Source organism: Eubalaena glacialis, chromosome 11 (assembly GCF_028564815.1).
Source record: "Eubalaena glacialis isolate mEubGla1 chromosome 11, mEubGla1.1.hap2.+ XY, whole genome shotgun sequence".
NCBI lineage: Eukaryota > Metazoa > Chordata > Mammalia > Artiodactyla > Balaenidae > Eubalaena > Eubalaena glacialis.
The window spans coordinates 65,123,525-65,194,396 of record NC_083726.1 but is presented as its reverse complement, the minus strand read 5'-3'; the positions used below and the strand labels follow the sequence as shown (position 1 = coordinate 65,194,396).

The 70,872-nt window shown below is 49.1% G+C and overlaps 2 protein-coding genes across 4 annotated transcripts in view; both read right to left on the bottom strand.

Annotated features, from left to right (window-relative positions):
- Nucleotides 1-9,051, bottom strand: part of BCDIN3D (BCDIN3 domain containing RNA methyltransferase) — an 11,097-nt gene extending 2,046 nt beyond the window's left edge. The window contains exons 1-2 of one of the 3 annotated variants that reach the window (XM_061205290.1): nt 8,635-9,051; nt 3,873-5,309 (exon numbers count right to left, since the gene is read on the bottom strand). In XM_061205290.1, the coding sequence (XP_061061273.1) occupies nt 4,665-5,309; nt 8,635-9,051 (1,062 nt within the window). In that variant the 3' untranslated portion in view covers nt 3,873-4,664. The remainder of the gene's footprint in view (nt 1-3,872; nt 5,310-8,634) is intronic. The other 2 variants (XR_009702539.1, XR_009702540.1) reach the window with 2 other exon arrangements.
- A 21,741-nt stretch (nt 9,052-30,792) lies between these two features.
- On the bottom strand, nt 30,793-60,496 carry FAIM2 (Fas apoptotic inhibitory molecule 2). Its single transcript, XM_061206511.1, has 12 exons — nt 60,380-60,496; nt 56,902-57,097; nt 54,091-54,194; nt 53,609-53,673; nt 53,098-53,151; nt 47,269-47,319; nt 46,895-46,934; nt 46,362-46,399; nt 45,736-45,823; nt 45,356-45,451; nt 43,618-43,671; nt 30,793-31,121 (listed from the first exon to the last, which is right to left on the bottom strand). The coding sequence occupies exons 1-12, from the start codon at nt 60,392-60,394 to the stop codon at nt 30,972-30,974; spliced, it is 951 nt and encodes a 316-aa protein (XP_061062494.1). The 5' UTR covers nt 60,395-60,496; the 3' UTR covers nt 30,793-30,971.
- Between the last annotated feature and the right edge of the window lie 10,376 nt (nt 60,497-70,872).

Below are 70,872 nucleotides of genomic sequence, written 5' to 3'. Positions count from 1 at the left end.
GAATTAGGCCTGATTTCTGTGAGGGGAATTCTAAGAACATCAGGGATAGCTAAGAGTGGCCTGGCTGGGTCTCTTATTCCCAGGTCTGAACACGTAATTTGAGGAAGCACAGTAACTCCAAGGTCCATGCTCTTTTACACTGGCTCTCTGGAGTCTCTTCTCAGTCTTGATTTCTATGACATTTCAAGGCATAGTAGCCAAGGCCCAGTCTCTGCAGCTACACTGCTTAGGTAAGCCCAGCTCTGCCACTTACAAGGTATGTGACCTTGGGAGAGTCACTTAACCTGTGTGTGCTTCAGTTCCAACATCTGCAAAATGAGGATGATAATAGTATCTACCCCATAGGGTTAAGGATTTTAAAAGTTATGTTGTCTGGCACACTGTGCTATATTATTATCTTTTTCTGTTTTCTTTTTTTCCTGTTTCTAACCAGACCTCTTTTTTTTCCTTTTTAACAAATTTATTTATTTATTTATTTATTTTTGGCTGCATTGGGTCTTCGTTGTTGCGCACGGGCTTTCTCTAGTTGTGGCAAGCGGGGGCTACTCTTTGTTGCGGTGCGCGGGCTTCTTAATGCAGTGGCTTCTCTTGTGGAGCACTGGCTCTAGGCACATGGGCTTCAGTAGTTGTGGCTCGCGGGCTCTAGAGCGCAGGCTCAGTAGTTGTGGCACACAGGCTTAGCTGCTCCGCAGCATGTGGGATCTTCCCAGCCCAGGACTTGAACCCGTGTCCCCTGCATTGGCAGGCAGATTCCTAACCACTGTGCCACCAGGGAAGCCCTAACCAGACCTCTTTTGGTTCTTCCTTTCTTCCTCACTCAAGAAGTATTAGCAGCCCCCAAGCCTAGGATCTTGTCCCCTCCTATTATATCCACTTACTTTTTTAATTTACTACTCATTAAATCTCAATCATTCTATGATTGAGATTTACATCTAGTCTTTATCCACTGTCCTCTCCCAAACTATCAATAATGAAGGCCTTGAAATGGACGTCTTATCTCAAAGATGTTTGGGAAACATAACTCAAAAATCCATGCCAAAGGCTAACCTTATCCTCCTCTCGACTTTCTAATTTCTCCCCATTTTTACAGTATCCTGGGCAGTCTTTTGCCCAATCATAGATCTCCCTTTTCTTCTCAGTACTTGAATTCGGGTGCATTTCTTTTTTGTTCACTCATATATTCATTCAACAAGTAATTCTCAGCTGCCTGCCATGTGTCAGACATTGAGCTAGGCTTAGGTATACAAAAATAAGTTGGGCTTGAGGCGCTCAGTCTCCTGGTGGTGGGGAAGAGGCACAGAAACAATTATAACATGATGAGGTAAACACTGTGATAGAGGCCTCTATGCAAAGTCCTCACTAGAATATAGTAACAAATGCAAACTGCTATAGGAGTTGGGGAAGATTTTTGAGAAAATGTAACATCTGAGCCATTTTTAGGACAAACAGTTGAACCACATTGCAAAGTGGGAGAGTCGGGGGAGAGAGAAGGGAAGCAGGAGTTTGTGCTAAGAAGTTCAGTGTGGCTGATGTGTAGAGGAAAGGCATGAAGACTAGCACTGTCCTATACAACTTTCTGCAACAATGGAAATTTTCTATATCTGTGCTGTCCAATAAGGTAGTCACTAGTCACATAGGGCTACTGAACACCTGAAATGTGGCTAGTAGGACGGAGGAGCTGAATTTTAAATTTTATTTCATTTTCCTTAATTTAAATTTAAATAGCAAGTGGCTACCTTATTGAACAATATTGGTTTAGGCACTGGATAAAGGACAGGACTCTAGGCACTAGGAAACCACTGAAGGTTTTTAAGCATAATACTAGCATAGCTAGATATTTGAGAATGGGAACACTAGCAGCAAGACAGAATGGATTGGAGGGTAGAGGACTTAACATAGAAACCTTTGGTAGGCATCAGCCACATGGATGAAATAAGTGGAACTTACATGTTATTGGTAGAATTCACTGGACTTTGTGACTATTTCAGTGTGGGAGGTATAAATGAGGAGAATTAACTGAAGTTTGAAGGTTGAGCAATGGGTGGATGCCAACAATTGAGATAGGATTAGGTTTGGAATGAGGGTAATGAGTTTGCTTTTGGGATATGTTGAATTTGAGGTGACAAAGAACTATCTAGGGGAGTATGACTACAAAACAGGAAAAATATTAATCTGGAATTGTGAAGGTGGGGCTTATAACTATTGGGGGTTATTAGCATATAGGTAGTTGTTAAAGGTATGGGAGTGGAGGAACTCACCCCAGGAAAAAAATGTAGAAGAGGACTGGATGGACCCTAAGGAACCCTAAGCATCAAAGTGTGGTCTGTTTCAACTTGCATCATAATCATATGGCATGTCTGTTAAAAAGATTCCTCATTGTGAATGTATTTAATGCCACAGAATATACACTTAAAAACAGTTAAAACTGTACATTCTATGTTACATATATTTTTCCACAATAAAAATTGCAAAAAAACCCAAATCAAACCAAACCAGAATCCTAAGCCCCATTTCTGACCTGAATCACAGTTTCTAGAGATGAATCCAGGACTCCCCAGGTAATGCTTATGCAAATTAAAATGTGAACCAATTGCTTAAGGTGTAGAGAGAAACTAAGAGATTGGAAGAGAATAATAGCACAGAATGGCAGAGAATCAAAGGGAGCGTGGTTCAATAAGGAAGGAGTCAATAGTGTTGAATGGTTCCATGGCCCAGGAGGAAGACTGGAAAGAGGCCTCAAAATATGGCATTCAGATGGCTACTGATGAATGGGAGATGAGGAGGGAGCAGAGGCGGTGGCATGTATTCTTTCAAGGGCTTTGCTCATGTATGGTGGTGAAGAGATGGAGATTGCATAAGGCTGAGAGGGAGATAGGACACAGGAAAAGTTGGTGGTTTTGAAGGTGAGAGAGAACTGAGCATGTTGGTAGGTGGACAGCAAGGTTCAATGAGGCCAAGGAGACACCAAGCGGATCCTTAATAAAATACAATTTGGGACAGGTAGTAGAGGTTGGGATCTGGAACTTAGGCAGAGGTTATTTGGGTAAAAGCTCACTGGGTAAGTTTAGAAGTGAAAACAAGGGAAGATGAAGGGGTTCAAGACTGAGGGCAAGAAAAGACTTCCTGACACAGTAAACAAAAATGGCACTAGTTGGTGGTTAGGTCACCTGCTTAGATTAATGGAGCAGGAATAGAGTCAAGAGCCTGCCTGCAGAAGGGTAAAAGTCTGGAAGAGTCTCTAGGATAAAAGTGATCAGGAGCAGCAACATAAAAAGACTGAGAAGTAGTATTAGAGTCTGAGACTGGAAATGGCACCAACCATACAATTATCCTGCACAAACTAGGAAAATTGGTGTTCCTAAATGAAGGTTTTGGTTCCATCCTCCTATTATTTAGGAACTGCTCTGGCTTCTGCTCTCTCTGCATAAAGTTCAAATTCCTTAGTAGGAACTTTTCCTAACTTCTTCAAGAAGTCCAACCTCTAATTGGTGGTTCAGACTCTCTTGTTCCCTGTTCCTCCTTCTATAACATCAACTCAGAAAATAATAGGATCTTAGAGATTGTGAAGCTCATCAATCCAATCTCCCTTCTTAGCTAGGTATGTTTTGTTTTTCCATCTTCTCTCCACCAAATCTTCTCTATCTTCCACTTTCCCTTGAAGTGGACTCATGGGTGTTTTAAAAATCAACACCTGCCAGACATCAGTGACACCTATCCCACAGCACTGACGCTGTAGCCATCCAATTGTAGGCTGCATTTTGTGTAGGCTTCTCTGCACGTATTCCCACCCCCATACTGGTGTATGCCCCCTACCTCCATACTGGTGTGCTTTGACAGAGGACACTGACAAAAAAAGTCCTGAATTAACTTACTCGCTGGCATGTTTTCTGTTTTGAGCTTGGGTGAGGTTCTTTTTCTTGAGTTGAAACCTCCATGGGTAGAGTGGTTAAAGGCAGAAATTTCTTTTCTACTCCAGATTCACAGGGCATTCTCAAACATACTCAAGTCACTTTTATTATATATAAAATATAATTGTATATACTGTATACAATCCCACTTCATTCACTTCATTTGTACCGGTTGGATTTTGAGTTCATAATTTAATCTTTTAAATATCTTTTAAATGCTAGTCGATGCACCTTGGTTAGTACTGTATCTGTAACTGCTGTGCTCAGCCTGGGCATGTTGGAAACTTGACCTGCTCTGGAAAGATGTTCCTCCTACCAAAGCTTCTCCTTTAGCCAGGCCAGTGACTTTTCATTCCAGATTGTATTGTAAGGTTTTGTCTTATAGACAGGATGAGTAAGTTTAGAAGAAGCCTGAAGAAGGCAGATCAGATTTAAGGAGCCCAGGGAAGGGACATTCTAAGGCTAACCTGGTCTAAGTCTTCCTAAATAACCACCAAAAGCAGCCCCTTGCATATCCCAGAACCAGGATCACTTTCTCTAGGTCATTCCAGATAGGACAGATGATTGCCCCACAGGTATATTCTCCTCAGGGATCATCCCCCCAAATGAGGAAGATACTGATTCTTTTCATTGCATGTCCTGGACATTTAAAAAGCTTCTGCCAAGTTTTGAAGCTGCCTAACTATCAGGAGTTAAGGAGAATGAACTTAATTCTTCGCATAAAACCCTTTCAATATCTCTATCCTCCCTCCCATCTCATTGTCTCCAGAATCTTATTCTGTTCCTTTCTTTCCCTTCCTCTATCAGTGATTCAGGGATCGGATGAGTCTCTGTGGCTTGTTTTGCCCTGAAGAGCAGAAGGCTTCGGTCCCAACTGGTGTTGCCGAAGCAGCATACTAATTCCATGCCATGGTCCTGGGTCAAGATCTGCACAATCTGATTGGCCATATCACCTCGGATAGCTAGGGAGCGGAAGTGGTCAAAATCATGGAGGCCCAGCTTCCGGAGACGCCTTGCAGCTGCCCGATAACACTTCCAGGGTTGTGGTTCCACAAGGAGGTAGCAGCACAGGGAAGAAAGGTGGGCCAGGAACTCCCAAAGGCCTTGGTCCCCATGGTTCAGATGAATCCACATGGTTATTGACATGCAGAAGCCAATATCAAAAACTGACCGTCCAAACTGGCTTAAGAAAGAGCTCAAGAGAACTTTCCGGGTCCTGTGATTCATGAAGTCCAGGGTGATAAAGGTCAAGCCATCCGGAAAAGGGCATTCTTTTTCAGCTCGTTCCACCAGGACTGGATCTATGTCGCAGCAGAGGAGATGGAGTTCTCTTGAGGCATCTGAGCAGGTCTCCCCATCATGTAGGGAAAGGAAATGTTTGTATAGAGCCACACTCAGATCCTAGAGGAATCCAAAAGAGCTTTGTCATTGCAGCTCTCAACCAGTGAATGGAAGAGAAACCTATATCTCTTATCCTCCCATTGAGACTGCCACTTACTCCTGTCTTTATAGGATGTAAGGTTGTTAAACTATAGCCTAAGGAGGTTGCCCCCCAAAAGTTTTCCACAAAGCAGGCTCTCAGCGCCCTCCAGGAGTCTCAAGCTGTAATGCATCATCTCCATACTTTCCTGACACTGATGGGTTGTGTGGTTGAAAGTTACAGCCCAATGGATGCAGCAAAGGAGTCCAGAGCAGTATTTTCCAGCTTAAGTAATATGCTGGTAAACTCACTATCTTTTTCTTTTTTTGAGTATCTCAGACCACAGGGAGGAGGAAAAGATTTCAGGGGCATAACCAGTGCTCCTTGCCAGGAAGGTGAAGAACAGAGCAAGCACCATCTTATAAAAATCTACTTCTCAGACCTGTGGTTGGGAAAGTCTGCATTCCGAAGTCTTCAGTCAGCCTTCACTCTACAGCTTCAATTTTGCTACATGTGTTATGTTTCACCACCCCCTTCTGAGACTTATTCTGCTTTTGCATCCATTACCTGCTGACCTCCTTCTAGCCAAATCCAATGATTTGTGATTTTCACCATCTTAGCACCTTTTTGACTCTTAAACAAGTCACTATTTCCTTTCTCTAACTTTGACTTCTATAACCATTATAACTAACTCAAATTCATGTTCTAATCTGTTTTTTTAAGGCATTTTTCTATTCACTACCTCATTTGCTCTGTGCAACAATTCTGTGAGGAAAATATTTATGCCCTTTGTGCAGGTGAAGAAAGTGTGGCTGGAAACAATCCAGATGTCCAATAATAGTAGCATGGATTAAGATGGAATACCAGATAGCAATTAAAAATGAAGGAATTCAGCTCAGTGCAGCAACATGGATGACTCACACAAATACATAATGCTGAGCAAAAAAGCAAGACACAAAAGAAAATACATGGCAAGCTTCCATTTATATGAAGTTCGAAAATGGACAAAATTAAACTACACTGTTTATGGATACAAAAATAGCAAGCTATATAAAAAAAGCAAGGAAACAATAATAATAAGAGTTGGGCTCTCTGGGTGGAGAGGGGCGTTTATGAGCAGGGAAAGGCATATGGGAGACTTCTTGAGGTGCTGACAATGTTTTATTCTTGATATAGACAGTAGTCATAAAGGTGTCTGCTTTATAATAATTCATAAAGTGTGAATTTATGTTTTGTGCACTTTTCTCTATGTGTGGCATAGTTCACAAAAAACCTGTATTTTAAAAATTATGGTTCAGAGGCTAGTGACTTGTCCAATGTCACATGGTTACTACATGGCAGGATTTAGGCAAGATTTAGGCAACATTAAGCTCTTTCCTCCATACCAGGCTTCTCATACTTCAATAGGCATACACATCACCTAGGGATCTTATTAAAATAAAGATGTTGATTTAGTAGATCTGGGTTGGGGGCGGAGATTCTGTATTTCTAATAAACTTCCAAGTCATGCTGATGCTGTAGTTCAAGGACCACATTTTGAGTAGGAAGATTATGCTGCTTAAAAATTTCTCCCCATCTTTCTATTTATTTCTCTGCTGTCTTCCTCCTCCTATCTGATCTTGGGTGTGCCCCATGTTTGACCAGTCATTTCATCACATCAGTCCCTCCTCTACCACATCTCTTAATCCTCTCCATCCTCAATTCCCCAATCTTAGAGACCCCTGGAAGCTTAAAAAAGAAAACACAGACTCAAGGGCTCAATCCCCAAGATCCTGATTCAGTAGGTCTAGAGTAGGGCCTAGGAATTTCTAAAATCTAAAATTCTAAAAACAAAGCACCCCCCAAATTATCACACATCTATATTATGAAGCTGCTAAAAAAGACTGTAGTGACGTGAGTGATCTCCAAATTATTAAATGAAAAGCAAGGTGCAAAAGGGTGTGCTATTATTTGTAAAACTAGAAGAGGTGAGATATTTATACATACATAAATGTTTGTGTACACATAAGGTGTATACTCAAGAAATTATAAACAGCAGTTGCCATTGTGTAGGAGAAGAGGATTTAGGGTCAGGAGTAGAGATTTGCTTTTTACTATATGCCCCTTTGTATTTTGAAATTTTTTTTTTTTTTTTTTTTGGTCTTATCAAGTGCAAGCATCTTTTCTTAAGGGCAAAATTAAAAACTCCCTAAATGTACAGCCAGGTTTGGGAACCACTGCCCTAGTTAACGGCAACTATGTCCTGGCCCCTAAGGTACACGTATACTAATTTCAACTTTAAAATCTCCTGTAGTTTCCTAATGCCTTTCATGAAATCCCAAGTCTTAAACCCAGTCTCTTTTCCCCTTTGATTTGCTGTATCATCACAGTAGAGAAATGTCTGCAAGGGACAGCCAGACACCCACCCATCTGCTCATTCCAGTTTTTTAGCCTGTGTCCAAATGTCTCCCTCCCATTTACCAGCCCTGTGCCTACAGCCCTCAACCCTCTACCAAATTCTCTTCTGCCTAAGGCCAGAAACACGATAAAATTCTCCTCATCCCCTCCCACTCCTGGTCTGGAATGGAGTGAGGGTACTAACTTTTTGAAGCATTTCTAATCATAGGGTCAGAATGCCTGCTCCTCTAGGATATCCTAGTGGCTACAAATAGGTGTCAGAGAGACATTTCGCTATTTTGCTTGTGGTTTGACTATAATCATTCTTACGCCTAAAAATACTTTGTGGTAAGAAAATGTGGCAATGCCTTCCTCCCGCAGGGTGCTTTATTTTCTTTCTCGATCTTCTTCACTGTACTCAGCCAACTGATTGCTTTTAAAATAAATATCCACTTGGCTCCAGGGTCCATTCTGCACTGTTTCACACTAATCTTAATTCCAGGCATAATTCTGTCACCCTTGGCTCCCAGTAAACCAATCCCAACCCCACGCTCCCAAACTTGGGTCTCGGGAAGTCCCCTCTCCCCCAGCCAGGTCGCCAGCCACGCTGGACAGGAGGCAAGCGCTGGAAGCCCAGGCACAGTGGCCCTTCCCACCCGGCGTTCTGCCAGGAGGCCGCAAGCGCGGAGGCGGGGACGCAGGAATTCGGAACGTAGTTGAAAACGATTCCTCCCCAAGATTCCTAAAAGAGATGGTGCTGGGACCCTAGAGGTGAGGTAGCAGCAGCACGGGGTCGAACACTACGCCTTTAAACTCATTTTGGTAAAGTTGTGAGGGGTCTGGTGCCACGCCCAGGCCGGAACCCCAGTGGATGTGAAGGCTGCCAACCTCTCGGCTCGACCGACGTCCGATCCCTCCCCCGTCACTCACCCCGGAGTTACACCCCACGTCGAGCCCCAGGATCGGCCTTGTCTCGGGACTCTGAGGGAAGAGCCGGCGAAGCAGCTCTGGAGGCAGGAGGCGGAGCCGTTGCTCTGGAGGGTGGAAACGGGAATAATGAGGGAAATTTCCGAATGGGGCGGCCCCGGGTTCCAGAACTCGCGGTTCCTCTTCCGCCGCGGTCTCTTCAACGCCCCCGGTGGCTTGCTTCATGGACGCCGCCATTAGTCTCCGTCTGGCCTCTGGGTCCCCTCGGAACCGGAAGTCGGGAACCTGCAGGCTCGGCGAGCGCGGTCCGGGCTCCAGCGCGCCTGCGCTGCACGGCAAAGGCGAGTGACTATAAAGGCGGCCTCCCCTGAGCCAGCGCAGAAGCTTGGGGTTTGCGTTGGCTTGTGGAACCCTCGCCATAACCTGGGAGGTGGTTAGTAATATTATCCCATTTTTCTGGTGAAACAAGCGCAGAGAGGTTGAGTGACTTGCTCAAGCTGTCATAGTTTCAACTTGGGCTACCCAGAACAAGGGGTTTGTTGGGATTTGGAAGTCACTTTTGGTCCAGCTTCCTTCCTTTACAAATGCATGTGAGATCCAGAGACTAGGAATTTACTTGTCCAGGGTCACACGCGAATCTGTGACGCTGGAACTTCACCCGGTTCATCCTGTGATGCCAGGAACTATGGGTCACTCGAGGTGCCAGAAGACCCAGATGGCCCTGCCTGCCACGTGGGTCAGGGGGACAGGGGCAACTGTAGACTGTGGGCTCTTGAGAGGCAAGGACTGTGCCTTAAGAGCCGGTACTTAAGAGTGCTTACCAGGCGCTAGACACCTTTCTAAGCCCTTTACGTGTATTTATTTAATTCTCACACCAACCCTGTGAGGAAAGAACGGTAACTAATATCCCTTTTATATAGATGAGGACATTGGGGCACAGCGAAGTTAGTAACTTGCCCAAGGTGTTGCAGTTAGAAATGATAGTACCAGGATTTGACCCAGGCACTTTGGCTCCAGAGGATGTACTTGCAACCATTATGTTATTCTCAGCCTGAATCCCTTATACCTGCCATAATGCCTGACCCAAGGAGGCTTAATAAGTATATGCTGAATGAAAACTCAATATCTACAAATGGTATTGGGAAAACTGGATATTCATATGCAAAAGAATGAAAGTAGACCCTTACACAAAAATCAACTCAAAATGGATTAAATGTAAGACCTGAAACTGTATATCTCCTAGAAAAAAAACCGTAGGGGAAAGGCTTCAAGACTGATCTTGGCAATGATTTCATGGATGTGATGCCAAAAGCACAGACAACAAAAGCAAAAATAGGCAAGTGGGACTATATCAAACTAAAAAGCTTCTACACAGCAACAGAAACCACTGACAGTAAAAAGGCAACCTATGGAATGGGAGAGAATATTTGCAAGCCATTTATCTGATAAGGGATTAATTTCCAAAATATATAAGGAACTCCTACAACTCAAAAGCACAAAAACCAATAACCTGATTTTTTTTAATGGGCAAAGGACTTGAATAGACAGTTTTCCAAAGGAAGACATACAAATGACCAACAGGTATATGAAAAGATGTTCAGTGTCACTAATCATCAGGGAAATCAAAACCACAATGAGATATCATCTCACACCTGTTAGGGTGGCTATTATGAAAACAAAAACAAAAGACAAGAGGTATTGGCAAGGATGTGGAGAAAGTGGAACGCTTGTGCGTTGTTGGTGGAAATGTAAAATGGTGCAGCCTCTATGACAAACAGTATGGATGTTCCTCAGAAAATTAAAAATAGAACTACTACATGATCCAGCAATCCGATTTCTGGATATTTATCCAAAAGAATTGAAATCAGGATCTCGGGGAGATATGAGTGCTCACATGTTCATTGTGACACTGTTCACAATAGTCAACATGTGGAAATGACTTAAATGTCCATCTGCAGATGAATAGATAAAAGAAATGTGGTACATACATACAGTAGAATATTATTCATCTTAAAAAAGAAGGAAACCCTACCATATGTGACAAAATGAATGAACCTTGAGGACATTATGCTAAGTGAAATAAGCCAGTTACAGAAGGACAATTACTGCATGATTCCACTTATATAAGGTATCTAAAATAGTCAAACTCACAGAAGCAAAGACTAGAATGGTAGTTACCAGTGGCTGGGGTGAGGGGAAGGGGGACTTGCTAGTCAACTGGTATAAAGTTTCAGTTATGCAAGATGAATATGTTCTAGAGATCTGCTGTACAACATTGTGTCTATAGATAACAATACTGTACTGTACACTTAAAAACTGGTTAAGAGGGTAGATCTCATGTTAAGTATTCCTGTTGCAATGAAATAAAATTTAAAAAACCCCCAAACTCCATACAGGATGCAAGTAGGCAACTAAAGCCAGGTCTGATTTGGGAAAACTGAAAAGGAAGAAAGAAGGGAACTGAACTGAAAGAGACCTGGTGGAATGGAACTAGGCAAAATGTGGGCTGAGCCAGAGATAAGAAAAAAAACTGAGCTGGTGAGAAGCTGCGCCGAGGGGGCAGGATGGGGCACGGCATCGGCCTAGGTAGCAGGTTCAAGTCAGCAGCCAGGATGGGCCAGAGTATCCAGCAGGTTCAGCCAGGGGTCTGCAGAGTTGTGCTGACCTCTCCCCACCTGGCCAGCCATCTTCAAGGGGCCTGCAGCTTCATGAGGCCAGCGATTTGCTGAACTTCTTCCAAGGACTGAAGCATGACTTCTGCAGACAGTACCATCAGAGGTTAAAATAGGCCCTGTCCCTTTTCCTCTCAATTTTTACTTCATACTTTCATCTCTGTCTGATCTATCAGACAGAGAGGACATAAGTTAATGACCAAAAGTCACAGTGGGATTGAATTAACCACAGTATTCTGCACAACTTCTAGAAAAAGGGGGGCAGGGGAGGGTGGGGGAACAGCAGCACCACCATTTCTCTCCCCAGTGTTTGACAGATTTTGGTGAGCTGAACTTACCCCTTTTTGTCACTAGATGATGCTAGCACAAACACTCGGCAACCCTTAATTTCCAAAGAGCAGGAATCACCTTGCTTTTGTAGGCAGTTTTTTCTTTGCCTGTTTAAACACAGTATATATATATATTTGCCAGTAAAGAGTTTAATTTCATCAAGGACACGGACATGGTTTTTGAGTTCTCAAAACACTGTCTACCCAAAAAGGAATAGGCAACAGTCCTAGGTGGTGGATGGCAGGCTCCTCCTGATCCTGGGAGCCTCAAGAAGTAAAGATAGGAGTGGGCCTGGTAATGCTCCTGGGGACCTGAAATGCCTTAGAGGTGAGCCCATAAAGAGGCATTAGAGTTTGACTCACTCCGGGGACTTTTTGAACCTGTGCCCATTTTTCAGAGCCTAATCAGCCCAAGTGACCTGACGATGCTCAGCTGGAGCCTGGGGCCTGAGTAACCAGCCCCAATACCTCAAATAGCTGTAATAGCACCTAAGAGCATGCTCTGCACTGCAGCTGGCTAGATTTTGTGGAGCCTGATGCTTATACAGTTGTGCGGGTGGGCAGTGCTTTAAAGGAAAAAATTACAAAGATAGGCATGAAAGTGAATATTTACAATGAGAAAACAAATCAAAACAAATTACAATTTTTAAAAAGCTGACAAATACCACAAACATCACAAAAATTCCCATAATAGTTTGATGAATCAAATGCCAGTCACACTTGAACATTACTATTTTCTTACATTGTTTGGCTGCATAGGCTTTGATTGCTTCTTCACATGGTAATGATTTGAAAATATCATTTCACTAAGAGGACTAGAAAGATGATTCAGTCTTATCAAATTTGCCTTTTTATTATTTGATCATTTAGAAAAGTTTCTTTCAGGTTCACGATTTGCTATTGGCAATGTCGTGTAAATGTTTAGGTTTGTTATCAAATTGGGGAAAAACCTTGATCAAGTTTCTTTCATCTAGGAGCTATACAGTCTCAGAGCATTTCAAATTTTCTTGTGCAGGGACTATGCTCTTCAAATTGACTACGTTTACTAGCCAATTTGTCTTTGAAAACCTCATTATAAATGGTGAATTATGAGTTTTTTATTATTTGCATTGATATCAGTAATTTGTGTCAAGTCATCAAAAAGTGTAAAGATAGGAGTTTTGATAATTTGTATTTTGAACAGTTCTTATCAAAAGAGAAAAGAATGCATATATAATGATATTTGCTGTGTTATTGAGTATATTGCTGACACCACAAAACTTGTTTTGACTGGATGTCAATAAGGACAGGATCTTCTGCTTATATTTTTGTACAGCTGACAAGTGGAAGAGTTTTCTTCAGACTAGCTTCTGGCCTCATACATTTCTTTTCTTTTCTTTTCTTTTTTTTAAAGAAAATGTGTTTATTTTTTCAATATATATTCATTTTTTAAAATTAATTTTTATTGGAGAATAGTTGATTTACAACGTTAGTTTCAGGTGTACAGCAAAGCGAATCAGTTATACAAATACATATATCCACTCTTTTTTAGAGTCTATTCCCATATAGGTCATCACAGAGTACTGAGTAGAGTTCCCTGTGCTATACAGTAGGTTCTTATTAGTTATCTATTATATATATAGTAGTGTGTATATGTCAATCCCAATCTCCCAATTTATCCCTTCCCCCCCCTTTCCCCCTTGGTAACCATAAGTTTGTTTGTTTTCTACATCTGTGACTCTATTTCTGTTTTGTTTAGGTTCATTTGTACCATTTTTTTAGATTCCACGTATAAGCGATATATGATATTTGCCTTTCTCTGTCTGACTTCGGCTTCATATATTTTCAAAACTTGATTTTCTTCTACTCCCACACACTTCTGGTGCCAGGTGCAGTAGGACACCTTTAGACCTTGATTTGAACTCTGGCCTTGCACCTTCAGGTCACAACTTCAGTTGAGTCAGCACGGTGGGCAGATAAGAGATTCCTGGAGCTATTCCTTCATCTGGGCGTCAGGTAATAGCTGTAATAGGTCAACTATGCATGGAAGTGACTGTAAACCATGTGAACAGATCCCAAACAGAGCGTATCCCCAACTAAACTTCCCCTTAGCTGGATTCCAAGAATGCCTGTGGCCATTCCAGTGCCATCTAACACAAGAGGAAATGTGAAGGAGGGTAAGTCAAAGTGGAAACAGCAGTCTTAATCAGCTGCAATTAAAATATCTTAACTTTTTCAAATTTTGTAAAATCAAATGACCTTGTAAACACTTAGAAAAATTTCTAAGGCCTTGGAAGGGTCCTGGGTATGAGTGAGGATGCTGAAGGTTGAGTTTCATTAGCTCCATGGTAAATCTATCTCTGTCCTGCACAGAACATGTATCCAAGCACAGTTAAAATGAAGAAGTATATGTAGAATTTGAAATAACCAAGTTAGGAACTATTCACATGCATAATGGCGTCTATGGCCTCCCAAGGAACCTTGCGCAGCTGACATCCTGGCCCGTGGTCCAGCCCATCCTACCCTCCCATCCTGTCCCTCTCTAATCACAACCCAGAGCCTCTGCTCAGTGTCTGCTCTCCCACCTCACTCACTACCTCCAGCTGGGGTTTGGGGGGCCTCAGAACTGATGGTTAAGCAGGAATCTATGCATATTTTAAAATATTAAATCTCTTTTCTCCCAGAAACAATGTTCCGATAAGGGACCCATACCTGGACTTTTGGAACACAAACCATCTATAAATGGAGAATTTACTTTTTATTATGGTTGAGAAATTCTGCAATAAATCCTTGTAGATTTTTAAACCACTTGGAAATAATATCCATACAATTTATAAATGTTTGGATATGTAAACCTCTCATTTTCAGATGAGGAAACTGAGACCCAGGAGGTAAAGGCAATTTCTCCAAAGCTGGAACCGAATTAGTGAGGGTAGGTTAAGTGCTGTAACAAACAACCCCCAAATCTCAGTGGCTTACCACAATAAAGGTTTATTTCTCCCTCACGTCTCAATTCAATGTGAGTCAAGAGTAGGGTGGAGGGGGCCTCTGCTTCTCAGAGACTTCATGGACCCATCTAGAAGCTTTAAAAAACATCTGGAAACATTAAAAAACATCTGGAAACATTTCACTGGAGGCAAATAAACACATGAAGAGATGTTAAACATCACTAGCCATTAAGGAAATGCAGACTAAAGCCACCATGAGCTATCCCTATACATCTATTAGAACAGTGAAAATAAAAACATATTGACAACACCAAATGCTTGAATTCTTGGATGCAGAGAAATTAGATCTGTCATGTATTGTTGGTGAGAATGTCAAATGGCACAGGCATTCTGGAAAATAGTTTGGCAGATTCTTAAAAACAAACAAACAAACAAACAATTGGAATTGGGAGGAATGAGGATTAACTGTTAATGGATATAGAGTTTCTTCTGGGGGGACAAAATGTTCTAAAATTAGATTGTGGTGATGGTTTATTCATACCTTCTAAATATACGAAAAATATATTAAATTGTACCCTTTATTTATTTATGTTTAAATATTTATTTATTTATTTATTTATTGGCTGCGTCGGGTCTTAGTTGTGGTGCGCCGGCTCCAGAGCATGTGGGCTCAGTAGTTGCGGCATGCGAGATCTTAGTTTCCCGACCAGGGATTGAACTGGTGTCCCCTGTGTTGCAAGATGGACTCTTAACCACTGGACCACCAGGGAAGTCCCTAAATTGTACACTTTGAATAGGTGAATTATATGGTATGTGAATTATATCCCAATAAATCTGTTCTTTAAAAAATGAACATACACTTACCATATGACCCAGCAATCACACTCCTGGGCATTTATCCTAGAGAAATGAAAACTTATATCCACACAAAACCTTTATGTGACTGTTCATACTGGCTTTATTTGTAGTAGCTAAAAATTGGAAAGAACCAATATGTCCTTCAGTAAGTGAATGGTTAAACAAACTGTGGTACATCTATAGTATGGACTATTACTCAGTGATAATAAGGAAAGACTACTGATACCTGCAACAATTTGGATGGATGTTAAAGCATTATGCTGAGTGAAAAAAAATCTCAAAAAATACAAACTATATGGTTCCATTTATATAACATTTTCAAAATGAAAAAATCGTAGAAAATGGAAAAGAGATCAGTGGTTTGCTAGGGTTAGGGGGGTGGATGTGACCATATCATGGTGGCTTAATAGAGATGTTTGTGGTGGTGGAATGGTTCTGTATCTTGATTATAGCAGTGGCTACATGAATCTACATGATAGAATGTCACAGAATTATTTACACACGTTGTACCAATGTTAATTTCCCAGTTTAGGTAGTGTGGTATAATTATATAAGATGTAATCATTGAGGGAAACAGGGAAGGGTACAGGGGACCTCACCATACCTTTTTGTGACTTCCTGTACATCTATAATTGTTTCAAAATAAACAGTTAAAAAAATAAGAGGAATTATTAGAGAATCAATATAGGAAGCAGTTACACCCTCACCCTCTCCACCACCCAATGGAGCCATCTATGCCCCCACCTGCCTCCAACCCTGGCAGCAAAGTGGACAGGGTAAAATAGAGAATCTCTGGTCTGGGGGACACCAGCCCACTGGAGGCAAGGATAACCTGCTGCAGCCTTAAGTGAAAGTTTACACAGTGAATGTTGAAAACTCCAGATTTCTCGCCCTACCACTTTCCAGATAACTGGCAGCCAGGGTTACACCCTTCAAGTGGGAGGTCTGGAGAGCCTGCTTGGGGAAACTTCTTTCTTTTTTTTTTTTAATTAATTTATTTTTTAGCTTCATTGGGTCTTTGTTGCTGCGTGCGGCTTTCTCTAGTTGCGGGGAGCGGGGGCTCCTCTTCATTGTGGTGCGCGGGCTTCTCATTGCGGTGGCTTCTCTTGTTGTGGAGCACGGGCTCTAGGCACGTGGGCTTCAGTAGTTGTGGCGCACGGGCTCAGTAGTTGTGGCTCGCAGGCTCTAGAGCGCAGGCTCAGTAGTTGTGGCACAAGGGCTTAGTTGCTCCGCAGCATGTGGGATCTTCCTGGACCAGGGCTTGAACCCTTGTCCCCTGCATTGACAGGCAGATTCTTAACCACTGTGCCACCAGGGAAGCCCTGCTTGGGGAAACTTACTGACATCTGGGGTTTCTCTAGGGAAACGGCCCAGCCAGAACTAGTGAAGCTCACAGAGACAACCCCACCACCAGCTCAGAGCTTTTTAGTGCCCCAGTCATTCTTTTTTTTTAAAATAAATATTTATTTATTTATTTATCTATTTATTTGGCTGTGTTGGGTCTTACTTGTGGCACACGGGATCTTCATGTAAGCATGCGGGACCTTTCACCGCGGTGCGCGGGCTTCTCTCTAGTTGTGGCGTGTGGGTTTTTCTCTCTCTAATTGTGGCGCATGGGCTCGAGAGCTCATGGGCTCTGTAGTTTGCAGCTCACGGGCTCTCTTGTTGAGGCGCGTGAGCTCAGTAGTTGTGGTGTGCAGACTCAGTAGTTGTAGCGCGCAGGCTTAGTTGCCCCGTGGCATGTGGGATCTTAGTTCTCTGACCAGGGATCAAACCCCCATTCCCTGCATTGGAAGGCAGATTCTTTGCCACTGGACCACCAGAGAAGTCCCCATTCTTTTTAAAATAGATTCCAAGTGTATGTGAAAGTAGAGAGAATGGTATGATTTCCATGTACCTGCTACTCAGCTCCAACAATTATCAAACATACAGCCAATCTTATTTCTTCCATACCTCTATACTTTCAATCTGTTGGTGCCCACCCTCTTTAAAAAACAAAACAAAACAAAAATAAAAACCTTACAGCTTATTTGTTGAGGAAATTAGATATTTCGTCCTGTAGCATTTCCCATATTCTGGATTGTAGAAGTCATGTAATAATTTTCTCAACTTTTGTATTCTATATAAACTCTTGGTTAGCTCTAGAATCTTGTTCAGATTGAGATTTGATTTTTGGCAGGAAAACTACTAGGTGGGGATGTACTTCCTATTGTATCACATCGGGGGGCCCACTCTTAAAGTAGAGCAGATGACCCTAGATCATCAGACATTTGAGGAAAGTCTCGAACATGAAGAATAGAGTTCAAACAGCCTAGAAACAAGTAAGTCAGAGGAGCAAAGACCATGCAGGGAGAAGAAAAATATCCCCCAAATCCTAAAATACTAACATTCTCTATGAATTAAGAGAGATATTACATCCATGAAACAAGCTAGAAAAAGAACATTGAATCCAAGTGATGGTTATGTTTACCATAAAATTCTTTCAACTTTTCTATATGTTTGGAAACTTCTCACAGCAAAATATTGGGAAAAAAGAACATTTAAAGAACAAAAAGAAGCCTTGGGAATTAAAAATATGATAGCAGAAATGAAATACTCCATAGAGTAGTTGGAAGATAAAATTGAGGCAATCTTCTACAAAGTGGAGCAAAAAATCACAGATGGAAAATAGAAGACAAAAGATACAGTCTGGCTTAGGTGGTCTGATATCCAAATAATAGGAGTTCCAGAAAGAGAAAGCTGAGGGAACTATCAAACTATCTGTCAAAGAATTATCAAGTAAATCAAAGAACTAGCGAAGAAATAATTCAAGAAAATTTCCCAGAACTGAAAGGCCTATCAGTTGTATAATGGATAAAAATAGTTTCCTTTCCATCCTCCCTCCCTTTCTCCTTCTTTCCTCTTATCATCCTTCCCTCCTTCCTTCCTTTTTTTTTCTCTATTTATTTTTTTAACTTCCCTTTACAGTATATTTTATTACACAATTTATGTAATTTTTGGTATAGAAAAATTAGTAAATCTAGATAAAACAAATAATAAACAAATAAAGGGACTTCCCTGGTGGTCCAGTGGTTAAGAATCCTCCTTCTAATGCAGGGGATGCAGGTTTGATCCCTGGTTGGGGAACTAAGATCCCACATGCTGCGGGAACTAAGCCTGCGCACTCTAGAGCCCACGTGCCACAACTATAGAGAAGCCCGTGCGCGGCAATGAAAGATCCTGCATGCCACAATGAAGATCCCCCCTGCTGCAACTAAGACCCGATGCAGCCCAATAAATAAATGAATATTAAGAAAAAAATACAGTAAAGTGACAGGGCACAGAAATCTGTTGTGTCTCTATACACTGACAGTGAGCTAGTAGAAAGAAAAATTGAGAAAACAATTTCATTTACAATTGCAACAAAAAGAGTAAAATAGCTAGGAATAAACTTAACCTAGGAGGTGAAAGACCTGTACACTGAAAACTGTAAGATGTTGAAAGAAGTTGAAGAAGACACAAACAAATGAAAAGGAATTCATGCTTATGGACTGGAAGAATTAGCATTGTTAAAATGTCCATATTACCTAAAGCAATCTACCTATTCAATGCAATCCCTATCAAAATCCCAAGGACATTTTCCACAGAAATAGAATAAAAAAATTCTAAAATTTATATGGAACCACAAAAGGCCCTGAATAGCAAAAGCAATCTTGAGAAAAAAGAACAAAGCTGGAGGTATAACACACCCTGATTTCAAACTATATTACAAAGCCACAGTAATCAAAACAGCATGGTATTGGCAGAAAAACAGATACATAGATCAATGTAAGAGAATTGAGAGCCCAGAAATAAACCCATGCATGGGTTTACGGACAATTAATTTATGGCAAAGGAGCAAAGACCATACGATGGAGAAAGGATAATCTCTTCAACAAATGGGGTTGGGAAAACTGGGCAGCTTAAACATGAAACTAGACTACTATCTCACACCATACACAAAAATCAACTCAAAGTAGATTTAAAGACTTGAATGTAAAACCTGAAACCATAAAACTCTTAGAAGAAAACATGTATGTTTTCTGTATTTGTCCCTGTGTTTGTTTATTATTTGTTTTATCTAGATTTACTAATTTTTCTATACCAAAAATTACATAAATTGTGTAAGAAGGCAGTATGTTCTTTGACATCAGTCTTAACAATATCTTCCTAGATATGTCTCCTTAGGCAAAGGAAACAAAAGCAAAAATAAACAAATGGGACTACATAAAACTAAAAACTTCTGCACCCTCAACAAAACAAAAAGACAACCTATCAAATGGGAGAAGATATTTGCAAATGATATATCCGTTAAGGGGTTGATATCCAAAATATATAAAGAACTCATACATTTCAGCAACAAAAAAACAAACAACCTGATTTAAAAACGGGCAGAGGAGCTAAACAGACATTTTTTCAAAGAAGACATACAGATGGCCAACAGGCACATGAAAAATGCTCATTATCACTAACTATTTGGGAAACGCAAATCAAAACCACAATGGATATCACTTCATGCCTGTTAGAATAAATAACAAGGCAAGAAATATGTGTTGGCAAGGAGGAGAAAAGGAAGCCCTTGAGCACTGTTGGTGGGAATGTAAATTGGTGCAGCCACCATGGAAAACAGTATGGCAGTTCCTCAAAATATTAAAACTAGAAATGATCCAGCAATCCCACTTCTGGGTGTTTATCCAAAGAATAAGAAAATGCTAACTTGAAAAGATATAAGCACCCCTATGTTCATCACAGCATTATTTACAATAGCCAAGATATGGAAACAACCTAAGTGCCCACCAGTGGATGAATGGATAAAGATTCCCAGAGTGGAATACTACTCAGCTATAAAAGGATGAAATCTTGCCATTTGTGACAACATGGATGGACCTTAAGTGTGCTATGCTAAGTGAAATAAATCAGATGGAAAAGGAGAACTACCACATGATTTCACTCATTTGTGGAATATAAAAAACAAGCAAACTGTTGGTGGGAATGTAAATTGATACAGCCACTATGGAGAACAGTATGGAGGTTCCTTAAAAAACTAAAATTAGAATTACCATATGACCCATCAATCCTGGGCATATACCGTGAGAAAACCATAATTCGAAAAGAGTCATGTACCACAATGTTCATTGCAGCACTATTTACAATAGCCAGGACATGGAAGCAACCTAAGTGTCCATTGACAGATGAATGGATAAAGAAGATGTGACACATACATACAATGGAATATTACTCAGCCATAAAAAGAAACGAAACTGAGTTATTTGTAGTGAGGTGGATGGACCTACAGTCTGTCATGCAGAGTGAAGTAAGTCAGAAAGAGAAAAACAAATACTGTATACTAACACATATATATGGAATCTAAAAAAAAAAATGGTTCTGAAGAACCTATGGGCAGGACAGGAATAAAGATGCAGACATAGAGAATGGACTTGAGGACACAGGGAGGGGGAAGGATAAGCTGGGACGAAGTGACAGAGTGGCATGGACATATATACACTACCAAATGTAAAATAGATAGCTAGTGGGAAGCAGCCACATAGCACAGGGAGATCAGCTCGGTGCTTTGTGACCACCTAGAGGGGTGGGATAGGGAGGGTGGGAGGGGTGGGAGACGCAAGAGGGAGGGGTTATGGGGATATATGTATACGTATAGCTGATTCACTTTGTTATACAGCAGAAACTAACATAACATTGTAAAGCAATTATACTCCAATAAAGATGTTAAAAAAAAAAAAAAAAGAATCAGCCTGCCAATGCAGGGGACATGGGTTTGAGCCCTGGTCCAGGAAGATCTCACATGCTGCAGAGCAACTAAGCCCATGCGCCACTATTGAGCCTACGCTCTAGAGCCCGCGAGCCACAACTACTGAGCCTGTGCGCCACAACTACTGAAGTCCGCGTGCTTATAGCCCATGCTCCGCAACAAGAGAAGCCGCCGCAATGAGAAGCCCGTGCACCACAACAAAGAGTAGCCCCCACTCTCCGCAACTAGAGAAAGCCCACACGCAGCAACGAAGACCCAACGCAGCCCAAAATAAATAAATTTATAAAACAAAAACAAAAAAAAACCCAGGCAAACAAAAAACCAAACCAAACAAAATAAATGAACAAACCAAACAAAAACAAACTTGTAGAGAAATGAGTAGTAGTTACTAGCTGGGAAGGGGTAGTGGTGGGGACAAATGGGGTAAAGAAGATCAACCATATGGTGATGGATGGAAACCAAAGTTTTGGTAGTGAGCATGCTCTATGGGATACAGAAGCAGAAATGTAGTATTGTACACATGAAACTTATATAATGTTATAAACTAATGTTACCTTAAAAAAAAAGAAAAAAAGAGGAAAGTAATCTGTGTGGAGATAAGCTGAAACTATATTAATATTCTGTCCCTATGAAACTTTCACCTAAAAGTTTAGCATTCATTTGATGATTCTTGCCTGAATCAATTATTACAAAATGGTAATTTTCTAATTCTCTCATTCCATCTATATTTATTCATTGGCAGTTTATTATAAGGAAAAGCCATAAAATATATTTTAAAAAATAAAAAATGGGATTACACTCTATATAATATTTTGCAATATGCTTTTTAATCTAATATTATGCAATACTGTGATTCTGTGTAAATATTTACCCATATTATTATTCTTAATGACTGCTTAGTAGTTCATACAATAAGTGTACCACAATTTGTTAAACAGTCCCTTATTGTTTACTATTTATGCTTCCAAATTTTCACTCTTATGAACAATATCCCAGTGGACATTCTGTATCCTTTTGGCATTTGTCCAGTTGTTTATTTAGGATAAATATCTAGAAGTATGATTTCTGGGACACAGGGTATATACTTCTAAAAGTCACTTGATAAATATGGCCAAATTATCTCCAGAGTTGTTTCCCAAACACAGATCTGATCTTGTCATTCCTCTGCTTAACCATCTACAGTGTTCTCACTGCCTGCAGAATCTAGTTCCATCTCCCTGGCAGAGTGTTGCTTGGTTCCTCATATCCCGACTCCTCTCCATGTTTTAGCGTCTTCTCTTTCCATTCCCTTCAAACCCCCTGTGCTCCAGCTAACACCAGACAACTTGCTATCCCCTAACACATTATAACATTCCATGCCACCAGGCCTTTGTTTCAGCTATTCCCTTTGTCTGAAAGGCCCTCTTCTCTCTTGTCTGGTTGACTAAAATGTGCTCATCTTTTAAGCTCAAAGGTCTCTGAGAAGACTTTTTTTTTTTTTTTGCCACACCGCGGCTTGTGGGATCATAGTTTCCCAAGCAGGGACTGAACCTGGGCCCCCAGCAGTGGGAGCGCAGAGTCCTAACCACTGGGCCGCCAGGGATTTCCTGTTGAGAAGCTTTTTCTAATTCCCTATCTAACTATAATAGAATGGCACTTACTATATTGGTTACTTCACTGACGTCTCCATACCACTATGCTGAGTTCCTTGAGGGCAGGGTGTCTGTCCTCTGGTGATGGACATGTGCTGTTTTTGCCTGCTTGGCATTCAACTTTCTCCTGGGAACCATACTCTGATTTTCCTTTGGGGAAATATCCCTCACTTCCCCAACTCCTATCAATGAGTGTGGCTCCCGGGATAAAGATATGACCTAGATCCAGTCAGTCAGCGCATTCCACCCTAGTGCCATAGTGATTGGTCCAGCAGAGAACTTCTGAACCAAGGAGGACCAATTAGGGTCAGCCAGGACTTCTGCTGGAATTGCTGGGCCAGAGAACTCTTGGAACTCACACAGCAGCACTTTTATCATATTCCACTGGTCAAAGAACTTGGGGTCATTGTTTTAAACTCCTCCACTGTATCCTCAGGGCTCATGTAAAATATACCCAACCTTTCCTAAGACCCCCCAAAGTCTCATCCCATTGCAACATCAGGCTCAAGCTTGAGGTCCAGAATCGCATCTAAACCAAGTCTATATGCATTTGAGGCTCTTCAGGTTTGGTTCCTGGGTAAGGCTGGTCTCAATCTGAAAACTTCAGAAGAGAGACAAGTTATTTATCCCCATATCCCGCCCCCCACCACAGCATACAGTAGGGGGACAGGGATGGGACAACCACAATAGTTGCTCTGGTTCAAAAGGGAGGAAATGAGAGCGATACAGCAGGCACTGGTTGTAGCAATTTTGAACTCCCTCTGGGCACATGTTGCCCATTCCTTGACTAGGGCCCAAAATTGCTCTCTGGCAATGATTCTCTGTGGCTCTTAACTGTACTCTCTGGCCTTCTTGGTTTTTGCCTTCTGAGTCACCTTCTTTTCCATAGGAAGTAGCTCACGTTGCCTCTGAATAGTTTTCTCAGTCTAATTCCTGTCCATAGAAGTTCAGGAGTCCAGAGGCCTCTTCATTTTGTACTGTTTCTGTCCCTTTCCATTTGAACTGGTGGTGCTACTACAAATACAACTGTCTTAGAAACTCTGTGGTTTTTCTATTAATCTTATTGAGGATCAGTCCAATAAGTGACAATAGTCACACTCATAAATCTTTTTAAGACAAGGCCTTCTCTATCTTGGGCCCCCACTGAGGCTGCTGAAGGATAATATCTTTAAGATCCTTAGTAGCCCTATTGTTTATCAGAGCTGGTTTGCAACAAATGTGTTTAAGATCCTTAGGAGTGCTTCTGTCTATTGGAAGATTCTATGAGGCACCATCTTAGATCTTTCTAAGGTCTTAACAAAGGGTTGTACAGTCACACCTTTGGCTTCATCTTTGCTAGCAGACCATGTTTTCCTGACAGTGCCTTGGATTTGATCTTTGTCCTGAGGCCCTTATTACTTTGAGAATTCTTTGCTGGCTGGAAAGACTGTCCTAGGCTTTTTATATCTCCTCCAAATTTCGTTTAACAGAATAATTCCTTCTTTAGGTTTTCTCTCACTATCTGTTACTTGTGATAAAAAGCCAAAACAAGCAAACTGACCCTTTCAGCGTTCTGCCTGGAAATCATCTTAGCCAAATCCATCAGTTCATTAGGTATCTTTTTCTATTTTTCACATGAGTGTAGATAAAAGTTTTGCTAAACTTTCTACCATGACATAACAAGGGTCTGTGTCCCTCCGGGTTTCAATTATATTTTCCTCAATTTCCTTTGAACCTTCATATGCAGTCTCCTGGAAGCCCTTCAAACTTTCCTTAACAGTCTCATTGAGACTTGTCAGGCATCTCCTACCACCTGGTCCCAAAATCAATGCTGTGTGTTTGAAGTTTTGTTATGGCAGTGCCTCACTTCCAGGGAACAGATTCTGTTCCACTTATCTGTTGCTGCATAGCAAACTACTTCAAACTTAGTGTCATAACACAACAACAATTTTGTTGTACTCACAGATTCTGTAGATTAGGAATTTGAACAGGGGACATAGGGGATGGTTTGTCTCTGCTCCATGATGTCTTGGGCCTCAACTGGGAAGACTCAAATGTCTGGGGGCTGGAGTGAGAGAATCTACTTCCAAAATGGCTTCCTCCCTCACATGGCTGCCACTTGGTGAGCATGGCTGGAAGACCGGGCTCAGCCTGGTCTCTTGGCTAGAGCACCCACACATGCCTCCCTAGTGTGGTAGAAAAAGGAGCTAACAAAGGGGCACAGAGCACCTACTGCATACAAAGCACTTCCATAGCCGGCAGGAGATAGGAGAGGGAGAAATCACCAGGAGTGTTGCAGAAGAGAAACCATCAGCTCCAGACCATTTAGCTGAGAGTCCCAAGTAAATGTGCTTTAAAGTGGCCCCGGCAGGAAAGCAAGTGCTGAGGAGCTGTGGAGCTGTGGAAAGGGGAGGCCTCTGAGTCGGGGTGGGGCCTCTGAATTGTTTTCTCAGCTTGCTTCCTGCCCACAGAAGTTCAGGAGTCCAAAGTCCTCTTCATTTTGAGACAGGGTGAGGTTTGCTCCTTTTGGCAGGGTTTTCCCAGAAAAGAAAGCAGAGACCCCAGGAGGAGTTGGGGAGGGTGGGCTGGGAAGAAATGATCTTAGCCGTCTGTGTGTGGGGATGGGGGTAGGGGACAATCAGTGAGCGGGCAAACACAGGTTTGCTGAGAGTAGCCAGACTGGAGTGAAGACAGATGGCAGGTATAAGCCAGATCAGGTCAGCTCAGCTCTGGAATTTCTCCAGACTAGCTTGGGAGCCTGGGAATGGGAATGAAGAACCTCAGTGTGAAGACCATTCCTGGGGTGGGGAGGATGTACACGAAGGTCACCAGTCGAGGCAGCAGCTGCCAGAAGGGTGTGGATGGTTTAGTGGGTTGAATAGTGACCCACCCCCTCCAAAGAGATGTCCAAGTCCTAACGTCTGGTACCTGTGAATATGACCTTTTTTGGAAATAGGGTCTCTGTAGATGTAATTAAGGATCTCAAGAAGAGATCATCATCCTAGATTTAGGGTGGGCCTAAATCCGATGACAAGTATCCTTATAAGAGAAAGGAGAGACGGATTCAAGACACAGAGACACAGAGGAAAAGGCCAGGTGAAGACAGAGGTAAAGATTGGAGGGCAACCGCAAGCCAAGGAACACCAAGGATTGCCTGCAGCCACCAGATGCTGGGAGAGAGACACGGAATGAACCCTCCCTCAGAGCCTCCACAAGGAACCAACCCTACCGACACCTTGATTTCAGGCTTCGAGCCTCCACAGCTGTGGGAGAATAACTTAGTTCCGTTGTTTTAAGCCACCCAGTTTGTGGTAATTTGTTACAGCAGCCCTAGGAACTAGTGAAGACAGAATGGGTAAATAGATAGAGTGAGACTGAAGGGCTGGTTGGAAGCAGGCGGTGGCGAGGGAGCCCAGTGTTGCCGGCTTGGGCTGCCATGCCTCCTTTTGTACCCATCCAGGCCCCTCAGCCTTCATTCACTTCCAGCCCCGACACAGAGGCCTCCCCTTTCCACTGCTCCACATCTCCTCAGCACTTGCTTTCCTGCTGGGGTTACTTTAGAGCACATTTATTAATACTTGGGACTCTCAGCTAAGTGGTCTGGAGCTGTCGGGTATGTTTTCTCTCCTGTAATCACCGTTGGTGATTTCTCCCTCTCCTATCTCCTGCCGGCTATGGACGTGCTTTGTACTCAGGAGGTGCTTAATACATGTTACTTATTCTTTCCTCAGAGTCCCCTAACTATTGCCCTGCTCCTTTCCCTGCTCCAGTTGAACTGATACCAAAACCTTGTCAGAGGCGAGATAAGGTCTCCCACTGCCCCAGTGTGATGTGTCCCCTCCCACACGCCACGCTCAGCCCTGAGTTCCTCAGAGGAACTTGGTAATGTAATCATCAACCCCTGTGCCCTGTAATCCCACCCCCAGTCACTCACTCGTGTATAAACTTGGACAAGTCACTGCACCCTCTGCTCCGGAGTTTCCTCCTAGGTAAAATAAAAGGGTTGGAGGGGGTTCATTCATTCATTCCTCCATTCATTCAAAAGCTGTTTATTGACGCCATTTGCCATAAGACCTATGAATTCAAGGGTGAACAAGACACAGTTCATGCCTTCAAGCAGCTCAGGTCTTATACGAGAAGACAGAAGGAGAGGTTAAAACGCAGCTAGAGTGGTACAGAGCAGGAGGGCTCCGAGGAGGGAGTGGCCAGGGCACCTGGGGGAAGGATTGAGAAAGGCTTCGTAGGAGAGGCAACTCTCAAAGCTGCTGTTCTTGGGGATCCTTCCAGGTACAACATAGGCTTTCCTTCTAGGGAACCAGATTTTGGGTCAAAATAAGGAAGGATCTTCTAACAGAACTGCGCACAAAAGAACAGCCTTCCATGGAAGGCTTCCTGTTGGGAGGAGCCTCTGTCAGGGCTGTCACAGGTGCAAGGATCCAAAGGGCCTCCACCAAGGGTCTATATATATCGACAGGAGGGCCAGTGTGGAACATGGAGATTTAATTCTCACTTAGCTACACTAGGAGCAGCAGCTCTGGTGTGAACCCCTCACACTGCCACACACACACACACACACACACACACACACTCCCTGAGCCATCCGAGGGGACGAGCAAAAGGCAGGCAAAGGAGAAGGTTCGGGTGTCATTATTACTTTTATTCTTATCTCCTGTCAGTCGTGGACCAGGAAGGTGAGGCCAGGGAAAGGAACAGCGCAGATCCCAGGAAACTTGGAGGAGCTGAGGCCTGAAGGGCTTGTTTCTGGGGGTGTGTCTCTGCCCTCAGACACTGGAGAGAAAGCTCTGGGCCTGGGTGGCACAGGGGTGGTTTCCAACAGACAGGTAAACAGTGTCTGAGAGACGACAGTGGCTGGACTAAAGGGAACAGCAGGAGGCTGAGGCAGAGAGTGGTCTGGGGTGATCCGAGAAGAGCCGGGAATGAAGGCCAGTGGCCAGATCCTGCCCGCAAACCTCAGGCCACACATCCTTCTGCCTCTCGCCTGCAGAACCAGGCCCTGCTTTTCCTCAGGCAGCCACTGAGGGGCAGCAAAGTGCTTGAGTGAAATCCCAGGTGGGCCAGGGAGGGAGAGGCGGAGCCTTTTGGAACAAGGGTGTCTGTCTGATCCTGATGCCCCCAGGAGCAAAAGCTGAGGATGGCAGAACCAAGATTCCAGGGGCTTCCCCAGGCGATACAGGAGCCACACCTGAGCCTGGGAATCGGTGCTAGAGGCCAGGGACTTGTGTGTACCTCCCTGGCCCCCCATCTACAATCCCCAGGAGAGGATCTTTTGCTCTGTTTTCCCCTCAGTAAGAGACCTCTGATCTGCATCACAGATGGTCAGATTCTTGGCTGCCTGCAGTTTTATAAAGTCCAACCCACCCCTTCCTGGGCAGGGAAGCAGGCTTCCCTCCTCCTCTGCAGCTTGTGGCACCTGCCCAGCTTCGGTTTCTCTGTTTCTTGTAATCCTGCGTTCCTGTTCCCCACCCTTCCTCCTTCCAAGACCCATCCAGGTGTCCCTGGGGTGCCTCATGGCTTCAGTACAGGTGGAACACAGGAGCCTCAGCCTTGGCTCTGCTGCCAGCTCAGACCTGGACCCCTGGTCCTGGACCCCTCAGGAACCAGAATAGGAGACTCTGCAGCATACTCTGCTGTGCGATGACCCTGAGTTGCCCCATCACATTGTCTATTGCTGAGTGCTTGCCTCTCCCTTCACGCTTTTGGAGCTCAGCCTTGGAAAAGCTTCTCAATCCCCAATTTCTGCATAAACTGTCCTAGGAAGAGGAGGGCTTTGACAAGTGGATTCTGGGAAGCATGACCAAGGCCCAGGCTGAGAATTACAGGGCAAGGGGTGGGGGAAGTAACCCTTCTAGCACTGGAACTGGAGATTAGGAGAGGAATCGAGGGGACCTCGGAGGAGAGGTGGATAAGGAAGGATAAGGAACTGGATAAGGAAGTCAGTGCAAATAAGTGTCCTGGTGCCTGTCCCTGCGGCACTCTGGCCACGGTCTTCCATCTTGCTGGTAGGAAAACTGAATCACAGAAAGAAACACTTGCTTAATACCATGAGCCTGTTGGCAATGAGGCTGGAAATCAGACACCAGAATCCTGCTTCCCAGCTTGTGTTTAGAAGGTGGAAACTACAGAGTACAAAATCTGGTGGTGGTAGCTGGGGTGGGGTGGGGATGGAAGGCCAGGGATGGTAACGAGGACAACGAATCCCCCGAGCTGTCAGGGCCTGACCATCCAGTCTCATTCCAGCCCCCATCCAGTCTATTAGCTGTATGACCTTGGACCAAGCCTCTCCATCACCTCAGCTTTCCTCTCTGCAATGGGGATGCGCTGAGTACTACCTTCGTAGGGTTGCCGTAATGGATTAATTTAGACCAGCACGCAGGGCGCATCCCACCTGTGCTCCCAGTTGCCTTTATCTCACACACCAACACCGCCATCCATTATTGGTTCCCTCTCTCCTCATACCCAAGATGGAACAAAACCTCAAATGCTTCTGCAATATTTCTTAAAAGTTGGAAATAGGAAGGGCGGAGAGGGAGGGATCAGGAACACATAGATAACATACCTAGTTATCCCCCCACCCCCAGGGGCAAACAGAGCCACCGGCATATGGGGAGAGAGGCAACCCTGGAGGGAGAGGCCAAGGAAGGGTCCAGGTATCCACTCTGAACCTCCCTGACTCCACACAGTAACTTTCCACTGGCCCAGTTAGCCGCTAGCAAGGGCAGGCTGTGCGCTTCCCCCAGGTGTGGCCCCCTCGTCCACTCCCCGGCAGACTTGCAGGGGGCTGGGTGGCTGACGCACACCCTGCCTGAGATCTCAGCCGCCCAGAGGCTGATAAGGAGACCCGACCCCATCACATGGGGACCAGCTGGAGGGACTTGCCCTGGTTGTTAACATCAGCTGGACGGCTTCCAAATTGGAGAGATGAGGAGATAAGGAGTGAAACGGCCTAGACCTCTGGCCTGAGTGGCCAGAGAAGCTAGGAGAAGGGACACGGGCACTGCCAATGGAGGCCTCAGGAGGCCTGACTGGGGATAAGCCAGCAACTGGCAGAGGATGGGGGAGGTTTTAGGAAGTGAGATGGGCAGAAAGACCGTGGGGAAGGGCTGGAGGCAGGGCCGGATTCCCTCCTGATGGGGCTGGCTCAGTTGCTAGATAAGCCCCCCTTCCCTAGAATACCCAGTCCTCCAGGGCCCAAGCCCTCACTCAGCCTCAGGCCTGTGGCAGCAGCCTGGGAGTTTAAGAGAAGACGTGAGCGGATGTTGGTTTCAGTCCTGCCACGCCTCCCAGGAGGATGCAGGTCTGGGTGAGTCGGCGGTGCTGCAGAGCCCAGGCCTCCCAGTTGGTTGGCTGCCTGCTCCCACCTCCCTTGGAGCCTCAGGACAGGTCCCCACTCAGTAGCAGGGCCCCTGCCCCCACCTCCTGCCCCAACAGCTCTGTGTCATGACCCAGGAGGGTAAACCAAGGCAAGCACAGATGGCACTGGCCTCCTGCCCCTCTCTCTGCTGCAGGGCTCAGGTGCCTAGACCAAGCCGCTGGTCCCAGAGCTGAGAGAAGATGGGCAGCCTGGAACAGCCATCCTGTTCACCCTCTATCCCCGTCCCCCCACTGCAGAGCACCCACATCTTGTCTCCCAGTTGTCCTCCCCACCCCTTTCTTACCGAATGTCAAAGCCTAACCTGGAAGGAGGGAGAGGAGGCAGGGGGTGGGCACAGGACAGTGTGCCCCATAGTCCCACAGCTGTGGCAGCCTCAGGAGGAATCACGGTGGGGCTGCAGGCCTCGGCCAGGCTTCCTGGGATCTTTTTCCCACCTCTGAAATCCTGCTGGGCTTCTCCCACTCATCTCTTGGGTCCTCAAACCCAGAGGAACCTCCAGCCTCGACTGTCTCAGTTTGGGAGATATAACTGGGGGGAAGGGGCGGCACAGGGGATGGTGTGACCTGGGTACCGCAGGGCCCCTGATGGCATGGGTACAAGCTGCAGAGGGTGAGAATGAGGGCTGGCTGAGGGAAGTGAGCAGGCTGGCCAAAGGCTGGGCTGGCAGCTAGCTTTATATCTGAGCTGGCAGGAGCACAGGGAGGGTCAGAGGACCAGCAAGGGGGCATTCTCTGAAGGAAGGGGGGGTGGGAAGGGCTCCTCATTCCCGGTTGGTGCCAAAAAGCTGCAGGAAGAAGGTGAAGATATAGATGATGTCCAGGTAAATGTTGAGGGCTCCAAAAATATACTCCTCAGGGCTCAGCGAGTGGCGTCGGCTACCCATCAGCAACTGGGTGTCAAATGCCAGGAACTGAGGGAAGGGGGAAGAGAGAGAGAGAGGTCAGAAGGTCTGGTCACTGTGACACTGACCAAGGGAGCCCAGTGTCCCAGCCCAGGCCCACCCTCAATTTTGTTATCACGGGCTGCCTGGCTGCTCAGTGACCCTCCTGTGACAGCCCAGAATATGGCACTTTCCCAACACCTTCCATCCCTAATTCAACACTTTTTTACTGAGCACCTACTATGTGCCAGCCACCGATGCGGCAAAGAACAAGACAGACAAGAACCCCGACTTCATAGAGCTTAGAGTCTAGCGGGAAAGTAATTGTTAGTATGGTGAGTAACAAAGAGAAACACAAAGTGCCACAGGGGGCTGATAACAGGTACCTGACCAATGTGAGTGTGTCAGGGGTCAGGGAAGGCTTCCTGGAGGAGGGGACCTTCAAGCGGAGGCATAGTCTTCTTGCCATTCCCTCAGGGCCCTACTCTTAGAGGATGAACGAATGCTCCATGTAACAGTGAGCAGGGAGCAGGCACTTGTTAGGTGCTTTACAGACATTAGCCTACTTTGTCCTAATAATGTCCCTATTGAGTAGGGATTCTACCTTTCTTAGAGGAAACCAAGGCCCAGAGATGTTCAGTACTTAACCAAGGTTACACAGCTGGGAAGTAGCAAAGCCAGGATCTGCACCCAAGCAGGCTGGCTCCAGAGCCCCCTCATTTAACCATTCTGCTCTGCAGCTAATGGGCAGCACCCAGGGTTAATGTGTTTTCTACCAGGAAACAGGCTCCCCCGAGAGCCCCAGTGAGTTGCTCAGAGCTGCAGAGACAACGAGGAACACCACGCCATGCCTGTTTTCGGGGGCTCACCACTTAGTGGGGGACACTTACAGATGATTACAATAAAACCTGGTAAATGCCATAATTAGGGCTGATTGGGCAGGAGGAAGGTAGCCCGGGAGAGGTGACACTTTCCCTGGGGCTTGAAGTATGAGTAGGAGTTTGCTAGACTAAGCAGGCCTGGGGAAGCCCTGGAGGTGAGGGCGGTGGTGTGCAGAATGAGGAATTCACTGTGGCAGGAGCAGTGGGGCAAAGGGATGGATGGACAGAGGCTGGAGCCCAGGGGCCAGAGGCTCCAACAGGGAACAGCTCCAGCATGTGGGACATCAAGGCATGTCACCCTTGAGGGCGGGGTGGTGGGGGTGATTACAAGTATGGGCTTGAAAGTCAGACCGACTTGGATTCCAGTCTCAGCTCTGCTACTCACTAGCTCTGGGATCCTGGGCCAGGTTATTTAGTTGCTCTGAGCCCGTGAGTCCGCCTCGGCAGAAGGGAGATGAGTGTGCTTGCCTCCTGAGGATGTTGTGAGAGTGAGATAATGCGTGCAAGGTGCCTGGCAAGGTGCCTGACACATGGTAAGCACTTAATGAATGGTGGCTATTAGTGCAGTTTTATTGTTATATCTGCAGAAGGAGAGGTGCCCTCTTGAGAGCTTGTGTGCGCTGCTGCTGAGACTCAGGTCTCCTGCCACTCAGCAAGGAGGCAGAAATGTCACTAGGGAAGCTGTGTAGCCTTAACAGCAGGCAAATGGAGAACCATAGCCAGGGCTGAGGGGGCCCTGCTCAGGGCATGAGAACACAGGACCGGAGTCGGAACGCCTGGGTTTGGGCTTCTATACCTTGGAGCCATCACCCACTTGACCTCAGTGTCCTCACCTGCAAAATGGGACAGTAATGACGACCACACCATGGTGTGGTTTTGAGGGTAAATGTATGACAGCATACGTGTCATCAACTATCGTTATTCTTTAGTGTCGTTTTACTCCACTCTACTCTACTCCTTCTCAATTTGATTTGGATTGCCAGGTAAAGTTTCCTTCTGTAGCAAGAACAGGCAAGGAGAGGGGCTGACTCAATGCTACAGGCTGCTTAGCAGTCACGGCTGCCAGCATAAGTTAATAAACTGCTGATCTGGCTTACCAATCAGTCGCTTGCTTGGTTGATTTCCCAGAGCCCGGTCACCCCTGGGTGAGCTAATGAAATTGAATCTCTCAACTAGAAGGCTTGGACCTGACCCGGTCTGGGGGTGGCCTCTCCAAGGAGCCTCCTAGAACAGCCAGCTGGCTTTTCTCTTGGAGAAAAGAGGAATGAAATGGTTTCTGCCCCTGTCCTTGGCCAATGGCCATGGATGCTTATCTACATGGGCTATCTGCGAGAGCCTGCCACAAATTTCAACCCCACTGCCCAGTAACACCCATCACTGCAACCTCATGCCTGTAAGCCAGCTGAAGGCTTTCCATTCATTTATTCCCAGCAGCATTTGTTGAGCATCTACTATGTTGCAGGGAACATGAAAGCAAAAGACATGATCAGAGATTACATTACGAGCATGCACTCACATAGGGGAAAGTAACTTGATAATCTCCCTGGGTGATGAGCACTGTTCCCTAACATGTTGGCTGAGAGCAGATATCTTGGTCATAGTTAACATCTTAGTTGGCAGCTAAGATCTTAGTTGAGAGCTAACGACCAGATTGACCACTGACACCTAAAAGGACAGCAGGAGACTTCCCTGGTGGCGCAGTGGTTAAGAATCCGCCTGCCAATGCAGGGGACACGGGTTCAAGCCCTGGTCCGGGAAGATCCCACATGCCAAGGAGCAACTAAGTCCATGCACCACAACTACTGAGCCCGCACGCCTAGAGCCCGTGCTCCGCAACAAGAGAAGCCACCATGATGAGAGGCCCGTGCACCGCAACCAAGAGTAGCCCCCGGTCGCCGCAACTAGAGAAAGCCCGCGCGCAGCAACGAAGACCCAATGTAGCCAAAAATAAATAAGTAAAATAAATAAATTTATATATAAAAAAAAATTCCCCAATCCTGCCAAAGTCATAAAAAAAAAAAAAGAGGACAGCAGGTGCTTGAGTTGCGAGGCAACTGGATACAAGACCCTGCAGGAGGGGCATGTGGGTCAGGGGCAAGAGGCAGGAGCTGGACGAGGACGCTACTAACTTACATCTGAACCGTCTTTTCACGCGCTAGTCCTTTATCTCACTTGCCCAATTCACTCTAGGAGGTGGATATTCACCCTTATTATTTTAAATATGAGGAAAGGAGTCTCAGAGCAGGTGAGTGACTTGCTGATGGTCATTTATCTAGCTGGAACCAGATTACCTGTCTCCTACATTCCGATAGAGAAGGGGGGAGGGTGGGCTTGAAGGGAGGGAGGAAGCACGCACAGAGGGCAGAGGAGACAAAGGCAAACTTTCCTGGTTCACCCTATTGGCCAGGGCTGCACCTGGTCAGGGTCCCACGGCCATACACTCGGCCTGACCCTGCCTCGTCCAGGCTTATGTCTGCTGTCCTCCCAGAGGTGAGGCTGAGCGGCTCTGGGGGAGCCATGCCATGGAAAGGGTAGCTCAGAGCCACCAACAAACAGGCACTGAATACAAAAAGCTGGGGTTGCAATGTGTTGAATCAGCATAAAAAATATACGTGGACCATGTCCATCCTACAGAAATGCCAGCATAAGGGCTCAAAGCAGCACACCCAAGGCTGTTCACGGCAGCCTTGGTTCTAACAGTGAAACCCTGGAAACAAACCCAACCTCTATCAACCAGAGGATTGTGAAGTAAACTGTGGGCAGCAGTGCTGAAGCAGAAACATCTCTGATATACACTCTTATTAGAAAAGCACAACTTGCAGAAAAATCCAAATCACATGAGCCCCTTTATGTAACAAAAAAACCTCACAAAACTATATGTTATAGGAGCCTACATAGCATATATCTATAAAATGCATATAGAAAGGTCTGGAAGGAGAGACAACTGACCACAGCTGTTACACTGCCAAATGACATTTGCTTTATCTATATTATTTAAGATTTAAAAAAATGAAATATATGAATAAGTGTATTCATACATTATATTAGAAAAAATTAAGAGAAGGGTTAAAGTAGCACAAAAGAAGAGTTTGTGAACTCTTTCATTTAACTGTCACCATAATCCCCTGGCGCAGGTATTGCATGATCATCTCCATCATGGAGCTGAGGAGACTGAGGCCCAGAGAGTATAAATGACTCGCCCACTTCACACAGCTGAGTGGACAGACAATCCCATTCTGTTTCTACCATGTGACACTGCTTTGGGGCGTGGGGTGTGTGTGTGTGTGTGTGTCTGTATGTGTCTGTGCAGAAGGATGGAAGAGGTGAGAAGTGTAAACAAAGCTCATGGCCAAGAGCCTAGCAGGCTATCTGGGGGGATGCAGGGAGCGCTGGGCCCACTTGGCCCCGCGGCCCACTTTCTGGGCTAGAAGGTGAGCGTGGGCTTTGAGGATTCCAGAGAAAAGAGACTACCAGCTTTAAGCCCTTGTGCCCTCGGTTGGGATGCAGGACAAGGAGAGGGGAGCTGAGTGGAGACCCACCTGGGGCCCATAGAAGATACTTCTCTTGTCTTCAGCGACCTGGGTGTCAAAAGTTTAAATGGCACAGACGACCTCTGCATGCAGCCCTGGGTCCTGGGGAGCACTCCCAGGTGGGTCACCACCATCAAAGGAACAGGGTCTGGCAGCCATGTGAGCCAGAAAGTCTGGCCCAAGATAAAAGGGGAGCAGTGTGAAAAGGTATGTGAAAGAGGAAGGGTGTGCGTGTAGTACAGTGCTTAAGAGCACGGACTGGGGAGTCGCATAGACCTGGGTTCAAAGCTTGCCTATGACCTTAGGTAACTGACTACTACTAACAGGTAATATTATTGATCACTGATGACATGCCAGGCACTTTCTCACTGCTTTGCACATATTAATTCACTGAAAAGTTACAACCTACGAGGTGGGTACTATTATTATCTGCATTTTACGGATAAGGAAACAGAAGCACAGAGAAGGGACATGACTTGATCAGTCCACACAGCTTGAATGTGGCAGAGAATGGATTTGAACCCAGCTACTGTGCTCCAAAATCTGGTGTTCTGAATTATAAGGTTAACATTTACAATAAGGGTGAAAGCTACCATGGTAGTTGAGAGACTACCATGTTCCAGGTGCTAGGCTGTTTTCTTTTTTCTGTTCATATATTATCTTATTAAGCATTACCACAGCCTTGTGAGATAGTTAGTATTAGCCTCATTTTAAGATGTGGCACAGAGAGATCAAGTAACTTGCCCAAAGGTCACAGTGGTAAGAGGATGAGCTAGGCCTTGACTGTGGTTTGGGTGGGGTGCACGTGGCCACCTGAAGGGCCCCCCCTGGCCCTCCTGATAGCACCTTTCCCGGCTCTGCCCCTGTATGCCTGTGTAGATGCTCCCCTGCCCTGCTCCCTACAGGGACTCTGAATCAACCCTCCCTCAGTCTACCAGCACTGGGGCTGGGGGGCTTCTTTCACCTTCTCCGGGTCAGGGTGTTGGTTTGAAAGGCTTGGTTTGAGCAGGGCATTGGTTTCTGAGGATTAGTGTCTCAGGAAGTGAGACTCAAGTGAGGTTCAGGAGGGGGACACGAGTGCACTTTCCCCCCGAAGGAGCAATTACTGGTCAATCCACCCTCCCTCCTGTCACCCTCAGAGGAATCCACTCAATCTCGAGTGGGTTCAGATGAGGCCTCGGGTGGGCATCAGGGCTGTTGTGGTGGCAGAGGGTGGTCGCCAGGACAGAGAAGGTTCTCACTGGATCTTTCAGGCTCATGTAAACCACTGAGGCAAAAGAGTCTCTAAACTCTGAATGAAATAAAGATGAGTCTAAAATAAAGTGATACCCCTGCCTTGGGTTTGTGTAGCCATTTTTACTTTTCAAAGTGTTTCTTTAACTGTGAAGAAGGCAGGGCATCTATCACAGCCCCCACTAGAAAAGCAGGGTAAGGGGTGGGGTGGGGGCAGACTGGAGTCTCTTCCCCAAATCCCTCACATGCTGTGGGAAGGTTCACAGGACACACAGATTCCCTGTTGGGGCTGGATGGAAGTAACTGCCCAAAGCCTAGCCTCAGGGTGACAGAGGCTGAGAAGGCCTCTCTGGGCCCTCCTGCTGTGGGGGGACCTCTCTAGGCCTCTATCTTCCCATCTGTGAAATGGACAGGGAGACAGAGTAGAAAGAATGCTGGGCTGAGAGTCAGGAAAATGGGGCTTTCATCCAGCTTGGTGGCCAACAGTGCATGCATGTGTGTGATGTGTGTGTGTGTGGTATGTATGCGTGTGTGGTGTGTATGTGTGTGTGGTGTGTGTGTATGTAGTGTATATGTGATGTGTATATGGTGTGCACGTGTATATGTGTGTGTGGTGTGTGTATGTGTGTAGCGTGTATGTGTGATGTGTATGTGCGTGGTGTGTATGTGTGTGTGGTGTGTGTGTGATGTGTGTAGGGCATGTGTGTGTGTGGTGTGTGTATGTGTGTGTGATGTGTATGTGTGATGTGTGTGTGGTGTGTGTGTGGTGTGTATGTGTGACGTGTGTATGGTATGTGTGTGGTGTGTGTGTGTGGTGTGTATGTGTGATGTGTGTATGGTGTCTGTGTGTGGTGTGTGTATGTGTGATGTGTGTATGGCATGTGTGTGTGGTGTGTGTGTGTGGTGTGTATGTGTGACGTGTGTATGGTATGTGTGTGGGGTGTGTGTGTGTGTAGTATGTAAGTGTGTGGTGTGTATGTGTGACGTGTGTATGGTATGTGTGTGTGGTATGTGTGTGTGTGTGGTGTGTATGTGTGACGTGTGTATGGTATGCATGTGTGTGGTGTGTGTGTGTAGTATGTATGTGTGTGGTGTGTATGTGTGACGTGTGTATGGTATGCATGTGTGTGGTGTGTGTGTATGTGTGTGTGGTGTGTATGTGTGATGTGTGTATGGTGTGTGTGTGAGTGTGTAGTATGTATGTGTGTGTGGTGTGTATGTGTGTGTGGTGTGTGTGTCTGGGTGTGCTCTCTCTGGGTCTCAGCGCAGGGAGGTCCCTGTCACTCTGAGGGCTCACAGTCTCAGTGTTCCTTTTCTTCTAGGAACTGAGAGCAGACGGTTGTGTGTGTCCCCTCAATGGTCAGAAGTCAATACCCAGCACTGGAGGCCCAGCACCTCCACAAACAAAGCATCTTCCTATCCAAGCTTCGCTCATCCAAACACCATCAGGCCCCGAAGCATCCAGTACTGACCACACAGGCTCTCCGTGCCACCCCATCCCTGACTCTGGGACACTGCAGTGGCCTCCTGACTAATCTCTCAGCCTCTCTCCTATTCATTAATCTGGCTTCTCACTAATCTTCCTTAAAGCATAGCGACTGATGTTTCCTGAGGTCCTCAAACTGGCCAGATGGGGCAGGCAGGAGAGAGTTCTGTTCCCATTGGGCCCATCACCTAATTTCTAAAGTCCTACTCCTGGTTTCTTCCCTAGGTATCCAGGCTTGGCTTCCTGATTTAAGTGGCCGGGAGACTTAGCTTCCCAAAGAAGGACCAACTCTGAGGCAGAGCAACCTGCCCAGAGTCATGTAGGCAAAGAGGCTCAGTCACTGCAGGAAACCAGCTGGCCAGGCCCTGGGCGCCAGCTGTGCTCCCTCGCTCTCTCTCTCTCTCTCCCCCTCTCCCTGCCTCAACCCTCCTGCTCTGTCCAAACGCCTCCACCTTGCCTCATCACCCCGGCCCAGCCCTCAAGTTCCTCTGCCTCACTTTCCATGAGCTTCTACAGAAAAGCACTCCAGGAGAGGGCACTAGAGGGGAGAGGAGGAGGGGGCCAGCCTGAGGCCAGTACCTTTCGGCTGACTCACCTACTTCCATTGGCATTTGCGTCTGGTGCCTAGAGGGGGGTTACGTGGTAGGGTGAGGGAGAACACCCAAGCCTCCTGAGAATGTGCCAAGGCTAGTCGGGGTGAGGCCCAGGAGGGGCCCCTGCCTGCAGGCAGGACCACGGCCCTAAGAGGCCTTGGCTCCCCACCTCCCCAGTCTCGGCCTACTCCATCTGGGCGGCCCTGCTCTCAAAGATGGCAGAGTCCCTCAGGGGAGGGGCTGAGGTCTCTAGGAGAAAATCTTTTGCTTCTCACAGCCCTTCCAAGGCCCAGGCTGCTGGGGGTTGGGGTGGTTCTCACTGGGATCTGGGCCCGCCTCTGACACTTCTCTTCCCTCTTTTCTCACACATCCTCCTCGAGGCAGCAAGGAGGATAGGGATCGCTGAGTGAAATTCTTGCCTAGCTGCAGTGCTGGAACGGCCCCTCATGGTGCTGAGAATTCTCCATCGGCTAGGGTAGGAGATGCCAGGATGGGCAGATGGAGAGACCAGGGGTGCTGGGCACTGGTTCTGTGGATGGGTTGAAGCTACAGGACCACAGATTCCAAAGGACAGAAGTGATGCTGGAAGCAGGATCAGATTGAGGTCAAGGACCTTCTGAGTTGAGGTTAATGGGGAGGAATGGGGACCTTAGTTCTTATGGGGCTGGGCCTCTGTGGGTCTCCACCCACCTGACACTGAGAGGAGGGAGGGGAATGAGTCTAGCAGCCCCTCCTCAACTCTCCCCACGCCATGGGACCCAGGGGACGGGCTGCAGGTCGTCCCTCCTTTGAGCCAGGTGGCAGAGGGCAGGAGATGGGACTGGGGCATTGACGCCACGTGCTCCTAACCATTGTTTACATAACCTGCCAGATGAACCCAAAACTGTCGGAGTGTTGCTCTCCTAATAAGACATTAACAGGTAATTAGGTGCAGTGGTTCCTCCCCCCTGTGACTCACAGAAGACTGATGCTTAAGTCAGCTATGCACCCATGCTTTCTTTGCCTCACTCTGACAGCGCCTCAGCCGGACCTGGCCTCTCAGGCGTCTGTTCATTCTGCAAACATCTAGGGGTGCCTGCTGTGCGCCACGCACTGTTCTAGGCACCATGGATGCAGCGATGAGCAAGCCAGACCCAAATCCCTGCCTTCAAGGAACTTAAATTCTGCTGGACGGAGACAAACAATAAATAAACAAACCAGAAAAATATGTAGTATGTCAGAGGATGAGACGTGCTATGGAGAAACAGGGGCGTAGGGAGCAACATGTGTGCGTGCCTGCATGTGCGTGTGTACACACTCAGCACAAGAGATTGTAAATAAAGCAAACACTTGAAGGAGGGGAGAGAGGGAGCTGTGAGCAGATGGGAAGGAACAGACAGAGGCAACCTCGGGTGCAGGGGCCCCGGGCTGGGAGTGAGCCTGCCGTCCTCAGGAGCAGCAAGGATGCCAGCGTGGCTGCAGCAGAGTGGGTGACGGGGAGCGGGAGGCCGTGAGGTCAGGGAGGGCCTGCAGGCAGTGGAGAGCGATTGCTGGAGGCCAAGCGGAGGAATGACCTGACCTCATTAATGTTTAACAGGATCACTCTAGCTGCTGTGGTGTGGGACACAGACTGTCGGGGCAGCACCCGTGGGAGGCCATTTCAAGAATCCAGGTGGAAGGTGATGGCGACATGGACCAGGAAGTAGCCGTGAAGGTGGAGAGAAGCAATCAGATTCTAGATGGAAGGTGAGGCCAACCGGATTTGCTGCTGGGCCAGCTGTGGGGTGTGGGGAGAGTGAGGAGTCGAGGTGTCATCAAGGCGTTTGGCCTGAGTGACTGAAAGGATGGAGCTGCCACTTACAGCAACAAGGAAGGCTGTGGGAGGAGCAGGGGTTCGGGGAAGAGTAGGAGCTGAACTCTGTGCACATTAAGTTTGAGGTGCCTAGTAGATTTCCAAATGTGGACACGGAGTAGGCAATTGGAAAGTCTAGTGTGGGATTCCAGGCTAGTGATGTAAAATTTAGGGTCATCATCATAAAAGATGGTATTCAAAGTCTTGAGACAGTCTGAGATCCCCTAGGGAGTGAGTGTGGATGGTCCATGGCCCCAGAGCCCTCCAGTGTGACCCGGGAAGAAGGAGGAAAACCAGGAGAGCTGGTGCCTGGATACCAAGTGAAGAAGATGCTTCTGGGGGGAGGGAATGAGCAATTGTATCAAATGCTGCTGAGAGTTGAGCAAGATAAGGACTGAGAAATGACCGCTGGATTCAGTCACAGGGAGGCCATTGTGGACCTCGGAGAGAGCATTTTTAAGAGGGTAAGAGAGAATGGGAGAAGGACTGAGTGGAGAGAAGGGAGGAAGGGAGGAGAAGAATTGGAGAGAGTGTAGATTCCATTTTAAGGAGCTTTGCTCTAATTGGGGGGGATAGAGGGAGATGTGGGTTAAGAGTGTTTTGTGTGTTGCTGTTTTTTCAGTTGGGAGAAATTACAGCCTGTTTCTATGCAGATGGAAATAATCCAGTAGAGAGGGCAATACTGATGGTGCGAGAGAGGGAGGGGGAACATTGCTGGAGAGATCAGCCCAGCTTCTCCCCACTTCAAGCCAATAGAAGTTGTCCTCTTTGAGGGGGACGATGGGGGTTCTGGCAATGGCACCAGGCTGGGCACAGGACACCTGGGTCCTGTCCTAAATCTGCCCCTTACTGGAGGTGGGACCCTGTGCCAGCCCCTTAACACCCGGGACTTCAGATGTGGAAAGCGGGTCTTCACATGTAGAAAGCAGGTCTAACAGCAGCACTACCTCCCTCCCTGGGTTGTGATGGAGATCCAGTGAGGTAATAGGTGTGAAAGTGCTTTGTAAAATGTAAAGGGTGGAACAGATGGTTGCGATTATTTTTATTATTCTAATAATGCAAGGGATTATTAAACAAATTTAAAGGATTACTGTTCATCCAACCCGACTTGTACACACAGCCTCCCCGCATAGCTGACACACATGCTGTGTCCTGATCAGCACGAAGCCAGGTAAACTCCCTGACCCTCCGTCAGCGCTCACCCTCCTCCCACTCTGCCCGGCACGGACCCCTCTTCTTCCATTTGTCCCTGGCAAACGCTGTCCTCTGAGGCCTCCCCAGTCTCCCTCCCCTCAGTCTGACCCTCCTTCTTCCTTTCCTCCTAGCCGACACCCCCCCCCACCCCAACCTTTTCATCAAAATTTGTCTTTAGCAGGTACTGTGTGGAGGAAAGAGTGCTGATCAGGGGCCAGAGAAGTTAGTGTCGTAGGATCATCAACCATCCTCGTTTGCCCAACCTTGGAGCTCCTAGGGGGTTCCCCCAAGAAGTGAGACTTTCAGTGCTAAAACTGGGAAAGTTCTGGGTAAACTGGGATAAGTTGGTCACCCTAGTCTTGACCAAGGCCAATCACACTTAGTTGATTTTCCATTATCTTGCAGGGAAACCTTAGAAAAATCACTTAACTTCTTTGAGGTTAAGTTTTCTCGTCTCTAAGATGAGAGGCTTGAAGTTTCACTAGACCCCTTTTTTAGTCCTATCCAGCCTTCAGCTTCTGAGCCTGGAGGCCATTTACTCCATAGATATTTACTGAGTGCCACTATGTGCCATGCACTGTGCTCTTCCTGCTGACTGTGGCATCCTGGGCACACAGCACACACCTCACACATTGTAGGTGCTCAATAAAGACCTGTGGAAATGAATGAATGAATCTACCTCACCCCCATTCCTGGCTCGATCCCTATCCACACCCCCGAAGTCTCTGCTCATAGTTCTGACCCCCTATTTCCCCCCCATCTCTGCTCCCCCACTCAGTCAGCCATAAGCCTCTGGAACCTGTGATGAAGCCCAGAACTCTGACCAGACTGAGTTGAGCTGAAAACACCAGGGAGGGAGAGGAGAGTCTGGTCACTGCTCCCGCTGGCAGTGGATGTTCACCTTGGATGCCACCCCACCCCGCAAGAAGATGTCACCAGCACACGCTCGCCCTGGAGCACCATTGCATTCAGGTGCTGGGAGCCCACTGAGCAAAGGGCCTGTGTTGGGCTGCTCTAGGCAGACATCTGCCCCTGGTCACCTTCCATCTCCTGGGCATCTGCCTCCAGCCACCCCACTCCCTTCCCCACCTAGCCTCAGACCCTGAGTGGGGCCCTGGGGCCATCTGTGCATATGCCCAGTCTAACCCTCCACTTCCTAGGATGCTGTATGCTGTCTGCAAGTCATCTAAAGTCTCTGAGCTTCAGGCTCCTCATCTTAATCTGAGAACAATAGAACCTAGTTTATAGAGTTATGGTGAGGATTCAGTATATGTGCAGAGCTTGCTGTGGGAGAAGCAAGTGCTCAAAAAATACCAGCTATCATTGTTATCACAACCATAATCATCATCATTAACACTCTCAGTTTGGTGAGGACAGCCAAGGACAAGCTCAATCTAAGTGCATCTGTCACAGGGTACCTGGAATCTCTCTTGCTCCAAGAAGCCTTCCCGGATTACTCCCAGCAGCAGAGCAAGGACTAACTTAGTCCATGCGGCTGGGACACCCTCACTCTCCCACCCCCACAAGCAGCACTGAACCTCCCCAGGAGCCAGGGGTACCTCTTCCCAGCTCTGTCTAAAGCGTCAATCCTGTTGTTACAACCTTCCTTGCCCCTCTGCCCAGGTCAGCTGGTCTGTCTTAGAGACCTGAGCAGCACTGAGCCCCTCTGCGCCCACTGGTCCTTCACAAGGGTTCAGAGAAGGGGACTATGAGGAAGATAGGGATGGTGGAGATGGTGGGAGGCTGAGAAGGCAGGGCCCCCAGGAGGCCACACTCACCAACGTAAACACGCCCGCTCCCAGCACGGCATACACTGCATGGAGCCAGGGCACCTGCGGGGCAGACAAAAAATGGGCTCAAGGATGGCGAGATGGGCAGTGCGGCAGAGGGGCAGGGAGAAGGGATCAGTCCGAGAATGGAGGGTGTGGGGCAGACCTCCCCAGTGGGGGCCCCCTCTCACCCCCCCAAACCCAGCCCCAGACTGAGAGGTCCTTAATCCCCTGTGTGCTCACGGTGGGTGGGGGAGCCCCAGGATAACAGTGATCCTGGAGGGGCTGGCAGGGGAGGTCCAGATGGGCCAGCACTTCTTTCCTCCACACACAGCCCCAGGCTCAGGCTGGCCCAGGGCGACTCATCCTATGGGGTCCCTGCCATCCTCCCAGCCTGGGTCTGGCCTGAGGCTGCGCCCTTCTCCCAGTGTGGACTCATCCCTGTGCTGTCTGTCCCCATGTCGGGAGCTTCCTGGCTCTGCCTGTGTGGGTAAAGGGGCTCAGGTAGAAGGGGACAAAGACTTAGGCCCGGGGGTTGGGGGGGCATCTGGCATCCCTGCCAGCTGTGCTTGATGGGATTGCCTGCAGAGGCTGGAACAGCACCCCTTCCCAACCTCTGCTCCCCCCAGGCCTCAGGGGCACCCAGCTGAGTGCGGAAACCTTGCAAGAGGTGCCAAACCAGCCGTGCCCTCTGAAGAGCCTTCCCCCAGAAGATTCCTGGAAACATAGGCATTCCATCAGCCTGACTCGGGTCAATAAAGGGTTCTTTGAAGCTCTGGGGTCCCTTCCTGTACCCCGCCCCCCCATCCTAGATACACAGAGGGCCCCCAGGCCAGCTCCGGCTCCTCCCTTCGTCAACAGGATCCTGGGAAGAGCCAAGGAAATGCCAGAACCAATCCTGACGTTCTGGACTGGGAGGCAATAACCTGGGGCTGGGCAGCATGGGGTAGGGAGGGGGAGTGAGGAATACTGTTCTCAGCCTGGCAGAGAAGGGGCAGTGGGGGACCCCCGTACTAGAGGTAGCTAAGAGGAGCCCGCAGCAGGTACAAGCCCTGAGCCCTCAGCACGGGTCTAACAGCTGCTCTCTTGGGTTCCCAGGGTTCAAACCCCCTCCTGTGATGCCCTCAGTCTGCCCCTTCTCCACCTGCAGCAGCCTGAGTGCCTGGAATGGGTCACTGAGCCCTGAGCAGTCTTAGTGGGATTTCCCAGACAGGCCGGACACTTCTTAAAGAGCTGAGATTCAGCTGTCCCCACGGACACCCTCATGAGGCAGGGGTATGCTCGGAGCCCCACTGTCCCATTTCCCGCCTGCCTGGACAGCCAGATCCTGCCTCTCTGGACTTGCCTGATTCCCCAAGAGTCCCAGGAAGCCCTTCCTCAGGGCTCCTCTGGGCCTGGTGGCCCCATGGAGCTCCGGAGCCCCCTCCCCGGCCTAGGGTTTAAATGATCCGAGCCCTCCCCCTCAGCCTCACCTCCCCCCTAGTGGAGAAGATGGGAAAGGCTAAGCGGATGTGGCTTGTGGAGTGGGCAGGTGCCCAGACCTGTCAAGAAAAGCCTCGCTTCGTTGTTTGCTTACACTGCCAACCAGCCCAGGGCAGGTGCCAGGAGGGGCAGGACAGGATGGCAGGCTGTGAGCCCTTGGCTCCCGGCCTTCCCTGGAGGGTGTAGGAGGAAACAGCACCCTCGGGCCAGCAGTCCCCCGCCCCCTCCATCCCCATAGGGCCGGCTGGGAGACCTGGAGACTCACGTATTGGAAGGGCAGGAGGATGGCCAGGATGAGGCCACTGAAGAAGAGAGTCATGAGCAGCACGAAGAGCACACCCTGGCAGGACGTGAAGTCAAACTGCAGGGATGGGATGGGCGTCAGCTGCCGGGCCCCTCAGGCCTGCACAGAGCAGCTTGGCGTTCCTGGGGGCCCCGGCTGGGCAGTGTACTGGCCAGAAGGCCGAGGCCCCGGCAGCAGGCCACCTTCCTGTGCTCATCCCAGAACCCAGCGTTCCTCCCCCTCCCATCCCAGGTGGCCTCCCCAGACACTACTCATGCCTTTTACCTTCCCCAGCTGGGGAATCCAAGCTTGGAGCCCCCCCATGCCCCAACCTTCCTCGGCCCGCAGGCCCCAGGGCTGACCTTGGTCTGGAAGCTAAAGACGGTGACCGAGAGGCAGACGAGGGCCGTGATGCCCAGGCACAGCAGCACAGATGTGGTGTTGTAGTAGCTGCAGGACGGGCAGGCCAGGGGGTCGGCTTCGGGGCAGGGCTTCTGGTCTCCCCTCGCCCTCCTCCCAGGCCCTCCCCCTTCTGCCAGGATCTGATCCCACGACTTCTGGCCCCCAGCCTCTCCCCTTTCCCAGGATCCCCCCTCTCTCTGCCTCCTCATCCTTTCTACTGGGACCCACCCTCCCCAACATGCTCAGACTCAAAATCCTGTTAGAAGGATCTTGAAGAGGTGGAAATGGGGTTGGGGAGGGGTTTGTGCTGGTGCCTGGAGGTGGCTTATAGGGAACTGTGTGATGGTGAACCTGGGGTCTTTTCGGATGCAGCTTGAGAGGTGTCACCTTGCTCTCCTCCGTCTCCCACCCCCACCCACCAGCCTGGCCAGGTCCTGGAGGCAGAGTGCAGGAGGAGCGCGCCCTAAGCCAACGTCTCCTGCCTGCCTGAGTGCCCACCCCCCCCTCCAAACGCTCCCCAGAAGGACTGTGCTTGGGGCAGCTCCCCTCGGGGTGTGGCCAGCCCCCTTCCGCCTGGCCCCTTTACCTGGACAACATCCCAGTGAGGTAGGCCATGGACAGGGTCTGAAAGGAGAAGCAGGATGAGGGAATGCTGGAGGCCCAGACACCTTCAAGGGCCAGCCTGGGTCTCCACCCCTTGTGCATACCCCTCAACTCTGAGTCTGCTTTGCTCACACACACATTTACCTCCAGGATTTCTCCCAGTGAAGGAGGTCCCAGCTGTCCCTTTCTTTTTTCTGCAGCCCTGCTCTTCCCCCTTTCTAAGATTCACACCCTCCCCCCCGGCTCTTGTTATCCATAGCTCTAGGAGTCCCCATACAAACCTCTTAAAAACAAAATCACAATGGAAAGAGAGAGTGGATGGAGTGGGGAGAGAAAGGCCATTTGGAAAGAGAGGGTGGGGTGTCTTTGCAGAAGAAGTGGGGCGAAAATACCCCTGCCTCCCCCAGTGACCTCACATCGGCTATCTCCAATTCCTAGCCCTCGAAGCTCACCCTTCAACCCTCCTCCCTCCATCCCCACTCAGCATCTGTCCCCAGACACTCCTACATCACTTACAAAGATGGTCAGGAGGATCAGGTTCCAGGGGAAGTGCCTCCTGTAAGGCAAGCCACCGAGTTCAGAGGAGAGTGGGGGGGTGCCTGCAGCACAGGCTGGGTTGCGCTGTACAAGTGCTCTCCGACAAACTCATCCCCACTCCCCGGAGCTTCTTCCTTCAGCCACATCCCCATGTGCCCCCATCTGTGCCTTCACCCTCCCCCCACCTCTGAGGTGCCAAGTAAAGGAGGGAGGGGCAGGCCTGCTTGATGGAGCCCAGAGAAGGATGGGGCCCTCTTAGGGGTGCACTGGTGGCAAGCAGGACTGGGGCCAGAACTTCCAAGGTCCTGCTCATGTTCCCACAAGCCATGTTGCTCCTCAAGCCATCATCATACCTGGGTCCAGAACAGCAGGCCAGGGTCAGGTAGGTCGCAAAGAAGACAGCGCTGTGAGAGACAGATGGATGGGTGAGCTGGTCCTTCCTGAAGGCCCTCCACCCAGTCCCCTGCTCATTCCACTCTCTGCCACCCCTGCCCACAGGGCACCAAGCAGGGTGCCACGGGGCAGGGGCAGGGGTTGGTTAAGCGCACGATCATCTTAGAACCTTGCAATGGGCAGGGTGATGGTATAATTCCAAAAGAAAGGAAGGGGAATAAGATGAGCCTGCTTCTAGAAATACTGAATCTTGGGTGCCATGTGATAGCTAACCACCCAATGCAAAGTGGTTCCCCCCAGACAACATCTTATTACTTATATATATTTTGAAAAGCTCATATACAGTGTTCTCTATATGCCAGGCAGAGAGCTACATGCTTTATGAGTATTAGCTAATATAATCCTCATATCTTCTCTATGAAGCACGTTCTTCACTTTATAACTGAGGCACAGTGAGGCCAGGTGAGTTGTCCAAGGTCACACAGCTACCACATGGCAGAGGCAGGGTTAGAACACAGGCATTCTCCTCCAGAGTCCTAGCTTATAACCACCACCCCACACTGCCTCCTTTAGGCCTTTCCCTGGCCCTGTCACTACTTACAATGATCTTGTCTGTCCTGCCAGCACCTGGCACAGCAAGAAGTACCTGTGGCATGAACTTCTGGATCAGGTGGCCGTATCCATTGGGAAACTGGCAGGAAGCTCAGGTGGAACCCAGAGACAGGGCTTGAGGATTAAGGATCTTCTGGAGAGCAGTGGAGGTGGAGGCCAGTCCAGGAGGTGGGACATGAGGGCTGAAGACCCAAGAGTGGGGCATGCTCATGTCTACCTAGATTGGTGCCAACACCAATGCATGGTCTCCAGCTCTCAGTGTGCCCTCAACACATGGCACCTGTCATCCTTCCCCATCTCCCTCCTCGGTTCTCTCACCCATCCCCTACAGCAACAATGCCAACCATCCTCCTTCATCTGCAAACCTCCCAGGCTGCCTCACTCTCCTGCCTGGTCTGGCCTGATGTGTCCCAGAAAGATTCGAGATGAGGTGGGGCTCCACTGGCTCCCTGCCTGCCGCCTGCAAACATCACGTCATGCATCTATGTGTCTTTCCTCCTGTCCCTCCTCCCATCCCAGGTGAATCCCCCCAAGCTTCTGGGTCCCACACCCTCCACTGCCCTGCCATCGACTGCTACATCTTCTCCCTCACAAACCTCCTCAGCTGTTCTCCATCTTTAACCAACATCTTTCCCGGCTCCAGCTACTCCACTTTATCCACCCTCACAGCCAAGCTTCTTGAAAAAGTTGTCTCCACTCACGGCATCTTCTCCATCTCACAATTATTCCTCAACTTAACAAACCAGCCCCTGTCCCACTTAATGAGAGCTGGCTTTGCCACATTGCTATGGCCTTGTTGAGTCCAACTGACACTTGTCCATCCTTATCTGACCTGGACATGCTGACATCTGATCTCTCTCGTTGTTTCCCTGGTTCCACAATGACACAGCCTTGGGTCCCCTCCTACCTCCCTGGTCACTCCTTCTCCATCTCCTTCAGCACAGGGTCTCTCCTATCAGACTGTCTCCCTTCATGATCCTCTTGGGTGGGCTCACTCATTCCTGGGACTCCCTTTATCAGGCAGATGCTCATGACTCACACACCATATTTCTGATCTAGAATTTCCTTCTCAACCTCAGACCTGAATAACCAACTGCCTACCGGGCAAACACGGCTGTTCAGAAACATGCCAAATGCAGCAGGTTAGAGCCGAACTTGCCCTCTTCCTTGCTCCTTCTCCTGCATCCCCTATTGCAGAGGATGTCATGCAGCCTCCGAGTCACCCAACCAGCGACCTCGGTCAGCCTTGACTCTCACCCTGCCATGCCCAACTAATCACTTGGACCTGTTGATCCTCTACCCAGGCAGTTCTCAAATCTGTCCCCTTCTCTCCATCCCCACGACCACCCTTTTAGGTCGGGTCATCTCTGTCTATCTGGTCCTTCTGCCTCCAGCCCTGCCTTCCACTCTCCAAGCTATAGGCAGATCCCATCATGTGACTCTCCTGTTTAAAATTCCAAAGACCTGGTGATGCCCTGCGTGATCCGCCCCCGCCTACCTCTCCAGCCCATCCCGCACCGAACTCTGCCCCTCCATCTACCCTCTCATTGCCCTCTGCACCCTCACAGTGTGCCCACCACTCTCTGCCCCTGCTGGAAAGGACTGACTGGTGAGGATGCCTGGGGCTGAGGTTGGAGGGGCTTCCTCTGTGCACCACGGGCATAACTCAACCAAAGCCTGCACCCCACACCCCACGGGTCTGCTCATCTGATCCCCACCCAGATGTAGCATCTGGAACAACCTATCGTCCAACCCAGGGCCTGGCACGGGTTAGGCGATCTTTAAATATTTCTGGATGAAATGTGGAAGCACAGGGAATGTAGGGGTTGAGACAAGCTTATTGGATTTGGTGAATAGGAGCCCTCCATCTTCACCCTCTCCTATTCTTCAGTGGTTCTCAAATGATGCATCACTGCTATCACAGTGATGGAGGGGTTCTCAGTGCCAGGGCCAGGGCTGCAGGCCATCCTGCTCCATGAGGAACAGCGGAGTCGTCCTGCCCCAGTTGTTAAGAAATGCCCCAGCATCTGCTCTCTTTTGGTCTCCCTTGAGTCACCAGTCACTTTGACAACAATAACAATAATAATAATACCCTTGTCTATGTGTATCCTGGATGTGGGGCCTGTCTCCCTGGCCAGACTGGAAGCTTCCTGAGGGCAGGGCCCAGCCTCCTTTTCTCTCTGGTCCAGAGCTCCTCAACCCTCAAGACGAGTGGTTGGGAGGAAGGGCAGAGGGACGGATGACCTGGAGCGTATGGGGCAGTTTGGGAGCCTGACCCTCGCATTTCACATCCCAGCTCTGCCATCGCTATCGCGTGACCTTGAACAGCTACTTAATTGCAGAGCTCCAGCTTCCTGCTTTGTAATACGGGAATACTGGTACCAACTCACTGGGCTGTAGCGAGGACTGAATGAGAGCATGCAGTCCAGCCTTGAGCACAGGGCCTGGCACTGGGTAGGGACCTGAAGATGGGAGTTGTTATTATTATAACTAGAACCTGGCTAACTGACAGCTTCCTGGAGAGGCTCGGACCCACCTCCCCCAAGTCTGGTCTCACACTTATCCTCCTCTGTCCGGTCCCCCCACCTCCATCCCACAGCCCTTACTCCTCCCCCGCACAGTAGGGAGGCCTGCAGTTCCTGCTGCCAAGGCTCAGAGGGAGCAATCAGACAATAAGGCGAGAGCCCACTGAGGGAGATGATTGGGGCGTGGAGAAAGCGTGGGCTGGGGGGAGGCGGGTGGTGCTGGAAGGCTGCCATCCCAGGGAGCAAAGAATAAGTCACAGAAGTGAAAGACAGACTTGCTTGTCAGAGCCTGGGCCCCAGGGCCTGAGCTGGAGCCGTGGTCTGTTTACAGAATGTCAAGACCGAAGCACGAGGCTTAGGTGGAGGCCAGGGTCCAAACCCAGTGTCCTCCCCCAACTTATGATGCTCCAGGACCAGTCCCAGGCTGTGGGGAGGCAGCAGAGCATGGAGAGGAAGTGCACGAGCTTCTCAATCAGAAAGACAGGGTTCAATCCTGGCTCTGCTGCTTAGGAAGCAACATCTCTCTGAGCCTCAACTTTCTCACGTATAAAATGGGGATAATAACAGTATCTGCCTCGTAGGGTTGTTGTTAAGGATCAAATGAAGAATATCTGCAAATCACGTGGCACAGTGCTTCATACATAGAAAAAGACCTGTTTTATTCTTACTGCTATTAAGGGCTTGGTATTTGGAGGACGTGAGACCCACTAGGTGTCAGACCTGCTAGGTCTCAGACCCAGAGGCAGACTCAGGACTGGATAGCGATGTGGGGAGGGGGCAGGGTGGGGCAGAGCAACAGGCTGGCTTTCTAGAGAACAGGGCAGCATCTTGGTGGTGAATTCCCAAGCACCTTTAAGGCTTTGCGACGCTCCATGGAAAGCACACTTCCGACTTCTCTCCACACCCACCCACCCCTGAGTCTGGGACAGCATCTATTTTCTGCCTAGAGTTGTTGAGGAGGAAGGACCTCTCACCATTCAGAGGTCAAATTCTCACACCACCCTCAGTGGGGTGGACTCTGCCCTCAATTCTAGAGCCTACTTATTCTTGGACTGTCCCCCTGCCACCATCTGCTTAGGACACAGAGTTCCAAAGACCCTCCCGCAGGAGGCCTGATGAGGGGCCTGGGGACCGCATTCCCGAGGTGGCAGGGTGCAGAGGCTACCAGGCGGTGCTGATGTGCCGGGAGCCATGCCAACCCGCCACGGGGGCTGGCCAGGGTGGCAGTCCCTGGGGCCTCATTAGCTTTCCCCTACAGTGCCCCCCGTCCCCCAAGACGCCCGCCTCCCTGCCTGGTCTGCAGACAGGCCCTCTGTCCTGCGCCCTAAGAAAGGCTCTGGGTGTGAATGTCTCCTCCCCTGGGGCCCCCAACTTGGCTGAGCTTCTCCTCCACCCCTCCGCTCCCCTGGGGAGCCCCAGAGGCCAGGATGTCTCCTTCCTGTCAGCCTTTGGCTGGCTTCTGTTAACTGGAGGCCCACTCTGGGACTGTTCTGGGCTCGGGTGGTCCAGGAGGCTCTGGGCTGAGCCTACGTTCCCACCAGATCCCCATCCAGGAACAGGCCTGGGACAGCTGTAGTGCGCAAGCTCCTTGGGTGGACATTCAGAGCCTCCACCCCAGAAGGCCTCGCGGCTCTCTGGGATGTCCCGATTCCCCTCACGGAGCCTTGTTGTGCTCTGCCAGCCCGGTCCGTAATTTACCCAATGTACCACGTGCGCTCCCACTCCCATGCTTTTGCTTAAGTCACCCCGGTCCCCAGGCCTCTTGGCTCATGCTTTGAGGTGCACCCGCTGACATGGACTGAGGGCTCCCCCTCCTCTGAACGCTGCTCTTTCACAGGCTGCCTTGTATGCCCACTACCTCCCCCTGCAGAGGCCTCCTCCCCAACAGCTCCAGTTCTGGCCTGGGCTCACAGTGGGTGCTGAAGGAGACTTTGCTGACAGTAGTTCTGCTTTGAACAGGGTGGTCCGGCCTGGAAGTATCCAGAATGACTCCTTAATTGCCCACATAGGAGGGTCAGAATAACCTCTCAAGTTACCTGCCATGTTCCTTAAAGAGTATAGAACAAGCAAGAGCCAACTGCTCAAGGGGAAGGGAGTCGGCCAAGCAGAGGGATTAAGAGTACAAGCCTCAACCTGAATCTTGGGTTTGAATCCCAGCTCTACCACTGCCTACCTGTGTGACCTTGGGCAAATTACTCAACCTCTCTGAGACTTAGTTTTCTGAGGAGTGAATGCAACACTGCACATCAAGCATGTAGAACAATGCCCAGCCCTTATTAGGCACTTTATAAGTGGTAGCTCTTATGATTAATAATTCACAAGCATTAATAACAAGTATGTTAATATTGAGTAGCAACATTATCATTACTGTGGGCCAAGGTGTCCCAGCCCCCCTTCTCCTCCAGGCCAAGGTCTGGGTCTCCCTAGCCATGACCCCAGTTCCACCCTTCCCTCCTTGTGCAGGCACCAGAACCAACGCCCATCTCCTCCTCTCCCCCTCAGCTCTAAACACCCCAGAAGGCCCCTTCTGGCCATGCTCTTGTGAGGCAGTTCCTATGGGATGGGGAGAGGTCATGGGCTGGGATTCTGTCAGCAGAGATTTCCCACCTTGGCTGTGGAGGGTGTTCTGGAAAGGGGCCTGGGTATACTTACTAGGATGCCCAGTACCAGCCTGGGTTGGCCTGGACATACTCCTTAACGGGGTCACTGCAGAGAAGGGAGGGAGAGAGAATCAGAATTTACCCTCTGTCTCCATTTCTGGTTCAACATCTGTACCTGCCCCCCTGCCCCGCCCGCCAGTTCACAGGACTTGAGAGGAAGAAAGGAGAGACCACACCCCTGGTGGGGGAGGGAGCTCCAGCCACAGTCTCCCAGTCTCGGGCTGAGACTTGGATGCGCCCAGGTGTAGGGCTGCTGCATCTGAGAGGAATGACTGCTTCACTGACACCTGCAGGCCCAGAAAGCACGGGGCCACCCCCTGCTGGACAGAGGACCCCTCCCTGTGCGCGGTCTAAGGTTCTTCCCAGCATGAGGTGGGCCGCTGCCCTGCACCAACATCTTCAGGCAGACGGTTCTAAGAACAGTCTGACTCTGGACCCTCCTCCCCAGGCTAAGACCTGGCGCCACCACCCGTGGAATGTGCTGGTCCACACAGCCAACTCACCAGAAGGTAAAGAGAGCCACGACACCCAAGGTCACCAGCAGCTGGATCAGCAGAATGGTATAGACCTGGGGGTGGGAGGGGGTTCCGCTCAGCTTGGGGGGCCCTGTTGGAGGCCAGGGAGGCTCAGGCCCCCAGCAAGGCTCAGGGAGACCCCAACTTCCTGGCAACTCAATCTACCCTCCAGACCCGCATCCTGGGCCTTCCACCCTCCTTCTTAGGGGGCATCGGAATGAATCCAGGACAAGGTGAAAGGACAGCAAAGACGCTCCAGAGCCCACACCCATGGGATCTGGAGAGAAGAGACCACGTGTTCAGCCGCAGCAGGGGGCAGTGGGCACCCCAACTTCCCAGTAGGTGCCGTCAGCTGGGATCACAAGGATGGGGAGAGGGATGGCCTCTGGGCAGGAGACTGGGCCAGCGGCTTCTCGAGAGGCTCCCCCCACGCAGCTTCCCAGTCTGGGAGAGTTGGGGGAGGCAGTTACCTTTCTGATGAAGACTCTGCGAACGTTCTGGTCGTCCCAACTGAAGGTGGTGAAGAGCTCATGGTCTCCAGTGGGGAAACCACTCTCATAGCTAGAGCTGCTGCCTGGGTGGGCAGGGGGAGGGCCATGAGCGCTCCCACACACATAAACACCACCCCCAATGGCTCAGAGCTACCTTTCGTCAGACTGGCTTTCTGGACCAGGCAAAGCCCTTCTCTCCAGCCCCAGCCCTTCTCTCCAGCCCCATTCTCAAACCTCCTGCCCCACCCCATCCCATCCCACAGAGATCCCAGATCTCTCCCAGGTTGCCCCTCACCTTTCCTGTTCCGAGTCTGAAAAGGAACAGTCATCTCCCCTTCCCACCCCAAGCGGGGGCTCCCTGGGGCCCAAGCTCTGCCATACAAATGTGGCCCTTCTCCCTTGTGCCCCCCATCCCCCTTCCTGGACATTCTGGCTCCCTTGTGGCTGAGAATCAGAGAAGGACAGCCACTCCCCTGGGGCTACCTCACACATCCCAGGGTCAAAGGTCCTACCCCGGCTTGCTCTGAGGCCCCGGGGGTGGGAACTGGGGACTGGTAGGTGGGGTGGACCTGCTGGTGCTCCAGCTGGGAACCAGAGCTGGGGGGAGGCTGGAGGGGAAATAGAGCCAGGACAAGGGCAAGAAGTGGCGTGTGGGTGTCGGTGAAATTTGGGGGCCTGGTCCCAGAACTCAGGCTTTCGGAAGGGCATGGGCTCCGTAAGCAAACACGTGGATCCCTCCCCAAGACTGACTAGCTGTGTGACCTTAAGCAAGTCACCAGCCTTCTTTGTCTCTTCTGTGATACGGGTTGGTGATACCCACCTCATAGGGGTGAAATGAGATAAAAGTGAAAGCTCTGTGCCTGATGCTGACGACACCACCCTCTCTCTTTCATCCCTCGTCTGGGTCATTCCTAAGGCCTCAGATGTGTCCACTCTGCTCTCCACCATCCCTGCCAGTTCTCCATGACCTTCCCCTCCACAGCAATAGCCTGTCTTGGTCTTTCAAATCTGACCTCGGCACTGTCCTGCTTCAAACTATTTGATGGCTCCTCACTGCCTTTTACTCAAGTTCAAGCTCCTTAACAAAGCCTCCTCAGCCTCCCACGAGCCCTCCAGCCCCACTGCACACTACTCCCTTCTACTTTTCTCCAGCCTGACTGTATTTTTTTCAGCAATGTGCTCTCTTGCCTCTGGGCCCCTGCACATTCTTTCTTTCAGCCTTGGACACTCATTTTCCCACCTCTTCACCAAGCTAATACATGCCATCCTTCAGGACTCCCCTCATGGATACCAGTTCCTCCAGGAAGTCTTCCCTGACTGTCAGGCGGGTTAGCTGAACTGCTAAGGCCTCCATCACTGCCTTTCACCATGTGGTAATCATCCATTTACTTGTCTACACTGTCAGCTCTGTGAGGGAAGGGCTTGCAAATCAATGCATCACCAGAAATTAGCTCAGTGCCAGACACGGTGCCTGGTGCACGCTTAGTAAATATTTGTCACATGGTGACTGAAATGAGCTGCCTTCCTCTGCCCTGACAGTTCGTTGGAAAACATTCCTTAAGGCAGCCAGTCCTGGCAACCAGGATATGGGAAATGAGGAAGGGGGAGGGAGGTGGACCCACTGCCAACCTGGGGCTTGGAGACCCTAAACCTCTTATCCTTCACTCCTTCATGTTCTGTCCACGTCCCCCACCAAAGCCCAAATGGCCAGGCCACAGAGGGGGAGAAAAGGAGAGAAAAAGCAGTCCTGTGGGTGTCAGGGGCAGGAGGAAGGGCTCCCATGAACACCAGACCTTCAAAGGCCCTCCAGTAGGTCACGGTCGGGTGGGTCTTCTTGGGTCTGGGCCGGGGGGCTTTGTGGTGGGAGGTGTGGACCATGGTGGCCGCTCCTTGTGAGTAGAGACTGTCTGAGGCATTGTCCCTGGGATCCCTTCTAGAATTCTGCTGGGGGTGGGGGTGGGGTGACAAGGTGGGGGAGGGGGTCGAGGGGCTGCTGAGGGAGGCCGAAGGGGCTGAGGAAGACTTCCCTGCAGCTTGCGGGAGCTGTACGTTCCCAGCCCTGAGGCAAAGCTCCCACAGGCTGCCACACCGAACAGAGGGGCCCCCACCGCCCGCGATTCTTAGTCTGCAAGGAGCTGGTGTCAGCCAGGGCGGGTCGGCCTAGGAACTGTGCCTGGCTGTGAGGGACGCTAAGGCTGGCATTCACACACCTTCCCCACATCGTGCTCTCCCGCCCCCAGTTAAGGCCTGGGGGAGGGTAGAGAGACAAGGAGAGTGATGGGTGAAGTGGATCCTCAGGCCCCCGCCCTAAACAACCCTGGGGCCTCCAGGGGGACAGGTTTCAGATCAGCCAGCATGTCAGCAAACTGTACCCACACTCACAGGGAACCAGCCCCAGCTGAGGCCACAGTTAGCTGTAGCCTTGTACTACTCCTTCCTGTGTCCACTCTGACCTCTCTCACTCCCTCTCTGCATTCCTTTCTTCTAGACCAGCCCCTGGTTTTTCTCCCCCATCTGTCCCCTCTTTTTGCCCTAGCTTGGTGACTTGAAAAAGCCCCTCTTCTCCATCCAAGAGAACTATGACTGCAGAAACTGTATCACTCCTTCTTCATGGAGTTCTCCTTGCCCTACCCTCAGAACAGTCCTCCAAATCCCAAACCTCTGACATCAGAGCCTCATACAACAACCACACAGTGTGTCTATTTCTGGGCAACTTCTTCCTATGCAGGTTTTCCATCTGGGCCCACCACTCCCCCTGATGCTCCAGCCTCCAGGAGCTGAGAGACTTACTAGGGTCCACATAGGCCCAGCTGGGGTGGAGAGGCACAGCCGAGGGGGCTGGCGGGAAGACTCCTGCCTTCAGCCCCTCCCCAGAGGTGGCCTCCTCGTAGGAGGGTGGGGCCGAAGGCACTGCTGGGGCCTCCTTCTTCTCACCATTCGCCTGCTGCTGCCCCTCTGTCCCGGGGGCCTTGTTAGCCACAGAGAGCTGTGGAGTAGAGGCAGAGAGAGACAGTCACCGGGGAGAGGGCACCTTCTAAGTCCTCTTCCCCAGCCCCTCAATTTCTGGAACTTCCATGGGTACTTTCTCACCTGCACTAGGAACGGCAGTGGTGCAGACAAGAATCTCCCTATTTTATGTGGGGTATACATACAATGGAATATTATTCAGCCTTAAAAAAGAAGGAATTCCTGTCATTTGCAACAACATGGATGAACCTGGAGGACATCACGCTAAGTGAAATAAGCCAGACACAGAAAGACAAAAACTGCAGGACCTCACTTATATGTGGAATCTAAAATTGTCGAACTCGTAGAAGCACAGAGTAGAATGGTGGTTGCCAGGGTCTGGGGGGTTGGGGGAATGGGGAGATACTGGTCAAAGGGCACAAAGTTTCAGTTATGCACGATGAAAAAGTTCTGGAGATCTAATTACAGCCTGGTGACTATAGTTAACAATACTGTATTGTGTACTTGAAATTTGCTGAGAGGGTAGATCATAAGTGTTCTTGCCACACACACACACACAGAAGGTAACTATGTGAAGTGATGGATGTGTTAACTAGCTTGATTGTGGTCATCATTCCGCAAGTTATATGTATATCAAAATACCACACACCTTAGATATATACAATTTCTATTTGTCAATTATATCCCAATAAATCTGGAAAAAAAAGAATCTCCCTATTTCACGGATGGGAGAACTGAGCTCCACGGGGATCAGGGCTGGCCAGGGGCACACACGGGAGCTGGGATAAGACCTGAGGAAGGAGAAAATTCTTAGGAGAGCCCACCATTGGTGGTCACTGTCCCCAGGGCAGGGACTGGCGCCATATGGTTCCACCTTTTCCCTGGGGTCCAGGGAAGGGCCTGGCACAGAGTAGTAGGCCCTTAAAAGTACTACTGAATGAAAGGTCCTCTCATTGCATCTCCCTGCTACCTTGCTCGTTGTATTTTGATCCCTGTTTTTAAATGAAGGAACTGAGGATCAGAGAGGAAGAATGACTCAGAGCCACACATGGCCCACTGGGCTGCAGAGCCCAGGCACCGTCCACTGGGACTGGCTTCCTTCTGCTGGGCTGCAGATGACCAAGGAGGGTGGGGATGGGAGAGCAGGGAAACAGAAAGGGGAGAGGAGAGGGAAAAAAGAGGAAGAGGGGGACTTCCCTGGCAGTCCAGTGGTTAAGACTCCATGCTTCTACTGCAGGGGGCACGGGTTCAATCCCTGGTCAGGGAACTAAGATCCCGCATACTGTGGGCGGCGCAGACAAAAAAAAAAAAAAAGAGGAAGAGGAATGGGGGCTGCAGGGGAGCGGAGGGGCAAGAGGCTCCTGGCTAAGAGTCCATTTTGGCCTCATGCTATCGGAACGTCAGCCTCTCCCTCAAACCAGAACAGAATCCGACTGTCACTGATGGAAGGGAAAGCACCTCCTCATTCAGCCCCTTCCTTCATCTTACAGATGAGGAAACTGAGGCCCAGTGGGAAATATCCCATGGCAGGTTGAAAATTCAAGTCTATTTACACTCAGATATGGTCCCGGTTCCACAATGTGCAAGTTTAGCTTTGGTGAGAAGATAGGGGCTGGGAGGGCCCGAATGATGCCGCCAGGGAAGGGAAGATTGGGGAGGCAGGGATGGTATGAAAACTGAAACGTCACCAAAAGGACTGAACCTCAGAAAACAAACAGGATTTAGGTCTGGTTCCAAAAAGAATGAGTTAAACCTGCAGGGCCACTGAGGAAGGCTGCAAAGTTCCTTCTTTGCGGGCAGCGTCTAGCTGAGGCAGCCCAGAGATGGACGAGCACCGGAAGGTTCCTGCTTCCATCCAGCCCTGAGGATGACTGAACTGGAGGGGTCTTTTCCATCATCAGAAAGCCTGGGAGCAAGCTGGGGGTGAGGGGCAGAGGAGGCAGGGGCAATACATTCACCTCAAGACAGGAAGCAGCATCAGCAAAGTGACTGGTGGAGGTGGAGGTGGGAAATGGAGGGAGAGAATCCGCAGAGCGGGGAGCTCTTCATTTTCACCATGGTGAACCCCACCCCTGCGTCCTTAGGGAAGGGCCTCAGAACCCAGGCCTGTGGGAGTAGGGCCCGGGCTCATCCCTCCTACTCCCCAACCCCCTTCATCACCCAGATCAGAAGGGTCATGCCCAGGAGAATCCATTTCAGCCCACTGGAACCAAGGTTCTCTGAGCCCAGACCCAGGGCTTGTGCCTGGGAAAAGGATTATCACCTCTGACTTCAGCCTGGTCCAGACTGGTCCTCCTCACCAACAACCACCCTGCTGACCCTAGGCCCTGGCCCCCCAACATCCGGCATTACCAAGTGAAGTCTGTCCAAATGGCACGAGGTGGTATCACCCAATGACATCATTTTGAGGCCTGATGAGCTTAAAAAACAGTGAAAGGAGGGTCTGAGGGCCCAGGAAAGATGCCATTGGCTCTGAGGCTCATCTCTGAGAAAAGAAGGGGGAGTGGAGGGGAGGCCCTTCTTCTGTTTTCTCTGCCCAATCCTTAGCACCCCCAAGCAGAGGGCCAGAGGACCCTCCTTCTTTGCCCCAGGCCCTGGTGGTTGTATAATTCCACAGGCTATTGATGTTACATAACCCTACTAGGCCAGCCAAGTCTCTGCCCCAGCCCCTCCCCTACACTTCAGGCCTAAAACAGGAACAAAAAGAGAAGATGTTTTATCCGGTCCCATTCAGTCCTATGTCTGGCCAAAGCCAAAACAAAAATTAGAACATCCTGAAGCAGGGTTGCCATAGTAACCCCCCAACCACCGGGGCTGTATCCAGATATGGAATAATGACAGGGAGTTGGGTGGGGGGGTTCTGTGGAGGGTGTAAAAGATGAGTATAATATGGTTGGGGTTGGGATTGGACAGAGTGGGGGATGCCCCATAGGGACTGCCCCTCAGGGCTCACCCTGGGGATGCACGCGCGCACACACACACACACACACACACACACACACACCAGAAGCCTAAGCTGACTCCTTAAGGGGATGTGGGCGTCTGTGAAGGCTCCTGTGATGCCAAAGCAATTGGTGGAATGTAGATGGGAGGAGAGGTGAGCCTGGTGGGCAGGAAGAGGCCACAACCCATTCCTTGAAACAGGCCTTTTGGGCCTCTGACTTCAGCAAGGACCACGCAGGACCTTCGCATAAGAGCCAAGGGAGGATGCTTACAGTGGTCCTGAGAGTTTGCTTAGGATGACAGGGAGATGGGGGAACCAGAGGATGGAGGATGATGCAGGTGGGGGAGATGCCGGTACCTTTCCCTGTGTCATGGTGCCGTCTCTCCGGGAAGGGGTCCCTGAGGCAGGGGCGGCCGCTTGGGTCACCGCAGCCTGCCTGCGTCTCTTCCTTCCTCCGCGTGGGTTCTAGCAACATCCACTGTAGCCGGGCCAGGAGGACCGGAGCGTACCATCCGGCGCGGGGAGGGGGGCGGGAGAGGGGGGGAGGAGGGGGCCAGGGCGGGCCTGGAGGCTGCGGCGGAGGCCTCTGCGGATTTGCAAGCGGAAGAGGAGGAAGCGGCGCACAGCCCTTTCCTCCCGCCTCCTCCTTCCTGGTATCCTCACCCCTCAGGGACCAGGTAGCTCTGCGCTGCGGAACTGCCCAAGTGGATGGGTCCAAGCGGGCGGGAGGAGGCGCCGGGAGTCCGTGACACCCGACCAGCTGATGCTGCCTGCCTGTAACTGGAGCTGGGTGTCAGGGCCTTATCTCTCCACCATCTTTGCCGCTGACAGGCTCCGTTGTTCCTCTGCCTGTTTCCCCTCCCTCTTTGGTTGCGGCCCTGGTTTCTCCATCACCACCTCCTCTCTCATCATCTCTCTTTCGTCATTCACGCTGGAGTGGGAAAAGTCTCCGATGTCTTGTCTACCCTAGACATTGGGCAAGCCATGTGGGCACCTCTCCTTGCCTCCCTTTTCTCACCTGTGAAATGGGAGCAAGAGGCCACAGAGACATGGGGCTGGGAGGATGCAGCTTCTATTTTTTTCAACCCTGCTGGCACATTTTCCCAGATCTTTCTGGAGAGGCCTCTAGGTCTGTCTCAAAACCTCTCCAACCCCCTACACTGCTCCCTTTTTGCCTCCATTCTCAGCCTCCACCACCCCTGTATCCGTCTCCTCCCCATTCCAGAGCCTGTCCCACCCCCTTTCCCAGTCTTATCCTTGGGACTCGGCCATCACCGGGCCTTGTTTTCTGCAGTTGCTGCAGTGTTACTGTGGGATTTGCAATCTCAAGAGCTGGGCTCGAGTCCCAATTTAGTCACCCACTGGCCATGTGACTTTGACAAAGCCTTAACCTCTCTGAGCTGCAGCATCTCCTATGGAAAGGAGGATAACAGCGGAGCTCTGTCCATCCTAGATTTACTGTGAGACACAGGGGTTATGATGGTGGAAGCACACTGAAGACCACAAAGGGTTGAGTATTTGAGTTATTATTATTTGAGGAATCTCCTGGAGCTGCCCCAAGGTGAGGACACAGAGATCTGCCTAAAAGAAGGATCTGAACCTTGTAGGATGGGATGAGAAACCAAGATCTGGTGCAGGCGGGGGTGGCCCCCTACTTTATGCTTCCCTGTCATCTCCCAGGTGGACCCACCTAATGGCCTGTGAGATAGCAGGGTCCTGGGCCAGCAGGTAAACTGCTGAAGTCTTTTTATCACCTCTACTCACCTGGTATCTCCCACTCCATAATCACCAACTTCCAACACACTTGCTTAAACCTAGGCCTCCCTGTGCAGATGCTCTGTCAGTCCCCACACACCCAAGCCCGTCCCCACACACCCAAGCCCTTCCCCACCCCCTCCTCATCCCATCACTTTCCTCCCCAAGCCCTTCTCCTTGACCCCTTCCTCCCACAAGCTGCTCCCTGGCCCTGGCACTGCTGCTGAAGCTCTGCCCAGCATTCCAGGTTCTGGCCTTCCCCTCCCTCTCTGCATCTGTGTTCTGGAGCATTTTCCTTCTCCTGTTTGGCAGCTCAAGTGCCGTCTCCTCCAGGAAGCCTCCTTGGTCCCTAGTGTGGGTTAGATGCACTCTTCTGTACTTTCATAGCGCCCTGACATAGCACCTGTCACGTGGCACTGTGGAGTTTGTCTGTTTCCCTGTTAGACTCTAAGAGATCCTGTCTGTAGCAGTTTTTGTGTTGGCAGGACTGAGGACAGAGCCAGGCATGTGGAATGAATGAATCCTATTACTGTTACCCAGACGTGCAGTGTTACACAGAGCCTGAATTTATGTAGGCCTTGGCATTTTCCTGTGTTTGTGACTCTTGCTTACTCCTTCTCTCCCCATTCCCTCTGCTCCAGCCACGCAGGCTTCTTGGCTGTTCCTAGACTGGGCCAAGCATAGCTCAAGGCCTTTGCACTTGCCGTGTCCTCTGCCTGAGATATCTACACGTCGCTGCATGGCTCACTCCCCCACTTACTTCACTGCTCTGCTCAGACTTCACCTTACTGGGGGGTGGGGAGGGGGGCTTCCTGATCCTATAAAAGTAGCAGTGCCACCAATGTAACCCCACCCAGCTCACTGGACAGTCCCTTTTTCCTAACTCAGCTTTATTTTTTTCCATGGCAATTGTCACCTCTGACATATAATTTTTTTTAACATCTTTATTGGAGTATAATTGCTTTACAATGGTGTGTTAGTTTCTGCTTTATAACAGAGTGAATCAGCTATACATATACATATATCCCCATATCTCCTCCCTCTTGCATCTCCCTCCCACCCTCCCTATCCCACCCCTCTAGGTGGTCACAAAACACCGAGCTGATCTCCCTGTGCTATGCAGCTGCTTCCCACTAGCTATCTATTTTACATTTGGTAGTGTATATATCTGACATATAATTTTTGTTTAGTTTTTTGGTCTCTCTCTCTCTCTCTCTCTCTCCCCCCCCCCCCCCCATCAACTATATGAGAGGACACATTTTTGCACTACACCCTTGGGTTAAAATAGTGCCTGGCATGGATGTAATGGGTGCTTGGTAAATGTTTGGCTGAGTAAAGGGCAACATTATATACAATCCTTATATTCCTCAGACATTTTGACATTGTCAGTGCTATGATGTTTCTCAGATGTTGGACTCTATGACCTTGACATCACTTATATGTCCCGTTATGTGGTCTTCAGACATCACCCAGATGTTGGAATGTTTGTCTATCACTTTGCTGGCCTCTGGAGGCAGTGAGGTCTGGTGATCAAGAGCACGGACTTCAGAGTCAGGTAGCCTCAGTTCTGATTCCAGCTTCTCTACTTGAAGGCTGTATGACTCCGGACAAGTTAGTTCCCCTCTCAGAGCCTCAGTTTCCTCATTTATAAAATGGGGGATAGTGATAGTACTGACTTCACAAGGCTGCAGAGAGGTTTAAATGATAATATATGTGAAGGGCTTCACACAGTGACCAGCACATAATAAGCTCTCAGCCTAAGTGAGCTATTAGCCTTAGGGGTTCCACAAATGTTGTTTAATGAAATAATTAATTTCCACCCTCATAAAGCAGCTTGGCTCCACTGTTATTCATTCGTCACGTGTGTCATGCCTATCTCTGTGCAACACACAGTGGTAGATGCTCTGGTGGTTCAAAGAGGAATCAGACCTGCAGCCTTTCCTCAAGGAAGAATGATCCATCACATATTCAGGACTCACCCCCGTGCAGTGCCGGGGCCGGAACCGGTGCCGTCAGGGAGGTTAGAAGACAGGGTGCCTGCGGGGAGCCAGGAACAGTGAGGGGCTCCCCAGGGGAGTTGGGAGCTTGTTGGGATCACATCCTTGAATCCCTAGCCCAGGGAATTGGCTTTATTCTGTTAGCATGAAGTAGGGAAATGGGGCTGGGGGAGAAGGGGCAGGTTTCAAGGTTTTTTGAGCAGGGCGTGCTCCAGAAAGACCACACTGCTGGAGTCATTTTTGTCATTAAAGCATTTTCTTAAACGAGAAGGGCAGAAGGATGCATCTGTGAGCAACACATGGGAGGGACTGAATGAGGAAGAGACTGGAGGTGCAGAGACAAGCAAGGAGACTTCGGGAGAGTTCTCGTGAGGGACGCTCAGAGCCCAGACTTGAGAGCAGGCTGCCTGGGCTCAAGTCCAGGCGCTGGGTAAAATGCTTCACTTCTCTGTGCCTCAGTTTCCTCTTCTGTGAAATGAAGGTTATGAGTTAGTATTGGTAAAGCACTCAGAACAGGACTAGGCATGTAACAAGTGCTCCATATGTGTTTGGTAATTTTAAAGTGAGACAATCCAGGGGCAGAAAAGATGGAGAGAGGCAATCGGCTTGGGGCAGGATTGACAGGACTTGAGAAGAGGTTGGACATAGATAAGGGGTGAAGGTACATCAGAGGAGATGGGGGCTGAGTCTCGGGGCGAATGGTGCCGTTATGAGAAGGGAGGAAGGTGCTGATGTGCTCAGATGGGGTCAGGTTGAGTTTGTGGTGCCCGTGGGACATCCAGGTGGAGAAGTCCCGTAGGCAGTCGGCAAGAGGTCCAGGCAGGGCCTTACGCAGCTCAGGGGGCAGCATGCACTGGATTCTAGGGGAATACCACTGCCCCTTCTGACCAGGAGCCCAGCCCTGGGGCCTCACGGAGTTGTGCAATGTGGGTGCCGGGGACTGAGCGGCCACTGGCCATTATTAGAATGTGGGCAGTGGCTGAATCACAGAGTATGTGAGGACATCCCTGGAGAGCGAAGCCAAGGAGGGAAGGGGGGTCGAGCAGGCCTGGAGCAGCAACTGGGGGATGGGGGAGATGGAAGGAAGTTCTTTCCTGCCTCCAGAATCCCTGTCACCGTCTTCAACCACCAAGCGGAGGTGCGAGTGGAGAGATTCGAAGACCATGCCTCAGTGTCTTCAGGGCTGCTCCTCGGGCAGGGGAGCATGGGGGCTCCAGCTGTTTCCTTTCCTTCCCTTCAGGCTCACACTGTGGCGGCCCATCCCGATCCTTGTTCTGCTGTGGTTGCCAGCTAGCTCCATTTGGGGCAGGTGCCAGGGGAGGAGGCCGATGGTGTGGACAGAGGCGTCACATCTCATTTTACAGCCGTAGAAGCGAAAGGCTAAAGAGGGTGAGTGACTAACCCAAAGTTACATGACATGTTGGGGGCCAAGCCAAGGTAAGAGGAATGAATGTACCCCAGCAGGGAACCATCAGCCCAAGAGTGATTCAGTGGCAACACTTAGACTGGGTGAGGGGGAGGAGTTGGGCGTTCCCAGCCTTCCTAGGTGGGCAGAATCAGAGCTAGCCAGTCACCTCTCCCCAGACCCTCCCCCGTATCCCCCATACACTCAAGCCTGCACACCCAGCTTGCAGCAGCGCCTGCGCCCGAGGGTGAAGAGAGAACCGCAGAGACAGGGTTTAGAGCCCGGGTGGCTCGCAGTAGGCAGATTTCAGGCTGGGCTGCAAGAGGTGGTGGTCCGGGCCAGCTCTGGCGTACCAATGCACCCCCTGTGTATACCTGGGCCTCAGCCATGGTTGCCTCCCACAGGTTTCGAAGCCTGTCACTGCCCTGCAGGTTCCTGGCCCCCTACCCCTCTCATTGCTATCCTTACAGGCCCTTTCCAGCTCCCCTCCCCCCTTCCCATCCCCCCGCCCACCCCCAGCCCTACAGCAAAGGACCCGACATCCTGTCCTGGCCAGTCGTAACCTGGTTGCACAACCCCTCTGTGCTGGGGTGTCCATTCCTGCCTTCCCCTCCCCTCACCCCAAGACACACTGCCTCCCCAGATATGGTCTCCGAAGCTCAGGGACGCGAAATCTTTGGCAAGCACGAACACCCTGAATCACCCTTCTTCCCAGCTGCAAGGGTGGCTTATGGAGTGAAACCGCATTCTTGCTGCTCTTGGCAGTGTTGAGTGCCTTGAGAAGTCATTCCTTCCCCTGGGTCTTGGTGTGGGCGCCCGCCCTCCCTGATTCCTGGGATGGTCACAGGTTATACAACCACTTGTTGTGTTCCGTGAGATGCGTGTGTGCATTTCTGCTTCTCCACCAGATGGAAAGCTCCTTAAAGGTAGGACTGTGTTATCTTGATCCTTTCAGCACCCACCCCATCTCTTCCACCTGCTAGAGTTCAGTAGTGAAGAATACAGGTTTTGGATCCAGGTCCATCTGGGAGCAAATTCTGACCTTGCCACTTACCACATGAATGACCTTAAGCAAGTCATTAAACCTCTCGGAGCTTAGTAATGGACATCCATAAATTAATTCACTCATCCAACCAATATTTACTGAGGGCCTACTACATCTCAAACACTCATGTATATATAGCAGCGAACATAAAAGATGCAATTCTCAGCCCTGCGGGGTTTACTTCTTAGTGGGGAATATTAGTGCTTATCTCATAGGGCGATTGTGAGGACTCGATGAGCCGCCATATGGAAAAGGCTTAGCACAGTGCCTGACACAGTAGGCAAGACACACAGGAGCTGTTGTTGTGAACATGCATTCAAGACGATTTACCGAGAACTTACTGTGAGCCAGCTCCGTGCTGGGTGTCAGGGAGACATAGGTGCAGAACACCCATCCGTGCCCTCGAGGAACTCACAGTCTAACACACCTACTATGTAACAATGGGCACCATCTCCATCATTGTTCAGAAGCTTGTAACCAACACCAGCTTATATTGCATACCACAAAGAACCATAAAGTTCTAGAATGTCAGGTATAGCAGAGACTGCTGTTTGTCCCCCAATATCCTTCAGACAAAGCCATGCATGATTGATGATTATCAACACTATGGTTTGGGGAGGTTCAGAAAGAGGTGTGGTTATATTTGGTTGGGAGATGAGAAGGGATTGGGAGAGGTGGCTTTTCAACTGCATCTGGAACAAAAAAGTAAAATTTAATAGACAGAGACCGTGGTGGCAGAAATAGGAAGGGAGGCCCTTCAGCAGAGGAGAATGGCACACAGAGGCATGGAGAAAGGAAAATGCGAGGCACGAATTTTGTGCTAATCCCAAGATGGCCTAGCCTAGGGTGAGGTTGGAGGCTGATCTAGGGAAGGCAGCTGTATTCACAGGCACAGGGACAACTGCCCAAGAGGTGGGGTTTGACAGACCCCCGTCCCAGCCTGCCCTTGGCCAAGAGGACACCAGGCTCAAGATTCCACCATTAGAAATTCATTTCTTTTGGTAAGCATTCAGCCTCCAGGAGGTTGCTAGCAGGGGGCAAATCATCCCCACAGGAATAACATGGAAAGATGATTCTGGGCCATGAGAGGAATGGTGGGGAAAAGAGACCTAGGAACAGTGGAGAACAGGGTGATGTGACTGGGGGAATAATAATAATAATAATAGCTAACTCTTATTGAGCACTTAAATGCTAGGCACTGAGCTAAGTGTGCTACATGGATTGTTTCATTTAGTCCTTGACAACAGAGGTAGGTCCTCTTATCTCCATTTTACAGATGAGGAAACTGAGACTTGGAGAGGTGAAGTGACTTGCCCAAGGTCTCCCACAGCTGGCAGTCAGCAGCCAGACCCCAGAGACCAGCTCTCAGCCACATGGGGTCCTGCCTCAGATACTGGTTTTCTAACCAGTTAGATGGGGTTAGTGGCAGCTCCTCCACTGAGCCAAAAGTAAAACTCCCTGAGTGGTGTGACATGCTGTAGGTCTTCACATGTGCCGTGTCCCTTCCCTTTCTCCTGAGTGGAAAGCTCTGTTTCATGAGCCAGGAGCCTCGTAAATATTTCAGTGGTGTCTGTGTGGTCGAGGCTGTGCAGCCTGTTCTCTGCAGCACTTGTGATAGTGAGGTCTGGGAGATGTCCCAGGCCTGCTGCAAGCATTTGATCAGCCTCAGTTAAAAAAAAAGAAAAAAGACCTGTTCCTGGAACAGCTGACAGAGATGATAGTCACTAGCACAAGACAGATCTGCAGACTTTTTCTGGAGAGAGGCCAGAGCATGAGCCGGCCCAGGGTCCCATTTCCCAAGCAGGGTCCCATTTCCCAGGCTGTCTGGCTGCCAAGCCCGACAGCCATCCGTGGGCTCCTCCTTCCAACCCGGACACTGTGCCGAGGGCTCTGTCACACTTGTGGGAAGGGCTGCAGCGAGCCCAGAAAAGAAAACAAGGGGCACAGGTGGTGCCCCTACAGCAGGGGTGGAAGCTAGAATTGAGGGCAAGTTGACCTGGGCCAGTGCCTCTGGAGCACTTTGACTTCTTTTTTTAAAAAAAACACAAAACTTTGTTGTGGTAAGAACACTTAACATGAGATCTACCTTCTTAACCAATTTTTAAGGGCACAGTCCAGTGTTGTTAGCTGTAGACACAATATTATATAGGGGATGTCTAGAACTTATTCATCTTGCATAACTGAAACTTGGTACTCATTAAATAGCAACTCTCCACTGCCCCCTTCCCCCAGCTCCTGGCAGCCGCCGTTCGACTCTCTGCTTCTATGAGTTTGACTTTTAGATACCTCACAAAAGGGAATCATGCGGCATTTCTCCTTCTGCAATTGGCTTGTTTCATTTACCATAATGTCCTCAAGTTTCATCCATGTTGTCACATATAGCAGAATTTCCTTCTTTTTAAGGTCAAATCATACTTTACTATATATATATATATATATATATCACATTTTCTCTATCCATTTATGCATGGATGGACATTTAGGTTGTTTCCACATCTTGGCTATTGTGAATAATGCTGTAATGAACGTGGGAGTCTAAATATCTCTTTGAGATCCTAATTTCAATTCTTTTGGATAAACACCCAGAAGTGGGATTGCTGGATCATATGGTAGTTCTAGTTTTAATTTTTTGAGGAATTGCCATTCTGTTTCCATAGTGGCTGCACCATTTTACATTCCTCCCAACAGTGTACAAGGGTTCCAGGCCCTCAACATCCTAACCAACATTTGTTATCGGGTTCTTTTTTTTAAATAATAGCCCTCCTAACAGGTGTGATGTGGCATCTCATTGTATTTTTGATTTGCATTTCCTGGATGATTAGTGATATTGAGTATATTTTCATATGCTTTTTGGCCATTTGTATGTCTTCTTCAGAGAAATGTCTATTCAATTCCTTTGCCTATTTAAAAAAAATTTTTATTGAAGTATAGTTGATTTACAATGTTGTGTTATTTTCTGCTGTACAGCAAAGTGAATCAGTTATACATATACATATATCTACTATTTTTTAGATTCTTTTCCCTTATAGGTCATTACAGAGTATTGAGTAGAGTTCCCTATGGTATACGGTAGGTTCTTATTAGTTATCTATTTTATATATAGTAGTGTGTATATGTCAATCCCAATCTCCCAATTTATCCCTCCACCCCTTTCCCCCCTACCTTTGCCTATTTTTTAATCAAGGTTATCTGGGGCTTTTTTTGCTATTGAGACAGTATGAAAAGCGAATGTAAAATATCTTATTCATAAACTTTTATATTGACTACATATTGAAGTGACAATATTTTAGGTATATTGGGTTAAATAAAATATTAAAGTTAATTCTACTTGCTCTTTTTGCTTTTTTCATGTGGGTATTAAAACAATTTAAATTACAAATGTGGGACTTCCCTGGTGGTCTAGTGGTTGAGAATCTGCCTTCCAATGCAGGGGACGCGGGTTCGGTCTCTAGTCAGGGAACTAGGATCCCACATGCCATGGGGCAACTAAGCCTGCGCGCCACAACTACAGAGCCCATGCTCTCTGGAGCCCACGCACCACAACTAGAGAGAAGCCGGTGCGCCGTAACAAAAGATCAACGAAGGTCCTGCGTGCTGCAACGAAGACCCGACGCAGCCAAAAATAAATAAATTTATTTATTTATTTATTTATTTATTTATTTTTGGCTGCGTCGGGTCTTCGTTGCTGCGCGCGGGCTTTCTCTAGTTGCGGCGAGCGGGGGCTACTCTTCGTTGCGGTGCGTGGGCTTCTCACTGCGGTGGCTTCTCTTATTGCGGAGCACGGGCTCTAGAGTGCAGGCTCAGTAGTTGTGGCACACGGGCTCTAGAGTGCAGGCTCAGTAGGCTCGTGGGCTCTAGAGCGCAGGCTCAGTTGTTGTGGCGCACGGGCTTAGTTGCTCCGCGGCATGTGGGATCTTCCCGGATTAGGGCTCGAACCCATGTCCCCTGTATTGGCAGGCGATTCTTAACCACTGCCCCACCAGGCAAGCCCAAATAAAATTTTTTTAAGTAAAAAAAAAAAAAACATTACAAACGTGCGTTTGTGTCTCACATATTTCTTTCTATTGAACTGTGCTGAGGTAGACTGAACCATTCCCCACTGCCCACTCTTCTGAGGGAAAACCCATGGGGAGATGTTACGGGGGAGACTCAGGTGGAGAGGGATTGTGACATGTTGAGATAACATCCATCCAGACTAGGCTGGAGATGGAGAGGGATGTGCAGGGGGATAGTTGCGCTGACGAGGCTCCCGGAAGAGGGGAGTTTGGAGCAGGTATTTTCTCTTTCACATTCATATTTCTCTGTTCATATGTGTGCCTCCCTAGAAGACTATGAGCTCCCTGAGATAAATAAGAGCTTGTTTTATTCATCTTCATATCTTCAGTGCCAAGCACACTGCCTGCCATAGAGTGAGCGCTTGAAAATAGGTACTGCATTAAGGAATGAGGCAAGGGATAGGATGGGGAGAGAATCCAGACAGCAGAGGATGGTGCTGAGATGCTGCCAGGCCCACCTGGGTGGCTACAGCACTTGGACTATTTGGAGATTTTAATTCTTAAATCTTTTAAATTATAATCTCCAGAGAACAGCCAGGCCAAACTCGTATATACTCCTTAGGAGCTGAAGACAACTGGTAACAGCCAGTGAG

Coding starts and splice junctions, on each gene's coding strand:
- FAIM2 (XM_061206511.1), bottom strand. Junction 46,935..47,268: donor GCCTGCTGTTCTGGACCCAG/GTATGATGATGG, acceptor CTTGCCTTACAG/GAGGCACTTCCCCTGGAACC. Junction 43,672..45,355: donor TCCTCCTGCCCTTCCAATAC/GTGAGTCTCCAG, acceptor TCTGCCCCGCAG/GTGCCCTGGCTCCATGCAGT.